Consider the following 68,593-nt stretch of genomic DNA (forward strand, 5'->3'; position numbering starts at 1 on the left):
AAGCGGCATCTGGGAATCAAACTGGGAGTCAAACAGGGAGGCCCTGAGTTCAGTCCCTGGCAACACGTATAACCTGAGCACCCTACCAAAATCAAAAACTAAAACTAAATTGCCAGGATGATTTTATAGTTGCGCATCTGCCTTGCACATGAGAGCCTCCGGGTTCAATTGCCAGTACCACAAAACTAAATAAACAGTTGCAGTGTAGGAGAGCATGCTTCGGGTCAACAGAACCAACTCTCACCTGGATTAGCTTCGGAGACAAGCTTTTAAAACAGGAACACGCCTCCTTTCCCTCACCGACCCTGCCCCCTGATACCTGGGGAAATGCTAGAACATTCTTCTTTGTTTAAATTTTTATTTCGATGTTAGGGCCACACCCAGCAATGCTCAGAGGTTATTCCTGGCTGTGCACTCAGGAATCATTCCCGGCGGTCACCAGCTCAGGGAACCATATAGGATTCTGGGACTCAAACCCAGGTCAGCCATATGCAAGGCAAACACTACCTGTTGTATTATCTGTCTGGCATAATATCCTTTTACTTTTTTTTATAAAGTTGTTCACAATATTTGATTACATTTAATATTCAAACTCCAATCCCACCACCATTACACCTTCCCACCACCATATTTCCATCCCGAACCCCAAAACCTGCCCCCCAAGCAGAATCAAAATAATTTATTTTGTATTGCTTGTTATGAATAATCCGGTAAAAATTAGACAAAAAAAGGTTTCCTAGAGTAAAGTGTGTGAAGACTCTTTCACCCAGGAGCCACTTAGCCCTTCTGTAAGAGATTAGTAACATGTTGTTAAAGGGTGAGCCTTGTGTGCTTATATCTATATGTATATATTACTCCCTAAGATTGGCTGCCTACCCAACCGAATGTGATGTGCTACTCTTGGTATACTGGTGGTGCAAAGTACAGCGTAACGTTCTTGAAGAACAGGGAAGTCTGAGAAGCAGAGGTGGGGAGTTTGAGGTAGCACTGTAGCACTGTCATCCTGTTGCTCATTGATTTGCTCAAGCAGGGACCAGTAACGTCTCCATTGTAAGACTTGTTGTCATTGTTTTTGGCTTGAAGTAAGTCTTCTAAAACCTTCAAGTTGAGAGCCGACCGGGGCTCAATCCCCGGCATCCCATATGGTTCCTCAAGCACCACCAGGAGTAATTCCTAAGCGCCGAGCCAGGAGTAACCCCTGAGCATTGCCAGATGTGATCCAAAAAGAAGAAAAAAAAAAAGCCTCAAATCTAAATCTGACATTACAAGAAAGCAGAAAATGTAGTTGCTGCTACTGATATTGTTCAAGAAATGAGGAGACTGATAACAGGAAGAAAGAACTAGAGAACAAAAGTGAGGGCTGCAGTGGCAGCGGGTAGGTAAGGCATTTGCCTTACACTCGGGTCAATGCAGGTTCGATTCCCAGCATCCCAGATGATCTCTGAGCACCACCAGGATAATTCCTGAATGAAGAGCCAGGAGTAAGCCCTGAGGACCCCCGGGGATGGTCCAGAAACCAAAAAGGAAGAAAAAAAAATGGAAATTAAGGGCCAGCGGGGCTGGAGTGATAGCACAGTGGTAGGGCATTTGCCATGCACACAGCCGACCCGGGTTCGATTCCTCCGCCCCCTCGGAGAGCCTGGCAAGCCACTGAGAGTATCTCGCCTGCACGGCAGTCTGGCAAGCTACCTGTGGCGTATTCGCTATGCCAACAACAGTAACAACAAGTCTCACGATGGAGACATTACTGGTGCCCGCTCGAGCAAATCGATGAGCAACGGGATGACAGTGACAAGAGCCAGCGACATAGTTCAATAGGCTATACACACCTTGCCCTGTGGATCAAAAAAGCCTGGGTTTGATCCACAGCACAGATGTCATCCCCAAGCACCTCTGGGTATAGCCCCCAAGCCCCCAAAAATAAAGAAAAAGAATGTGAGTTAATTAATTCCTAAACATTCAATAACCATGGGGCTGAGAAGTAGTACAGCGGGCAGGGTGCCTGCCTTAGCACAATCAACCCAGGTTCAATTCCAGGCATCTCATGTTCCCAAATGGTCCCCAAGCCCCACCCGGAGTAAGTCCTAAGCCTTGCTGAATATGGCACCCACACAAACAAACAACCCTACTCAATATCCTCATTTATTCCGCAAACACTGGGCACGTGGGGACTGTACTAGTTCAGCTCACAGAGGCCGATTTCCACTTGGAAATACCTTAGACACCAAACAGTGCAATTCATCATCACTTGACTTTTAACCATGTCGATCTATCATTCATGCCAGCTAAAAGGTTTTTTAAAAATGTTCAAAAAGGGGGTTGGAGTGATAGCACAGGGGGTAGGGCGTTTGCCTTGCACACGGCCGATCTGGGTTCGAATCCCAGCATCCCATATGGTCCCCCAAGCACCGCCAGGAGTAATTCCTGAGTGCAGAGCTAGGAGTAACCCCTGTGCATCGCCGGGTGTGACCCAAAAAGCAAAAAAAAAAAAAGTTCGAAAAGGCCCCCATCACTCCCCAGTGAGCCCGGGACGACTCCAGCTCTGAAACGTGCACCTTCATGATGCGAGGAGAATGGCACTAAGTCAATCCTGGTAGCTCAGTAAGTTCCCACGGACCCAGGCTTGGCTCTGAGTCTGCCGGCTATGGCGGAGCCAGGTGGCTCCTCAAGTGCCAAGGCTCTGGCAAGTCTTCTGCAAATTGAGATTCCCGGCAGACTCAGGGAAACCCAAGATCTCAGCCCTGAGGGAAAGAGCTGACTCTGTGACCCCGGGCAGGTCCTGTGGGCAGACTCAGGATCTCAGCTTCATCTAGGCTGGCACCAAGGTGGGGGGAGAGAAGGGGGAAGCTATGTCTTGGGCCAGGGGAGATGGCTCAGGACTGGAGGTGCCCACGCTTCTCAGATGGAGCCCAGGCACCACCCGCCCGGTGCAGTCCCCCAAACCACAAAAAGCGGCAAATTCTAAGGGAGGCTGATCTACACAGCTGACCACCAGGTAAGACCTGGTTTGAGCTGGGAGAGGAGGGAGGAGGCCGGACAGCAGGAACATTGTGTGGAACTACATCCCAGGAGGAAACGTTTTTGGAATTTACCCTAAGTGCAAGAAATGATGACTGAAAACTATTTATTCTGGGGCCACACCAGCTGGTGTTCAGGGCTTACTTCTGGAGGGGCTGAGTACCCACCATATGCAGTGCCAGGGACGGAACCTGGGTCGGCGTCCCCCCTGCACTGTCTCTGCGGCCCTGACTGAAACATTCTTTTTCACGTGTTTTGCAAGGCATGCTACACTGTGCAGGGGGTGGCTCTCTGGCGGTGAGGGACCAGGGGGGCTGCAAGAAGCATGTAATCGGCCCCCGGAACCATTTTTCCACCTGGAAAGGTAATTTTTCTAGGCTGGAGAGAGTGATGGGGGAAATTCACACTTGAGAGCAATTAAGTCCTGAATGGATGCAATGCGGGGGTGGGGTCACTGAAAATGAGAAGGTGACACAGGGAGACCAGAGGAAGGGCAACGGAGAATTCCCGCTAAGAGGACTGTCCATCTGGCCTAGGCTGCTGGGGGGCGGGGGTGACACGACGACACAGCCAGCTGGAAGAGAAAGGTGTACTCATTCCTAAACTTCACAAAATACCTCCCAGGTTTAGGTTCAGAGGGGGGAGCTCATAAATCACTCGCCTCATATTTAAAACAAGCCCCAGGGACCACCGAGAGAGTACAAGAGGAAAGCAGGTAGGGCGCTTGCTCCGCACACAACTAACCTGGCTATGATCCTGGCATCACACTGTCACCACTACCCACTAGGAGAGATCCCTGAGCACAGAGCCAGGAGGAAGACCTGGGCACTTGCTAGGTGCAGACCCAAACAAACAGAAACAAGTGCCATGAGAGTCAGGGCAGTGGGCTCTTTCCAGGGGGAATCCCTGAGCAGAGCCGGGTGGAAGTGGGAGACTCAACCCCCGCGGCCCCTCCCTGCAACAAAACTCAAACGCAAATGTTCGTGAAACCTTTGCAATTTTTTCTCTTTTTTTTTTTGAGGGGGGGGGTCACACGGGGCAATACCCAGGGGAACTCCTGCTTCTGCATTCGAATTACTCCTGGAGGTGCTCAGGGGACCGACCATATGGGGTGCTGGAACCTGGGTCAGCTGTACAATCGCTCTGCCCTGCTCTCTGCTCCTGGCTCCCACTCTGGAGAAGCCCGTGTTCTCTGCTATACATATTTCCCCTCTTTTCCTCAAGCCCTTTTTATCTGGGGGCCACACCCGGCGGTGCTCAGCGATCATCCTGGTGTGCGCTCCTGGGATCAAACCCGCGTCCTCCGGGGCTGGAGCAATAAATAGCACAGCGGGTAGGGCGTTTGTCTTGCACGCAGCCGACCCGGGTTCGATCCCCAGCATCCCATAGGGTCCCCCGAGCACTGCCAGGAGTAATTCCTGAGTGCAGAGGCAGGGGGAACCCCTGTGCATCACCGGGTGTGACCCAAAAGAAAAAAAAACCCGTGTCCTCCGCGAGCGCGGCCAAGCCCACTCGCCCCTCCCATCTCCCCAGGCGGGTCTCCTTGGGTCAAGATGCCCCAAGGCAGGAGGAAGGGGAGCGGGAACGAGGGGAAGGCGGACAATCGGTCCCACCGCTTCAGAAAGCGAACAAATAAAAACTCAAATTCCAAGCCGGGGCCGGCGCGGCTGGACCCCGCCCGGAGACCCCCGCGCGCCGCCCGCTCAGCAGCGCCGTCACCGAGCCCCGGCTGCGCCGCGACCCCAGCCCCGACGGAGGGGGCACGCGCTCACCCGCATCCCAGACGGTCCCCCAGACAAGAAAGCCGAGAATCGCCCAGAAAAGTTTATTTCTTTACTTTTCCGGGACGGATTTCTGCGCCCAGGAATCACAGGGGGTGCCGGGGCTCGAGCCCGGGTCCGACGCGCGCAGGGCAGGGAAGCGCCCCGCCCGCGCGACCGCCGCTCCGGCCGCCAAAAGTTGCCCCAAGAGTTGAGGACGCCGCGCCCGAGTTGCGAAGCCGGCGCCGTCACCGAGGCCGCCGCGGGCGACGCGCCACCAACCCGGACGTGAACCCGACGCGGCAGCCCCGCAGCCCCCGGCCCCGGGGGCGCCGAGACCCCGCGCGCTCCGACGCCGCGACGCGCGGCCGGCCGGCGGGTGGGCGGGCCCGGCCAGCCGGGCGCCCCGCTGATTGGCCGCGGCGGGCGCGCCCTCTGACCTCACGCCGACGTGAGGGCCGCCGCGCCCGCCTTCCCCGGCGCCCCCTCCCCCAGCGCCGGCCGGGCGCTCCCGCCCCGCCCGTCAGGCGGGCGCTCCGCCGGGCCTGCGCCCGCGAGCCCCGCCGCCCCCACCGGCGGGCCCGGCCCCTCACCATTTCCGCACTTTCTCGATGGCCGCCATCACTTTCTTGATGTCGTCCTTGGCCCGGCTGCGGGTCTCGGCCCGGACCGACCGGCCCGACATGGCGGCGGGGGAGCGGCGGGGGCCGGGGCTCGGCTCCCAGGACACCGGGGATCGCGCGCCTCACGCGCCGCCGCCCGCCGCCGCAGCGTCACCGCGGCCGGCGCCCCCTCCGTGCGCGCGTGCGCGAGGGAGCGCGCGCACCCGCCCGCCCCTTGGGGCCCGCGGCCTCAGCGCGCCTGCGCGACCCGCCCCAGGCGTCCACCCCCTGGGCGCCCCGGGAGTCCCCTAGCCCCGGGCGGGCCGGGGTGCGGGAGGGCGAAGCCGGCGGCACGTGCTGCCTGCCTGGCGAAGCGCGAAGCGCTGCCAAGTGAGCCCCCTGGCTTTCCCAGGGGCCTGGAGGTCGGCCCTCCCGACGCCCGGCCAGCATCACTTACTTGGCTGTCGCAGGGGCCGACCGTCGGGGCACCGAGTTCTGTGGCCTGCGCTGGCCAGTACCCTTGCTCCCCAAAAATGCCGCGGGCTTCCAGCCTGGGAGTTTCACCCCCTTTGTAATGTTTGCCTTTGCTCCTTGCACCCGCCTTAAGTTTTCTCATCCAGTAACCAACCGCTTACTCTTCCAACACTCGTCCAGCTGGAAGCCCTGGGAAAACGCTGCCCAGGATGTTCCTTGCTTCCCCCTTCGTCCAGGTTGAGGAGCACTCCCATGGCTGACCGATGATGAGGCTTAGTACGAAGAACTGAGAACAAAATTCTGGGGTTTTGCACTCAGGGCTGGGTGTAGAAAAATACCCAGATCAGAAGACAGGTATGGAAAAGGGCCAGGAGCTATTTTACAGCGGTTAGGCCATGTGTCTGACCCAGATTCGAGCCCTAGCACCCCTGGGGTGGTTGAGGAATCCCTGGCACTGCAGGGCCCCTGCACTGACCTACAAAGCAACTTGGCTGAGCATACAATGCCAGTGGAGCCCCCAGTACATAAAACGCCCTGTGATCAAGGAAATGCCAAGTGCTTTGGAAATCTGGTGTAGCTGAGGGTCTGCAGAGCCTTAGGAGAATGTTGGCCAGTAACAGTTGCTTCAAGGGCCACAGAGGAAACAAGTGACAGTTGACTCGGTGGAAGTGTCAAGTGGCTGCTTGTCTGGCCTCCAGAGCCACTAACTTCTGTCTGCCCCAGTGAGATGCTGAGCAAACCCAGAACTTGCCAGAGAGCCTGAGTATCCCTCTGGCCCCTGACCACCCAGCAGCATCTCTGCTGCATGAGTGCTAGCCCTACAGCTGGCGAGGGGCCCGGGAGTAGCAAGTAGGGCTGCCTGGCAGAGGAGGGGATGCTGGGAATAAAGCTGTACCTTTTATTGTTGGTTTTGGGACCACATCCAGAAGTGCTCGGCATACTCCTGGAGGGACTCAGAGGGCCATGTGGGGTGCTGGGTATCGAACTCAGATCAGCCATGTGCGAAGCAAGTGCCCTGCTTTTTTTTTTTTTTTTTTTTTTTTTTGGTTTTTGGGTCACACCTGGCGATGCACAGTGGTTACTCCTGGCTCTGCACTCAGGAATTACCCCTGGCCGTGCTCAGGGGACCATCAGGGGACCATATGGGATGCTGGGATTTGAACCCGGGTCGGCCGCGTGCAAGGCAAACGCCCTACCCGCTGTGCTATCTCTCCAGCCCTGCCCTGCTTTTTTTTTTTTTTTTTTTTTTTTTTTTTTGCTTTTTGGGTCACACCCGGTGATAACACAGGGGTTACTCCTGGCTCATGCACTCAGGAATTACTCCTGGCAGTGCTCGAGGGGCCCTATGGGATGCTGGGAATTGAACCTGCGTTGGCTGCGTGCAAGGCAAACGCCCTACCCGCTGTGCTATCGCTCCAGCCCCGCCCTGCTTTCTGTACTGTTGCTCCAGACCCCAAAGCTGTACCTTTTAGAAATAGCCAGACCCTGGGGCTGGAGCAATAGTGCAGTGGGTGGGGCGTTTGCCTTGCTCGCTGCTGATCTGGGTTTGATCCCTGGCACCCCATATGGTCCCCTGAGCCACCCAGAAGTGATCCCCCAGCACAGAGCCAGGAGTAAGCCCTGAGCACTGCCCAGTGTGGCCCCCCGCCTCTCAAAAAAAAAAAATAATAATAACCCTGATCCCAAATAATGTAAACTGTGGACTCTGCCTGAGCCCCTCCCCCGCTCTAGCTGGCACACCCCGGCTGCAGTGGACAGAGGGAAGACAGTCCCTGCCTCCCCTGAAGATGACGATGAGGAGGCAGCCTCAGAAGAGAAAACGCTGGGCAGACCAATACACGCCTGAAGAGACCAACTTTCTAGACTTTTCTCAGGCCTCTGAAAGGTCCTCTGGCCCAAGCACACAGCCCAGCAGTCCCACTCCGGGCTCACTTCTCTTTTCCAGGCCCAGATTCCAGTTATTCCCCCTCCTTCTTCCTCTCTCCTCTCACCCAGAGCTTCTCTGCCCCACAGAGCCATTGTCCAGCAGCTCCTCTAAAGTTGGGGTAACCCCTCTTTCCTGTGCACACATGTCTGCACGGCGTGAGAGCACCCTCAAAGTGGGATCCTGTCTAGTGTCCCGTGAGGCTATGACATCCTTTGCAATATTTCTGGGAGGGCGGCAGAGGGCTGGAGAGAGCTCAAAGGGCTGGGGCATGGCTCTGCATGTGTGAGGCCTGGTTCCACCCCTGGCACCCTGTGGTATCGAACACCACAAGGAGAAAGCCCTAAGCACAAAGCCAGGAGCAGCCTCTGAGCACCACTGGGTATGGCCCCAAAATAATAATAATACTTCATTGCACATGGGGGTGGGACGCGAAGAGATAGTATAGCGGGCAGCTGCCACTTGCCTTGAATGATACCAACCTGGGTTTGATCCTTGGCCTGCCAGGAATGATCCCTGAGCTCAGAGCCAGAAATAAACCCTGGGTAGCACTGGGTGTGGGCCCCAAAAGAAATAAAACGCACACAGCTCATTAAGGCCATTGCCTTACCCCCCCCCCCCCGTGCTATCTCCTGCCCCAAACATCTCTCTACTTTCTTTTTTTTTTTTTCTTTTTGGGTCACACCCGGCGATGCACAGGGGTTATTCCTGGCTCTGCACTCAGGAATCACCCCTGGCGGTGCTCAGGGGACCATATGGGATGCTGGGATTTGAACCTGGGTCGGCCGCGTGCAAGGCAAACGCCCTACCCGCTGTGCTATCGCTCCAGCCCCCCATCTCTCTACTTTCAAGGGAAACCACCCTCCCTCCATTGGAAATTGGGTGACACTCACGTCCTCTGTCTCAAGAGGACACCTGACAAGTCTGGCCAATTCCTTTTTTTTTTTCTTTTTGGGTCACACCCGGCAATGCACAGAGGTTACTCCTGGCTCTGCACTCAGGAATCACCCCTGGCGTGCTCAGGGGACCATATGGGATGCTGGGAATCGAACCCGGGTCGGCCGCGTGCGAGGTAAACGCCCTACCCTCTGTGCTATTGCTCCAGCCCCCCCCCTTTTTTTTTTAACTCTGGCCAACTCCTCCAGAGCTGGACTATCAATGTCCAAGTGGAAGTTCCAGCGGTGGCTCAGGGAAGGAGGAGCGTGGTCCTTTGCACCATCTCCTGGGAAAGGGTGGCAGGAGATGCAGGGAGGGCAGCAGAGGGGAGAAGGAAGGGGAGGGGGCAAAGGGGGAATGCAGAGAGAGAGAGAGAGAGAAAGAGAGAGAGAGAGAGAGAGAGCGCACTCCAGACCAGAGACTAGGGCAGTGTCTCCCAAAGTGGGTGATTCCTCCCAGAGGTGGCTGGACCAACGGGGAAACGAGGGCTGTAGCTAGCCTTGGGTACAATTCGGAGATGCTTCCTATTTGCTTAAGGAAGGTACATTTCCATGGGCTGCGGGGAGATTTTTTTTGCCCCCTGAGAAGGGGGAGTAGGCCAGGTCAATTTGGAAGCCTCTGTGCCAAAGCCTCATCCATACCCCGCTGATGGCTCCATCCTCAGTGGCAAAGGAGCAGGACCGGCCTGCACAAGCCCAGAGGTTCCCCAGAGATGGTCCTGGCTGGCAGTTGAGGCTAAGACAGAGCTGGGAACACTCCAGACTGCGCCACCTCCTCACCACATTCTAGGATGTGTTGGAAACAGTCTGGCCTTGGGGCCCGGACAGGAAGCATGGAAAAATGACCGGGAGCATGGAACGATGACGGGGCGCACTCAGATGCCTGCTAGCCTTGCTGCTCTCCATGAATGAACCTGGAGCTGAGGTGGAAGCCTGCGGCACAGCACATTAATAAGTTCGTACTTGATGGGACTGGAGTGAGAGCACAGCAGGGAAGGCGTTTGCCTTGCATGCGCCCGAACCAAGTTCGATCCCCAGCATCCCATATCCTTCCCTGAGCACTGCCAGGAGTGATGCCTGAGCACAGAGATAGAAGTAGCCAGGTGTGACCCAAAAAAGAAAAAAATTATAAGGTTCCTACTTGAGGGGCCAGAGAGTGTGTACAGTGGGCAGGGCGTTTGCCTTGCATGCAGCCGACCTGGGTTCGATCCTACCATTCCATATGGTTCCCCGAGCACTGCCAGAATTCCTAAATTCAGAAGTTACTCCTGGCATGAGTAACTAAAAAAGTTCCTACTTGCCCTGGGCTCTGCTCACAAAAAGCTTAGAGGCAGGCGGGTCACAGGTGCTGTGTCACAGGTCACAGGAACCCCGGGGAAGCAGAGACCCTGTCCCCCTCAGCAGCTTCAATGACAGCAACACCTTTCATCTGGCCCTGCTGTTATAGGGGCTGTTTCCCGCCCCCGGGGTCCCCAAGCCTCTGAAACCTACTTGGGCTGTGCGGTGCAGTTTGGATGGATGCCTGTACCCCAGAACTGATGCTAGTTACCTCCCAACCCGCCACTGCAAAGGCATAAGCCTCAGCTTGGCCCTGCAGGGAGGTGAGAAGGGCGTCTGTAACCAGACTGAAAAGGGGAGGCCTGTGGGGGGCTGCACCGCACATCACAGTGGCCAACCCCGGATAAGTCTGTCATTAATGAATAATGACAGCTGCTGATTTCCCAGAATCACTCCAAGGGGCCAGGGACAATGGTTTGGGGCTGTCAGTTCTGTGGGGGTCCCAAAAAAGTCTTGCAGAAACCAGGGGAGTGGGTGGGACAGAGAGTCTGCAGATACCCTTATCCCACCCTGTGTGGGCATGAGGGTTTCTTTGTCCCTGTTGCTTTGTGTTGCTTCTGTGTAGACTTTCAGGCACCAGGGGCCACAAAAAGAAGCTGAGGTGCTGGGGCCCCCCAGTTCTGGAGCCTGTCACGGTTTCCTCCCGAGGGAGCCGCTATGCCGGAGAATCACCCCCAGCCTGGGAGATTGCTGTTGGTGCCATCGTGGCCGTCGGGAGGAGCACCATCATGGCCAGCAGGGAGTCGGCGTGTTTCTCCACTACCCGGTGCTCGGGACACTAGGGCATGAGGTTATCAAGCCGGCTCCTGGACGAAGGGCCTGTCTGCGAGCTCGCCTCAGGATGGCTGAGTCTGCGGACACGTCCCCAGCTGTATTCTCTAGACGCCCCTTCTGGAGGCCCGTCCCCTCCCCACTCTGAGTCACCCCCAACACAGGCAGGTGCCTGGTACTCAGGGCTGACCCTGGTTGATGCTGTTGCTCTGCGCTCACGAATCACTCGTGGGGTGCCAGGGACTGAACCAGGTCGGGCTGCAAGCAAAGCAAGCGCTTAACCCCAATCTCTATTTGAACCCACAAACACGTCTTTTAAATGTGCATCTTTTGGTTTTCAGACTGAGAAAAACAGGCTCTATCACCACCATTTTTAACATTACCCCAGCTATTTATTTGGAAATATTTCAAACCTACGAAAGTTGAAATATTAAAAAATTAACACTACTGTATTGACAACACGTTTGATTAGAAAAGGCAGCAGTCTCTGCCCTGCCTTCAGCGCCCACTATGCTCCAGGCTTAGGAACCTTCTGGAATGGCTTTTTGCATCCTGCTTCCTTTCTTCTTAGAAACTCACCATCCACGCCCCACCCCGCAAGGACCAGATTTATTTCCATTTTACAGATGAGGAAAGAGAGTCAGGGAGGTCAGTTGTGCTCAGGGTGTCAGAGTGCGACCCAGTGGACGGCGGACTTCAGTAACTCAACATTCTGAGCCCACTTCCTCGCCCCTTCACGGAGAGAATAAAGCCAGAGCCAAGCAGAGAAGCAGAGGTGCGACTCTCCGGACGAGCCGAAAGCAATTCTCACCAGAACCCATGTGCAGGGCCTGACCAGCCAGAAGTCTGCTGGTGGCACAAATTCACAAAGTCAAGGTGAGAACAGCAACAATGACAGCAACACTCACACATCCCCATCCCGACAGCCTGCCAATGGGTTAGCACCACACAGTCAGATGGTGGGGACCCCCCCCCCCTCACAGCAACCGGCCATGGCTTACAGCGCAGAACAGATGGTGGGGACCTGCCTGGCGGGCCGCCCATTCCCAGGCTCAGTGAACCCCAAGGCTGCCTTTGAGACCAGTGGGCAACAAGTGCTTATTGCATAAGTGCTTGGCTCATTAATGCTTAATATTTTTTTCTTAAAATATCACCCACTTCTAACTCCTTAGATTGAAAAGTCACATGCTGAGGATTCTTCACAGGCACCCCTAGAGCAGACCCACACCCCTAACCACCTTCGTCCTCCACTATGTCCTAAGGTCTTAGACTTTAGGCTGAACCGCCCGGAACACACAAATATGCAAAGGAGCTCCCTCCCAGCTCACTTCCGGCAGCTTGAAACTCATGCCAAAGCAATGCCACGAGGGAACAGAGCCGGGGCTGCTTCAGACTGGGTGCGGGGAGGATCTCCGCATTGCCACTGAACCCGAGAGCTAGTTAAACGAGCCTGACTCGCAGCCAACAGGAAAGCAAATGCTTTTAAGCAGAGGGAACAGCAGAGCAGAGGTGCTAGGCTGAGGCTAGGACCAACTTTGGGGGAGGGAGAGCACTAAGGATTGTGCTGGGGGCCAGCTGGGAGCCTGATAACAAGATCTAGAGGAAGGGGCCGGAGAGAGAGCACAGTGGGTAGCGCATCTGTCTTGCGCACAGCTGACACAACTTCAATCCCTGGCACTATATACGTGAGCCTTCAGGAGGGATCCCTGAGCGTAGAGCCAGGGGCAAGCCCTAAACACTGCTGGGTGTGAAGAAGACGCCAGAGCTTGGCGGTCAGGGTGAGGATTCTGGGTTTTATTCTAAGTGTGATGGGAAGCCTCTGCAACAAGGGCCTCTGGCTTCCCTCTGGCCTACCCCCGAGAACAGTGAGTGCAGGAGCGAGCAGGCAGAGCACTGAAGCCAGTGACAATGGCCAGGGGCAGGCGGGGGACAGGAAACATGGAGCAAAGCAGCAGATTTGGGGCGGGGTATGAGCAGAGGATGCCGGAGAATTCCAAGGCTATGGCTCACGCAAAGATTTGGAAGGGCTGAGGAAGACTAGGGAGGCGCTGGTTTTAGACGGAGAAGAATTTGCTTCTGGACAAATCAACTGTGTCTAGACTTGGCTCTCCCGGAAATCCTCATCTCCCTCTGGTCCATGGCCAACCCACTGTCCAGTCCAACGCCCAAATACTAACCTCCTCTCTAAACTGCCCGTGCACTTCACACTCACTGCCTCAGTCTCCAGTGAATTTTTTTTTTCTTTTTGGGTCACACCGGCGATGCACTCGAGAATTACTCCTGCCGGTGCTCAGGGGACCATATGGGATGCTGGGATTCGAACCCAGGTCAGCCACGTGCAAGGCAAACGCCCTACCCGCTGTGCTATCGCTCTAGCCCATCCAGTGAATCTTTTGGAGCAGTGGAGAAGCTAGCAAGGAAACAGCCCTTCCCCCCATCTGCTGTCTGATAGAATGTCTCGGCTCACTCATCTCTCCGGAAGCCTGTGCTGGCTAGAGTAGCCCCAGCTGCTCCGGGAACCAGCCCGCTCTCCTCGGACGGGTTCTCTTCTGGAAGCGGAAAACCCACCCTTGCGCACAGCCTGAAGCAGAACCTGCTATAAACCGTGTGATGGAATCCCAGGGCCTTCCCTCTCCCCGGGGAGGCATCTGCTTAGGATTCTGTTCCCAGCAACACTGCCCGCTCTTGTTTCATGACGTGGGACAAACGGGTATGGGGTCATCCCCCTCCTCTTTGCTACCTTTCTAAAGTGAGGGCCTTTTCTACTCATACCCTCACGATGTCTCTGTACGGTGGTCACAGCAAATGAGTCTCCATTTTACAAAGAAGGAAACCGAGGTACGGATCAAATGCCTTCATTACTTTCTGGAAGGAGCTATGAGCTGTGGCAAGATGAGTCCTTCCTTGATTCCACCCGCCCCCCGCCTCCGCCAGCTCTGGACCTGGGAAATAAACCCCCCTCCCAGTTAATTGCTGGCCCAAGCGCTGGTCTGTATCCAGGTCCTTCCAGGTTCGGCCTTCACTATTAACAAACTTCTTTGGGTGCCAGGGCATAGGACCACAAGGTCAGAGATCGGGTGCTGGCTCTTCTCCTCGCCAGCCTCCATGGCGCCCGGGGAAGCTGACTCGTCCCCTTGATGTCCAGGAGAAAGATAAGCACCTTTGTAAGGCCAGAGGTGAACCAGCAAGAAGAGAAGTCTAAGCGGGCAAGAGTCACTTCAGTAGACCAAGGAGAGTGGAGCGGGCCCAGCGCTGAACAGATCAAAGACTCCATCAGGTGTCCAGCTGGGGAGCCCCTGGGAAGCCGGGTGGGGGGGGCGGCGGCGGCCAGCGCCTCCCTGCCCCGCCCCGGCCATCACTTCTTCAGGGCACCCAGCTTCTTCAGGGCCTCCTGGGCCTCCGAGAGCTGCTGCTGCAGCCGCTGGCGGGTGCTCTCGCTGGTGGCCCGCTTCAGCAGACCCTGCATCTCCTCCACCACCGCCCGGAGGCTGGGCGAGTTGTGCAAGAGCCGCACGGCCCGGTCCCCGCACGAGGCCAGCAGGCGCCCGCTGACATCGAAGGCCAAGTCGGAGATGCACTCACTGTGGACCCGCTCGAAGCGCTCCTCCTCCTCCCCGCGGCGCGTGTTGTACAGGCGGATGGTGCTGCCGCAGGCCAGGGCCAAGACATGGGCGTCCGGGGAGAGGGCCAGGCGGCAGGGCTGGGTGCTGGCCTCGTCGAAGCGGCCCGTCCTTAGCAGGTAGGGGTCCTGCTGCTTCTTGTACTCCACGTCCGTGTCCCACAGCTTCCACGTGCCGTCCTTGGACACAGAGGCCATCCTGCAGCGGGAAAGGCGGGGCTCTAGGGCTCAGCTGCAGGGGCAGGGGGACAAGACACACCGATGACAGAGGGCAGGGGGGCTGCGGGGGCACCCAGACACACACTCACCTGCGTGAGTCGTTGGAGAAGGCAAAGAAGTGGACAGCCGCAGAGTGGCCCTTGAGCTCGAACGCGCGCACCACCTCTTGGAAGTCACCTTTCTTCCCAAAGCAGACTTCCCACACCTTGACGTCAGGGGTGAAGCCACAGGAAGCCACAAACCTGCCGCATAACCAAGGCTCCTGTCAGGCCTCCTGTTAAGGGGAACTGGGTTCCTGCAAACCCGCTAAAGCGGGGCCAGAGCAACCGGACAGCGGGGAGGGCGCTTGCCCTGCATGTGGCTGACTGGGTTTGATCCCTGGCATCCCATAGGGTCCCTTGGGCCCGCCAGGAGAAACTGCTGAGTGCAGAGCCAGGAATAAGCCCTGCAGATGGCTGGATGTGACCCACCCATCCCCTCAAAAAAAACCGTCAAGGTCTGTCCTAAGTAGAGAAAGGTGTCGTAGGGCAGAAGTGACCACAGCGGGGAGGGCACTTTCCTTGCATGGGCTGACCTGGGTTTAATTCCCCAGCACCCCAGACGGCCTCCAAGCTAGCCAGGAGTGATCCCTAAGCGCCACTAAGTACGGCCACCACCCCAACAAAAAGGAACTTGTCTTAGGGCCAAACACTTTTCCTTTATTTTTGGGCGGGAGGGATGATAGACCACACCCAGTAGAGGTTAAGGGTCATACCTGCAAGGCCCGGAGGACCAGTCGCGGGGCTGCGGAGACCGCACTGGTTCCGGCTGTGTACAAGGCAAGCACCTGACTGAACCCCCGGGATATCTCTCCTGACCCAGAAAGTTTTCTATTTTGTTTTGTCTGGGGGCCTCACTGAGCTGCTGCTCAGGGTTACCAAACGTGGTGCCAGGATTGAAACTGAGGTTGGGGGGCTAGAGCGGTAGTCCTGTGGGTAGGGCGTTTGCCTTGCATGCGGCTGACCTGAGTTCAATCCCCGGCATCCTATATGGTCCCCTGAGCACTGCCAGGTGTGATTCCTCAGCACAGAGCCGGGAGGAAAGCCCGAGCACAGCTGGGTGTGCCCCACCTCAAAAAACCAAAATAAACAAACCAAGATTGACCACATGGAAGACAAGTGCCGTACCCCGCGCTCTCCGGCCCCTAAGTACACCCCGACCTTCTGAGGACCAGAGACCAGGAAGCCCAGCCGACTCTCACCGGCTGCACGGGGATATGGCGGCGTATGTGTTGTTCATCTGGTTGGTATTGATGGTTGACAGCACGTGGCCCTTCAGGTTCCAGATGAGGATGGTCGTGTCACTGGAGGCCGTCATGATGAACTTCCCTGTGGCCGAGGAGGGCCGTGAGCTGAGGGGCACCAGTCCCCTGACCGCCCCTCCATTTCCAAGCCGGGCTTACCCTTGGGGACAGACTGGCTACAGCCTGCGCTCCGCCCCGCTCCCCTGCGCTGCTCGAACTCAGGCCAGCGCTGACTTCGATTTCTTTTTGATTTGGGGGCTGTACCTGGGGTGCTCAGGGATCACGCTGGTGGGCTCAGAGTGATCAATCAGGCAGCTGGGGATAGAACCCGGGTCTGCCATGTGCCAGGCGAGCACGCTGCCCGCTGTTCTCTCTCAGGCCACCCGCAGAGGATTGGTTTTTCAAGTTTTTTGGGTGGTGGGCACTCCTAGCGGTGCTTGGGGGAGCCCAGGCGGCATCAGGGAGCAAACCAGGGTTGGGGCACGCGAGGCAAAAATGCCTTAGTCTCTGTCCCAGACCTCCGGCCAGCAGTGGCACGGCTACAGGGAGAGCCACTGCCCCTCCCCTCGGGCATGTGCCACCCTCGGCTGCCCCTACCTGTGTCAGCGATGCCAATGTTGACGACGGGGGCCTTGTGCTTCTTAGGGAAGTCCTCCGGGGAGGCGGTGAAGGTGTAGCCCCCATCCTCTCGCTTGGCCATTTTGAAGACCCGGAGGGTGTCTCCATTGGCCAGCCAGACGATGAAGGCCCTGGGGGCGGGTGGCAGAAACACGGTCACTCACGCGGTCACACAGGCCCCCCCGTGGATTTACGCTAGCTCTGAGGACAATCAAGAGCCGCCGTCCTAGGACTGCAGAGCTGGGCAGCAGGGGGTTCGCCCAGGTTCCATCCCCAGTGTCCCACTGGCTCCGCTATGGAGCGATGCCTGAGCACAGCCGGGTGTGGCCCACAAAACCAAAGAAAACAACCAGCAAAAACCCTGAAAGATCTGCACCTGCCATCCCTCTTGCCCACCTTCTAACCTAACAACCCCCACCCCAGGGTTCAAATCTCCTCGAAGTGGCTAGAAGACGGGGCTCAAAGCTCCAGGCTGGGGCTGGAGCAACAGTACAGCAGGGAGGGCATTTGCCTTGCACGTAGCCAACCCGGGCCTGACCCCCAGCGTCCCACTAGGGAGTGATGCCTGCGTGCAGAGCGCGCAGTAAACCCTGAGCCACGCCCGGGTGCAACACCTCCAGGACCAACTTGGAGGCCAGGCGTCGGCCAGACCCACAGAGCTGCGGCCAGGCAGGGGAAGGGCAGTGTCCTCCAAGGAGCTCCAGGCAGTGCACAAGCTCTGCGGGTGCACTCTGCCCGCCACCCCCTGCCCCCCAACACTGCCCCCAACCTGGGGCTCCCTGCTGTCCCACCTGCAGTCAGGGCTGAACCGCACCAGGGTGGCGTGGTCTAGCTCCACGTTGGCGCGCATGCTGCGGTGCTCCCGCTGCAGGAAGTCCTTGGTGCTCCAGATGCGGACGGTGCGGTCATCGGCACAGGTGGCCAGGTACTTGCCATTGCTGCTAAAGTCCAGGCAAGAGATGTTCCCGCTGTGGCTCTAGGGGGACGGGTGCAGGAAGAGTGAACGGGACCCCCTAACCGGCGGCCACATGGGGAAGCTGACGGGGGGAGGGGCCTGAGGCAGGGCAGGAGGGCAAGGACGGGCCTCCCCACTGGGTTCTGCCTGCGGGTGTGGGGCGGGCACCCCGTACCTTCAGAGCGGCAGCCAGGAGCCGGTGGGTGAAGTTGTGTTGCTGGGGCTTCTCCTTGCGACCCCGCGTCTGCTGCTGCTTCTGCTTCTTGGAACTGACCGACTTGGACACTGGCACCCCATTGGCCTTTTGGTCTAGAAAGAAAGACACTGTCACCCAGCCATCCTCGCTTTTTTTTGGTTCTGTTTTGGGGGCCACACCCAACGATGCTCAGGGCTTACTCCTGGCTCTGTGCTCAGGAATTAGTCCTGGTAGTGCTCAGGGCACCCATGGGATGCAGGGATGAAACCCAGGTCAGCCTGGTGTAAGGCAAACGCCCTCCCCTGCTGGTCCCCACTCACCTGTCTGCTTCTAACGAGAGGCTCTTTATAGATATGTTTTGACTCTGTGGTTTACAGCACTGCTGCAGATACGGTTTCGTACATGACACCACCACCTTTGTCACATCTAACTTTCCCACCATTCAGCCACACCTCCTCCTCTCCTGCTTGAACGCTCCCCCCCTACCCCCAGCCCCCTCAGTGGCATGTTCCCTACTGCAGACCGGCTCTCATGGTCTTTGTTCCCGTTGCCTGGGTAGTCGCTAGTCCACAGTATGTTCCTTTATAGCCCGCATGAGACTCACTCTGTGTCACTCCCCCCGCCCCCGACTAACTTCACTCAGCATGAGACTCTCCAGGTCCCTCCATGGAGCAGCAAATTGCATCATTTTATATATTTTTTTATGGCCAAGTAATATTCAATGATGTATACTGACCAGCTTCTTTATCCAGTGATCTATTCTTTTTTTATTTTTATAGTTCAGGATTTGTTTAGTTTTATTTTCATAGACAGGAATTATAATAAAAAGCATGATTCTCAACAAATGCAGAGGCCTTCACAGTCACATACACTTGTATAACCCAAAGACACCATCAATACACAGAATACTGAATCGGAGAGATAGTACCAGAGGCAAAGCTCTCTCCTTGCACACGGCAAACCCAGGTTTAACCCAGGTTCACCTCAGATGGTTTCCTGAGCACAGAATTGGGAATTAACCTTGGGAATTAACCTAGTGTCACCAGTGGGTTGGCACAAAAACAAAATTTAAAAAGATACAGGGCAATTATTGCCCCAGAAAGTCCTATTTAGCACCTCCCTTCTACTTTTAAGAAGCAACCATTGATTGCCCTGATTATTTTCCCTAGTTCTAGAACTTAAAAATCAACGAAACAGGTATAATGTATTTTTTGCTATCAGGCTTCTTTAATTCAGCATAATTGTGATTTTTTTTCATTTTGTTTTATATGTCTCAATTTTGGAGAGGGGCACACATGACAGTAAGCTTAGGGCTTACTGTCAGAGATCTCTAGGGGCCATATGTGGTGCCAGCAATCAAACCCAGGTTGGCCATGTGCAAGGCAAGCACCCTACCACTCTACTCTCTCTGGACCCACCCAATGATCTATTCTTTTGAAAAAAAAAGTTTTTGGGCCACACCTGGCAAACTTCAGGGCTTACTCCTGGCTCTGCTCTCAAGAATCACTCCTGGGGTGATAGCACAACGGGTAGAGCGTTTGCACAAGGGCGACCCAGGTTCGGTTCCCAGCATCCCATATAATCCCCCGAGCACCGCCATGAGTAAATCCTGAGTGTATGAGCCAGGAGGAATCCTGTGCATCACCAAAAAGCCAAAAAAAAAAAAAATCATCCCTAGGCCGAAGCAATAGTACAGTGAGTGGGTAGGGCGTTCGTTGCCTTGCATGTGGCTGACCCAGGTTCAATTCCCAGCATCCCCTATGGACCCCCAAGCACTTTCCTGAGTGCAGAGCCAGGAGGAACCCTGAGCATCACTGGGTGTGACCCAGAAAGCAGAAAAAAAAAATCACTCCTGTTGGTGTTCAGGGAACCCTATGGGATGCCGGGTGCTAAGCAAGCCTTACTCGCTACACTATTGCTGTGGCCCCCACCAGTCATCTATTCTGGGACACCTGGGCTCTCACTCTTGACTGACCTCCTATGACTGGCCAGGCGCTGAGGACAGCAGGGGCAGCAGATAACAGCAACACAAAGGCCCTGGAACCTTTGTGTTGGTTTGCACTGTGTCTCCGCCGTAAGGCAGTCTGGATGAGGCTGCTCGCGGCTGCAGCCCACACGGCACCTTCAGAAACCTGGTAGGTGCCCTCTCCGAGCTGGCGTTGGCAGAGTAGCCCCACAGCCTGATGAAGAGGGACACTGCCAACAAGCCAATCCCACAGCCCCTGTCCTCGGGGAAGTCACTCAGTTGCTCAGGGCCTTAAAGAGCGGCTGGGAGTATTGGATAATATCTCCCAAGAGGACAAGCAGAGGCCCGTGCACAGCCATCAGAGGCTCAGAGAAACCCCAGTGTACACACACTGGGCTGAGTCTCAGGCAGCCACCCTTCTGCGTCAAATAGCTAAGGACCTGGCAAAGCATCAAACTGGCAGGGCAAGACTGCTGGGCGCCCAGCTCCTGCAAATGTTATTAAAGAGTGTTGCTGGGTCATCATCACCCAACGCTGGTCCTCAATGCAAGCAAAGGCCACTTCAGGGCTCCTGGTCTTCATTCACTTTCGCCAGGAAATGGCCCTTTCTTGGCTCCCTGGCAAACTCTCAGAAGTCTATACTTCCAGATTCCACCGCTGGGGCTCCCAAAGTCCCAGAGTCCATTTCCTGGACCTGCCCGCAAAGGAGAAAGAAAAAGTGCTGGGGGAGATGGTTTCCAAGGGCAGGAGCACAGGCTTTCCGTGCAAGAGCCCCAGGTCGATCCCCAACCCTGCAAGCCCCCGCCCCAGCCACTCCCTAGCCCCCTGGGGGCGACGTGCAGCACTGAACCGGGTACAGTCCCGCAAGGCCAGGTGCGGTACCTCCAGGTCCCAAGGAAGTGAGACAGGGCCGACCACGCCCACCCCGGGGGGTTCGGGTTTCCAGCCCAGTCCTCGGCCCAGAAAAGCCCAGAAAGCGATCACCCTCCTTTTGCCCGAGCAGTGTAATGGGATCCTCTCCCTCCCCGGAGTGGGCTGCCCCAGAGGAAAGACCCCTCGCGCCTGGTAGGCGGCCGGCAGGCACACGGTACACGTGGCCGCACATCCAGGGGGCTCCAACGAATGAGCCCCCCAGGGCGCCGCTCCCCCTTCCTAAACCCGAGGGCACTTGAGCGTTTTCCAGCATCTCGTGCCGCCCGGGGGCGAAGCTGCGGCTCGGAGACCCGCGGCGGCCTCGGGCAGCGAGCGCGGCCGCGTGGGACCCGGCGGCCAAGCCGTCCCGCCCACGGGGCGCGACCAGCCCGGCGGGGCGGCACTTTCACAAGACGGGAAACCGAGGTCGGGGACCCGGCACAAACCCCGCAGGCCCGGGCTGCAGGAGGGCGGGGGCGCCCCGAGCCCGCCCGCTCCCACTAACCGGCCGGCCGGCGGCACTTGTCCTCCGCGCGCAGCCATCCCCGCGCCACGGCCGCGGTGGCCATCAGAGCCAGCAGCCCGAGCAGCAGGGACAGCCCCATCAGCTCCGGCGTCTGCGGCAACTCCATGGTGGCCAGCCCACTGCCAGCTCAGCCTCCGGCTCCGCGGGCGCCCGCACGTCTCCGCGGGGCCGCGCACGCGCTCGGGGCGGGGCCGGCCGTTGGGCTTCCGAGGGGCGGGGCCGGGACGTTAGCGCGCCTCGAGGGGCGGGGCCCGGTCGTTGGGCGGGTCGTGGGCGGGGCCTGAGTGGGCTTGGCCGTTGGGCGCCTTGGGGGCGGGGCTTCACAGATGGGCGTGTCTTGAGCGCGGCCTGGCCGTTGGGGCGCCTTGGGGGCGGGGTTTTGCAGATGGGCGTGTCTTGAGCGCGGCCTGGCTGTTGGGGCACCTTGGGGGCGGGGCCTGGAAGATGGGCGTGTCTTGAGCCGGGCCTGGGGGGTGGGGTGGGGGGGATGGGACCTGAACGTTGATACCTAAACTGTTCTGCCCCGTATCTCAGGGATAGCACAGAGGCGTTTGCTTTGCACCTGGCCCATCCGGTTGGATCCCCGTCACCCCATATGGTCCCGCGAGCCCCACCAGATGTGATTCCCGTGGCAGAGCTAGGGGTAAACTCCGAGCACCGCCGGATGTGGCCCCCAAACAAAAACAAAACCCTGCCCGTGTGTAACCAGTTCTGCGATCTCTGTCGATCCTTACTTGACTGGTAGGGGCCGGAGAGGTAGGCAATACAGTGTCGCCGACCTGGGTTCGAGCCCAAGCACCGCATTTGGTCCTCAGAGCCCCACTGCATTTGGTCCCCAAGGCATGTTGGGTGTGTCCCTAAATCAAAACTAAATAGGAAGTTTCCGTGTACACACCATACAGGCACCCCCATTTTGTTTGGGGGCCTGGGGGGCAGGTTTGGGGCCACACTCGATGGTACTCAGCTTCCTTCTGCCTCTGCACTCAGGGATCCTCCTGGCAGGGTTCTGGGGACCATCTATGACGCCAGGGACTGAACCCATGTCCACTGTGTGCACGGCCAAAGCCCTCCCTACTGTACTTACTCCTGCAGCGCCACCCACAGCTGCTGCCCAATCAGGCCTGAGGTCCACACCAGGAAGCTGGCATCGCGGGCTCTACAGGGTATTCAGAGTTCACCAAAAAGGACTGTTCTGTAGGGCAGGGATATTTGGGAGGAGCCCTCCTGGCTGAGAGAAGGAGATTTCCAGAACATTTCTGCTGGGGGCGCCCAGCTCTAGCGCTCCTTAAAGTCACAGCACCTGCCGCTTGTCCCACTGCCCCTCCAAGGAAGTTCACCTACCCGTCTTGTTCCAGAAACTCGTAATTAAATCTCAAAAGAGATCAACTAGCTGCAAAAATTTCTAAGATCCCCCAGTGCCAGCTGAAACCTCCAGGGCAATCTTTGGAGCGGGTGGGCCAGCTCCGGCCCTATCGAAGCTTCTCCAGCCACGTCCACACCCTGAATGCTGATGCTGCCATACCTCCTCCGGCAGGACTTTACTGCCTCACAACTGGGCTCCACAGAGTTGCTCACCTGCACAAATGTCATGTACACTGGGTTTATTTTGGCTGAAAATTCCAGGCCTTTTTGAAGTTGGGGTGAGCAGCCTCCCTGGCAGCGACATCCACATTTCACCACCACAGCCACATAAGCTAAATAGTATAGATGTTCTGGACAATCTCGGCAATACTCACATCCCAGCAGGAGCGCACTAGGTTGGATGGGACATAACGTTGAAGCCAACTAAGTTCGACTAACAAAAATGTTAACGGGCTGGAGTGATAGCACAGCAGGGAGGGCGTTTGCCTTGCACGCGGCCGACCCGGGTTCGATTCCCAGCATCCCATATGGTCCCCTGAGCACCGCCAGGGGTAATTCCTGAGTGCAGAGCCAGGAGTGACCCCTGTGCATTGCTGGGTATGACCCAAAAAGAAAAAAAAAAAAGTTAACAGACAGCTCAACAAATAGCCCAGTAAACCCTCAGTCACTGTCACTCACTGTCATCCCATTGCTCATGGATTTGCTCGAGCAGACACCGTAACATCTCCATTGTGAGACTTGCTGTTACTGTTTTTGGCATATCGAATACGCCACGGGGAGCTTGCCAGGCTCTGCCATGCGGGCGAGATACTCTCAGTAGCTTGCCAGGCTTTCCGAGAGGGGCGGAGGAATCGAACCCCGGTCAGCCTCGTGCGAGCCAAACGCCCTATCTGCTGTGCTATCGCTCCAGCCCATCCCCAGGGTAAGACACAACAATTTTCACATTCTCTTTTACTTATTTTTATTATTCCATTAGCCATGTAGTGATTATAAGCAATATAAAATAAACTGTGGTCCTGCTGTAAGGAAAGGCTTGAGAGATGCTTGGGCAAATGGGGACAGTGGCGGAGGGAAGGTAACAGTGGTGGTGGGAGAGTGAATGCCTGTAATAAACCATCAAGAACAACTTTGTGGGGCTGGAGCAATAGCACAGCGGGGAGGGCGTTTGCCTTGCACGCAGCCGACCCGGGTTCAATTCCCAGCATCCCATATGGTCCCCTGAGTACCCCAGGGGTAATTCCTGAGTACAGAGCCAGGAGTAACCCCTGTGCATCGCCTGGTGTGACCCAAAAAGCAAAAAAAAAAAAAGAACAACTTTGTAAACCACAGTGTTGGAATAAAGTGGAGGGGGGAAAAAAAGAAAAAAAAAAAAACATGAGCATCTGGATTCCAGAACTTTCCACTCTTCCACCCCACCACGGAGTCTCCTTTGTGGAGCCTTCAGGAAACAGGCTGGTGTGGAGGCTGGACAGACAGACGCACCCGCAACCTCTGCGGAGGAAACAGATCCAGTCTGAGAACAAATGGAGGGGCCTCACTTCCTTCCCTTTTGGCCTTGGTTGGAGGAGCCTGGTGTTGGCCGGGCCGTGGCGTGGGGTGGGGAGGGCTAGGAGGAGGTGCCCAGAGCACCCTGGGGACATTTCCTCCTCCATTTACTCAGAGTAATAGGCCCAGCTGTGAACCACTCTCTTCACCTCCTAGAGACAAAACAGGAGGCTGGAGAGAGAGCACAGCAGGTAGGAAGGTGCCTGCCTTGCACATGGCTGACCCACGTCCAACCTCTGGCATCTCCGTTGGTCGCCAGACCGTCCTGGGGCCGGGGGCATGGAGTGAATCTTCCTTGGGGATGGGGGCACGTGGGCGACCAGGTCCGAGGGGAAGATTGTGTACAGTCTCAGGATTCACGGGCTCTGTTTTGGGTCCTGGAGGTGAAGAGGTGGGTAGAGTCCCAGTGTGGTAATCCAGCGGGTAGGAAACTCGGAATCCTCTGGACTGTCCTCAAGGCCCGCTTCCTGGTTAGGACATCGTGGGAGGCGCTGCAGGAGTGAGCTGCGGACTTGCACGCAGCTGACATGGGTTCAATCCCTGGCATCATATATGGTCCCCCGAGCCCCACTAGAGTGATTCCAGAGTGCAGAGCCGGGAACAGGCCCTGAGAATGCTGGGTGTGGCCCCAAACTCACACACACACACACACACACACACACACACACACACACACGAGGTGGGGATTAGGACAGTGAGTTACTCCATGGACTACAGCACATGCTAGGCCCAGAGATCAGTGCCCCATGGCACGGCATTGCCTGGCATGGTCTAGATGACCCCACGCACCACTGGGTTGGGGCCCTGCCATGTTCTGGAGGCTGTGCGTTGAACCGCCAGGCTCTCACACTCGGAGAGTCACCGGTGTGGCCCTCGGGTCCCTTGAGCATTAGTGCTCCCCAGAAAAGAGGTGAGGAACACTCAGGAGGAGGAGTCCGAAGGGTCCTCGCTGGGCATGCCGTTGTTCTAGCGCGGGTCTGAGGAAAGCAGAGCAGGGGGGGAGTATGGGGTTCCCAGCAGGGAGCTGGCAGAGTCAGGGGCTTGCCAGGGGGCAGAAAGTGTGGGTGCTTCATAAGGGAGCAGGTCGAGGGCACGCAGCAAGGTCACCCAGGCCATTCTCCCTGAGTTTTTGTTGTTGCTGTTGTTTTTTCTTTTTGGGTCACACCCGGAAATGCTCAGGAATTACTCCTGGCAGTGCTCCGGGGACCATATGGGATGCTGGGAATCGAACCCTGGTCTGCCACGTGCAAGGCAAACGCCCTACACGCTGTGCTTTCGCTCCAGCCCCGTTTGTTTTGTTTTGTTTTGTTTTTGGGTCACACCCAGCGATGCACAGGGGTTACTCCTGGCTCATGCACTCAGGACTCATTCCTGGCGGTGCTCGGGGGACCATACGAGATGCTGAAAATCGAGCCCAAGTCGGCCGCGTGCAAGGCAAAAGCTCTACCTACCTGCTATGCTATCGCTCCAGCCCCTCTCCCTGAGTTTTGTAGCTGGGGAGCTCATGACAGGCAGCAGCTTTTTTTTTTTTTTGGTCATGGGGGATGGGGGCGGCACCCACTAAGCTCAGGGCTTCCTCCTGCCTCTCTACTCAGGAATCAGTCCTGGAGGTGCTTGGAGAAGCATCTGGCGTGCTGGGGATTGAACCTGGGTCAGCTGCGCGTGAGGTCAGTGCCCCTGCTGCTGTCCTATTGCTCAGGCCCCAGCATCTTTCTAGATGATTCCATAGACAGACCCTGTCATGTGTACTGGACCCGGCTCTGCCTTTCTCCAACCAGGCTGGCACCTCTGAATCCTTCCTGGCCTGCAGGCAGGCAGGCTTTCCAGGGTGCCGTCCTCTCCCCACGGACGGGAGTGAGCGCTGGACCCAGGCAGTCCCTCCGCTGTCCCCAGAGGCATGGCTGCCCTGAGCCTCACTGGATATTTCCCACCTTTGTTTTTTTATTTTATTTTATTTTATTTTGGAGAGGTTTGAGTCTACACCCAGCAGTGCTCAGGGCTTACTCCTGGCTCTGTGCTCATGGATCACTCCTGGTGGGGCTCGGGGGTAAATACGGAGCCTAGGATGAAGCCCTGTTTGTTGATTTTAGCTGCATCTACCATAGATTCCTGCATCACATTTTCTTGTCTTCTCTTAACTATACGAGTATCGAACCTTTTGTCTGTTTTTTTGGGGGGGCACACCCCGCTGTGCCGAGGGCTTACTCCTGGTGGGGGCTCTGGGACTGAACCCATGCTAGCGGCACTCAGGGCAACCAGAGTTATCTCTCCAGGACACCAGTTGAGCTCAGGGAGCCCAGGGGCCATTTCCCTGCCATGCTCAGCCTGGCACTGTGGACCTGGTGGCTCAGTGGTGTGGCCCAGGCTGCTGCCAGCGTTCCCGACCCAGCTGATTTGTTGCATCTCAGCCCAGAACCTTCCAGTGATTCTTTTTTTTTTTTTTTTTTTTGCTTTTTGGGTCACACCTGGTGATGCACAGCAGTTCCTCCTGGCTCATGCACTCGGGAATTACTCCTGGCGGTGCTCGGAGGACCATATTGGATGCTGGGAATCGAACCCGGGTCGGCGGCATGGAAGGCAAATGCCCTCCCCGCTGTGCTATGGCTCCAGCCCCCTCCCCATGATTCTGAGCAGAGACCGAGCTGGGGGTCTCTCACCTCCCACTGCCAACAGCTTGCTGGGTTTTTGTTTTTATTGGTCAAGAATTCTTTACAGAATACACACACACACACACACACACACACACACACACACACATACACATACACACACAAGAGGACGAGGGGTTCTGACCTCCCACCCCGATACTGGCCAGCAACCCCGCATCCCTCTAAAGTTAGCACAGAAACACCAAGGGAGGGAATCGCCTCTTTGGTTTTGTTTTTTTTTTCTTTGGTTTTGGGGCCACACCTGGGGGTGCTCAGGGGCTACTCCCAGCTTGGTGCTCGGGTGTGCTGGGTTCTGGGGATCAAACCTGGGTCTCAAGTGTGCAAAGAACACACAGTGCATTGCGGTCTCTGCCCCCAAGAAGGAACCTCCTTAGCCTCTTCTCTGTTCAGAAACAGGCTGGCACCCCACCTCTGGGGAGGGGGGGGTGACGGGGAAGGAAGGAGGACCGTCTCCTTCCCCCTTCCTTCAAGAAGGTTCCCTGAGTTGTTGGCCTAGGCTCCCCGCACCCAGGCCTCAGATCAACATCCGGCAGAAGCTGTTCCTCCCCATTTGACAGACAGCAAAATGGAGGCCCATGGGGACCGGAGTCCTGGCGGCTGCGGCTGCTGGGAAGGCTGGTCCGGAGCTCATCCCACAGGAGAGGGCACCGCCGGGGCCTGGGCCGGAGGCGGGCAGGCAGAGGCTGTCCCTGGGGCCCGCAGCCGGGCCAGTCTATAGAGGCTTGTTCGAGGAGCCCTGCGTGACGGCGCGCTTGGCCTGCTCCGAGATGCAGCCGGGGTCCGTGAGGATGCTCGTGGACGTGCTCAGCTGGCGGAGCGAGTTCAGCACGGCTGGGGAGAGAGAGGCGGGGGTGTCTCTGGGGTCCAGCCCTCGCCTGGACCTGGGGGGACCCGGCAAGACTGTCACCCCCTATCCTAGTGCCTAATCCGAAAGTGTCCTGGTGCCCGGAGCACCCCGGGGTCACGGGGAATGGACCAAAGCCTGAGCTACTCCGGTGAGACCCCACGAGCCAGGCCCAAGGCTGCGGGCTGGGGGGGAGGGCTGGGGCCCCCAGGGCGACCTCAGAGGAGCTGCGGGGGATGCCGGGTGTCAGAGCAGGGGGGAGCCCGCGCGTACTTGGCCGGAGGACGGGCAGCGAGCAGTACTGGTCGAGCCAGGCCAGCGCGGTCTGGTGGAGGCTGTGCAGGCTGGCCGTGGACACCATCCCGTTAAAGGACTCGAACAGAGGCCGGATGAGAATACTGAACTGCGGCCCAGTCAAGGAACAGGACTGGGGGGACGCCGGAGCCCCGAGGTCGGCGTGGGGGGGGGGCCTGGCCAGGTGGAACCTCGGACATCCCCACCCTGCCCTGGCCACCCTCCCTTCCAGCCAGGAGCGTCCACCTCACTGGCTGCCCGATCTCAGCCACTCTGGTCCCCACACCCCCTCCTGGCAGCCTGTCCCGGTGAGACAAAAACGGCACCACCTAAGGGAACCAGACTGTCCCCTCTAAGGGCGCCCATCCCGTCCCTCAAACTAGCCACTCCCCGTAATGGTGACTGGGGGAGGGCAGGGAGTTGGGTCCTCAGGACAAGAAGCCCCGCCCCCAGTTTTCCTTCACCCCTCTTGACCCCCTCGCTCCCGCTCCCAGGAACAGCTTTTCATCCTGGCCGGCGGGAGCCGCTTCGGGGCCACCAGGGCTGGGAGGATACGACCCAGAACTTCCAGTTGTGCAGCGTGCGGGTCCGGACGTAGTCGTCGAACATGTCCCGCATCTGGTCGAAGCGCTGGTGTGTGATGGGCACCCCGGTCGCGGGCAGCTGCTGCTGGCATAAGCTGGGGCGCAGGGCTCGGGTCAGGCCCAGAGCCCACAGCACCCCCACCTCTGTTTACTTATTTTGGGGGTTGGTTGCTTATTGATTATTCCTTGGTCTGTACTCAGGGATCACTCCTGGCGGTGCTTTGGGGAGGGCCTATAAGGGGCCGGGGACTGAAAGGGGGTCAGCCACAAGCAGAGCAAATGCCTTACCCCCTGGACTAGTAGTTGCCAGCACTCTATCCTTCCTATTTTTTTTGGGGGGCGGTGGTGTCAGTCAGTGGGGTCAGAAGCTACTCCTGGGTCAAGTATTTGATTGTTAGCCTCTCCAGCTAGTTCCCCAGCACTGACTTTTATTTTTTAATTTTTATAATTTATTTATTATAAACGTTTATTAAAAAATGCCAATTCCTGGGGCTGGAGCGATAGCACAGTGGGTAGTGCGTTTGCCTTGCACACAGCCAACCCGGGTTCGAATCCCAGTATCCCATATGGTCCCCTGAGCATTGCCAGGAGTAATTCCTGAGTGCAGAGCCAGGAGTAACCCCTGTGCATCGCCGGGTGTGACCCCCCAAAAAAAAAACCAAACAAACAAACAGAATGCCAATTGATCAAGTTCTAACATTTTGTACTGACAAACCATGTGGGATGTCAGGGATCAAACCTGGGTCAGCCCCATGCAAGGCAAGCGCCCTCCCTGCTGTCCTACAGTGCCGGACACCTGACTTTTATTTGTCTTTTTTATTGTTTTGTTTTGGTGTGTGTGTGTGTGTGTGTGTGTGTGGCAGGGGAAGTCACACCTAGCGGTGCTCAGAACTTCCTCCTTGACCCGATTCAAGGGTCACTCCTGATCCCTAGAGGATCAAATGGGGTGCTGGGGACTGAACTTTGGTCAGCCACTTGCAAAGTAAGCGCCTACCCCCCACACTTCTCCAGCTCCCCTACCTTATTCATTTATTTATTTGTGTTTTTTTTTCTTTTTGGGTCACACCCGGCAATGCGCAGGGGTTACTCCTGGCTCTGCACTCAGGAATTACTCCTGGCGGTGCTCGGGGGACAATGTGGGATGCTCTAATCGAACTCAGGTTGGCCGCGCGCAAGACAAACACCCTCCCCGCTGCGCTATGGCTCCAGCCCCCTTGTTTTTGTTTTGTTCAGGGTCCACACCTAGCAGTGCTCCCGGGTGACTCCTGACTGCACTCAGGAACTAACCCTGCCGGTGCTCTGGGGGTGCCTGTGGTTTGACCTGGGTTCACTTCGTGCAAGGCAAGTGCCCTTCCCACTGTCCTACGGCTCTGGGCCCCTCATCTTACTTTTATAAGCCACTCTCCTGAGGATTCCTTCTGGCGGGCTTCGCTCAGGGCTGGGGTCAGATCCCTGGGCTCCCACTTCTACAGGTGAAGCCCCGCCCCCCCAGGTGCTTTGATCTTCTTTAACATTTAAAAACATGTTTTTGGTTGTGGGCCATCCCCTGGGGTGTTCAGGACTTACTCCTGGCTCTGTTCTCTGGGATCTCTCCTGGTGGGCTGGGGCGGTGTATGTGGGAGGGAGGAAGACCCCCGGAGATGCAACCTGGGTCCGGCGCGCGCCCTCCCCGCCCGATTACGGCTCGGGCCCGCTCCGCGCTCTGGGGGGCGGCCGCCCCCGGCCCACCTACTTAATGGCCGCGTTGAGCTCCTCGATCTGGTCTCGCAGCCGCTGGGCCTCCTCCTGCAGCGCGGCGCGCTCCTGCTGCAGCATGGCGATGTACTCGGCCGTCTTCTGCAGCGTGGTGGCCTTGCTCACCTGCGGGCACGCGGGCTCAGCGGCCGCCGCGCCGCCCGCCTCCCCGCCGCGGGCCGGCCGCTCACCTTGAGGCTGGGCTGCGCGCTCAGCGTGCTCACCAGCCCGTGCAGCGTGTCGAAGCCCAGCTTGATGTTGAAGCGGCGCTTCTGCTCGGCCGAGATGTGCGTGATGCGGCGGCTCTCGGTCTGCGGGCGCGGACGGCCGGCCGGCGCGTGAGCGCGGGGGGCGCGGGGGCGCGGGGGGCGCGAGCAGCAGGACCCGGGGGCGCGGGGGGCGCGGGGGCTCGGGGGGCGCGAGCAGCAGGACCCGGGGGCGCGGGGGGTGCGAGCAGTAGGACCCGGGGGCGCGGGGGGTTCGGGGGGCGCGTGCAGCAGGACCCAGGGGCGCGGGTCGCGGGGGGCGCCGGGGGCGCGGGGGCGCGAGCAGCAGGACGCGCAAGCAGCAGGACCCGGGGGCGCGGGTCGCGGGGGCGCGAGCAGTAGGACCTGGGGGCGCGGGGGCGCGAGCAGCAGGACCCGGGGCGCAGGGGGAGCGGGGGGGGGCGCGAGCAGTAGGACCTGGGGGCGCGGGCGGCGGGACCCCGGGGGTTGGGGGGGACGCGAGCAGCAGGACCGGGGGCGCTGGGGGGCGCGAACAGCAGGACCCGGGGGCGCGGGCGGCAGGACCCCGGGGGGGCGGGCAGCGGGGCCGCCAGTGCGGGAGGACGCCCACCTTGTGGCTGTCGGGCCGGCCCCGGCTCGGGACGGGGTGCGGGGGCGAGAGGCGCGCGCCCAGGGGCGCCGCGGGGCCGGGCAGGGCGCTGAGCTCCGCAGACGGCCGCCGCTCGCCTCCTGCGGCGGGAACAGACAGACCCACGGACAGAACGACACGGGGGAGACGGTCCCGTTGCCCGGTTCCTGCCGCCTGGGTCCCCGACGTGGCCCCCGGCCACCCCCACCTGCCGCCCGGCCCCCGAACCCCGTCTTTACCGCTGGGCGCCGGCGGCGACAGCCGTTCAGCTTTGGGGACCACGAGGGGCCGGGGTGGGGCCCGCGGGGCCGGGCCCGGAGGGGGTCGGGGCGGCGCGGGCGCCAGGGTGGATGGGAAGAAGACGCAGGGGGCGTCAGGCACTGCTTTCTGCGGGGGTGCGGAGGGGCCGTGAGTCGGGTGCAGCCCCGGGGGGCACCCCAGCTCCCCGTAGCCACCGTCTTACCGGGGTCTCTGGGGGCTGGAGAAGGGCGCCGGACGCCGGGGGAGGTTCGAGGGTTTGCTCGGCCTTGGCTGTGCGCAGACAGAACAGTGAGGGACCCCCAGGACCCCGCCTCACCTCCCCTCCCGGTCAGGGGCGCCGTGTCCACCTGCCGTCTGTCCAGACTCACCTGCTGTCAGCAGCTGCGTGAGGCACGGATTGGTGCTGCCCGCGGTGGGGCTGGCCGCGGCGGGGGCCAAGGTGGGGGGACTGGGCTTCCGCCCCCGGGGATTCTGGGCGGGGGGCTTGCCTCTGGGCCTCACGCCCTGGGGCACCGCGAAGTGAGGCCCAAATGGAGGTTCGGGATAGCCGGGGGAAAGAAGGTCCAGCGGGAAACGGGCTGGGGTGGGGCCAGGGCCCGGCGGCAGCGGCTGAGCGGGGGCGAAGGTCGTGGGGGCCGGTAGGGGGGAAAAGTCCGGGGTGGGGGGCACTGAGGGGAAGGGGAACCGGGACGAGAAAACCGCCTCTTCAGGCAGCAAAGCGGGGGACGGGGGCGGGGCGGGGGGCGGGTAGCGGGTGGGCGCGCAGGGCTCCAGGCAGGGCCCCTTGTCTGGGGCCGGGTAGTGGTGGAGAGGGGCAGGCGGGTGCTTTGACTTGGGGTCTTCCCGAAGGAGATACTCGGAGCTGAGGAAAGTGCCGGAGTCCAGGGGGACAGGGCAGCTGCTCTGAGCCTGGGTGGGGGACGAAGGGGGGAGAAAGCTGGCCTTATTGGTCCCCCAGAAAACCTCCTGGTCTTGAGCAGAGGAAGAGACCCGTCTTGGGGCGGCTCAGCTGAGACTCTAAATGGGGGGTAGCCTGCTCTACCCACCCACCCATCAACTGTTCATCTATCACCCACCCTCCATTATCTATCCATCAAATCAGCCACCCACCGTCTATCCATTGATCCATCCCATCCATCCACTCATCCTTCCATCTACCCACCCACCCATCCAACACTCATCCACCCACCAACCCACTCAACCATTCATTCATCCTCATGTACCCATCTATCTATCCACTCATCCATCCATCCATCCACCCATCCATCCAGTCATGCACCCCATCCATCTATCCACTCAGCCATCCATCCATCCATTCATGTACCCATCCATCTATCCATGCACCCATCCACCCATGCACCCATCCACCCACGCACCCATCCACCCATCCATCCATCCATCCATCCATCCATCCACCCATCCATCCATCCATCCATCCATCCATCCATCCATCCATCCAGTCATGTATCTATCTATCCACGCATCCACCCACACATCCATCCATCCATCCATCCAGTCATGCATCTATCCATCTATCCACACACCCATCCATCCATCCAGTCATGCATCTATCCATCTATCCACACACCCACCCACCCATCCATCCATCCAGTCATGCATCTATCCATCTATCCACCCACCCACCCACCCATCCATCCATCCAGTCATGCATCTATCCACCCACCCACCCATCCATCCATCCATCCATCCATGCAGCCATTCATCCCCCACTCATTCACCCATATACCAACCTATCATCTTTCCATCCACCCATCCACCCACAAATCCAGCTTCTAACTCCTCCATCCACCGCTGCCGGTTCACTGATTGCGGTGTTCTCTCCCTTACGACCCAGTCCATACGCCCAGCTCCACTGGCCCTCCAGGTCTCAGCATCAACCATCCGCACCTTCAAGCCCACTTCATTCACCCACTGGCAAACCCATAACCGCCCCCCCACGATCCACCCGTTAGCTACTCACCCCCTCTCACACCAAGCTCTGTCTGCAGCCCACCCCTCCAGCCACCAGCCCGTGTACATGTCTGCCTCTACCTGCCACACACATCCCTGCTTGCCCGCACACGCGGCCGTCCACCCATCCCCTCGTCCCTCCCTCTCAGTTTTGAGCCATCACTGCCTGGGCTGTCCAACTAGAGAAAGTGCCGTGGCCAGGAGCCAGGGGTGCCAGGAGCGAAGCCGGCGTCAGAGCCCGGGAGCGGACGAGGGCTCAGAGGAGCACTGGGCCTGGGAGCTGGTCCTCGAGCCCAAATGCAGGCTCCAACCTCCTCAAAACACACTCAGAGCCCACCCACTCAGGACAGCAGGGTCTTCTGGACCGCCCCCGCCCCCCAGAAACTTGGCACCCAAACGAGCAACCCAGCCCCGGGGGTGCCTTGCTCGCTGCGTCCCATCCAGTTCTGTGCAATGGGCTCTTTCTCCCTGAGCACTTGAGCAGGGAGGGCGGTGGGCTCACCTGCAGACCGTGGTGCCCTGAGAGGTAGGCCATGGCCGAGGGGGCGGGGGGCACCTCAGCACCCAGGAGTCCGCTGCCAAAGTGGGGCTCGGCCATGGGGCTGAAGCTGGGGGGCTCCGGGAAGCTCGACGGCGTGGGCGTGGGTGGGGGGCGGTAGTTGGTGAAGAAATCTGTGATTTAGACACGTGGGGGTGCAGTTAGGGTGGGGGAGAGGGGGGCTCCCCAGGATTGTGAAACCAGCAGAGTCTGTCTCGCTGAGGGGAAGCCGCCAGACTCCTGGGGTGGCTGGGAGGTCTGGGGGTGCCTCCCCCAGGGCCCCACACTGGGCACCCCCTTCTGGGTCCCTAGGTCTGCCGGGGCACTTACTTTCAGCCCTGCTGGGGGCACAGAAGGGGTGAGCGAGGTCAGCGGGGAAGGGCGGGGTGGAAGGGGAAGAGGAGGGGTGGGGAGGCGCCCGGGTGAGTCAGGGTGTTGGGACACAGTGGTCTGTGATGGGCTCTGGGGCTGGAGGCAGGGGCCAGGGGCCGCGCCGGGAGGGCTTGGGTGCGGGGAGGGCCGGCGCGGGCAGCCAGATTGGGGTGCGGTTGTGTAAGACCCGGGCTATTCTGGTTTTGGGAAGCGGCTGCCTGTGGCCCGACCACATCCCCGGCTTGGGTGCCGCCCGCCGCCCGCTCCCTTCCGGGCACCTTTCTCTGACCCTGGTGGCCCTATGACCTTGGCCTGGACCTCACCGGGCAGCCCCGCCCCCCTCCTCCACCACGGGCACGTCCTGCCCTACCCTGCCCCGGAGGGTCAGGCCTCTCCCAGAGGCCACGCTGGAGGGCACTCGGACTGGCTCCGAGAAGCCACCCCCAGCCCAGTGGGGTCAGGCCTGGGCGCAGCTGAAAGGAGTACGTGGAGGACGCGCCGCCCCCACCCCATGCCATTCGCCCGCACCCCCAGGTCTAAGTAAGTGCAGCACTGTCGGCCAAGCCCCAGCCCAGCCCCCGAGAGCAAAGCTTCCCTCCCCCACCCAACCCGGTGCGGTTCGGTACCCGCCTTGCCTGTGGGTGGCCCCAGTCCCAGCATCGTGACAAACAACCCCCTTCCCGGTGCATCACCCGCAGCCTCAGTCTGTTGGTCCGTGTCTCTAATGTCTACATGGGAGGACCTGGACATGCGATGCGCATGCCTGACACATGCCCACATCTGTGTGTACACATGTATGCATGTGTGTGCCTATATGTCTGCATGTGCCTATGTGTGTCTATAAATGCGTCTATGTGTGTCTGTAGGTCTGTGTATTTGTCTCTGTGTGGAGCTGTGAGTGTGTGTGTGTGTCTATGGGTGAGTGTGTGGCTCTGTCTGTATGTGCACATCTCTGCATGTGTGTCTGTATTTGAGTCTCTGTATCTGTGTGTCTGTGTATGTTGTTTGTGTCTGTGTACATCTGTGTGTGTGTCTATGTGCGAGTGTGTGGTTCTGTGCGTGTACATCTGTGTGTGAGTCTGTGTGTGTCTGCGAGTATGTGGTTCTGTGTGTACATATCTGTGTGTGAGTCTGTGTGTGTCTGTGCGAGTGTGTGTGTGTCTGTGCAACTGTGTGCTTCTGTGTGTACATGCGTCTGTCCCGTGCCCCCTTCTAGAGGTATGGTCAGCCCCTGCAGTGCACCCTCTCTCCTGGCTCCCCCACGTCCCGCCCCGGGCCCAGCCAGGCTGGCCTGCACCCCTCCCGGCCTGCGTCCTGAGCCCCTTGGAGACTCTGGTCCCCACTGGCCAAGCCCCCATGCCCTCCTCCCGTCTCTCCACCCAGACGCCCCCACCAGCTCCCTTCCCGGGCCTCCTCTCGAGAGGGGCTCTGCAGACCTCAGCCACAAACCTGGGGTCTCCCCCCTCCCCCACACACCAGCCCCTCCGGGGGCCCGCAGCCCCAGCCAGAGACAGCCAAGGCCCGGCTCCCGGCAGCCCCTGATGGAGAGACGCAGTGTCCTTGCCTGTTGATCCTGCTGAAGACGGGTTGGGGCAGGGGATGCCTACCTGTGCCAGGGGCCTGCGTGCCCACCCGGGACTGCTGCCCGCCCAGGCTACTCTGCTCCCAGGGCAGTGCCATCCGAGCTGTGACCCCACAGCCCCCGTGGACTCATGGGGTGGGGGAGGTTCCTCATTCTCGAGGCCCCGCCCCGGCTCTTGACTGACAGGCTCACGGCCCGGTGGGGCGGCAGTGGAGGGAGACCCCCTTTTACTCTCCAGGGCCTGAAGCCCAGTGTCCAGCTGGCTCCCGCTTGGGCTCCGGGTCCCCTACGTGCACGAGGAGCTGTTCTCCTGAATCTGCAGGGCGCGAGGGAGTGAGCGAGCGAGAGGGGCGAGGGAGGAAGTCCAGGGAGAAAACGTCCCTCTGAGTGTCCGGCACGGAGCCTGGCCCTCCAGGGCAGGACGGCCACGGGGACACCACGTGACTTTCTGAGGGGCCAGGGCTTGCACCCCGGGCCTCACACCGGCCAGGAGGGGCTCTGCCCCCCCCCCCAGCCCCAAGCTCAACTTTCTAGAAGCCCAGGGCGGAGGGGCCATGGTGAATGGAGGCCAGAGCCCCCGGGGTAAGCGGCAAGTCAGGGATGGTGCCCCGAGGCCCGCCCTGCCACTCCCTCTGCCAGCGTGCCTGGCCGGAAACTCTTTAGCCAATCGCTTTTTCTTTTTTGGGTTCTGTTTTGTTTGGGGGGGCCACACCTGGCGATGCTCAAGGCTGACTGCTGGCTCTGAGCTAAGGGGTCACTCCTGCTGGGCTCTGCAGACTATGTCAGGGATTGAACCCAGGCTGGGCGTGTGCAAGACCAGCGCCCTCCCCACCAGACTCCCCCTCCAGGCGCCACGTCATTTTATTCTGTTTGGCCGCAGAAGGTCGGGGAACCTTGCTGTGCCGTGATGAGCTCAGGTCTCATTAGGTCTGTGCTCGACCGACCACCTGAGCTAGCCCCCTGACCCCCAGCTGGCCGTCTCAACGATGAACTAAAAGGTCCTGGAAGGAGAGCAGAGGGGCTCCAAGAACCTGCCTTGCAAAGCACACGGCCACAGGTGCAAATCCCCAGGCCCCACACGCACGCAGCGTTGCCCTGCAGACAGCTCAGCTGCACCGGGTCTTCAGTGCTGAAAGCCACTTCCAGCCCTGCAGCGGCCAGGGGTGTGTGAGCACCTCCAAGGCCATGAGTTGGGGCTGGAGCAATAGCACAGCGGGTAGGGCGTTTGCCTTGCACGTGGCCGACCCGGGTTCTAATCCCAGCATCCCATATGGTCCCCTGAGCACCGCCAGGAGGCATTCCTGAGTGCAGAGCCAGGAGTAACCCCTGAGCATCGCCACGTGTGACCCAAAAACAAAAAAAAAAGCCATGAGTTGCACCACAAGAACAACGCGGGGTATCCCGGGCGTGAGACTCTGGGAAGCATGTGTGTGAGCACTGCAGCGGGGACCCCCGGGAACTGCCAGTACTCGTATGGGTACTGCAGCCGGCGTGGCGCAGCCCTGGTCGCTGCCATCCCACCAGCGATGGAGGGCCGTGATGCAGGGAAGCAGAGAGAATTAAATGTGAAAACGTTTACTGTTTAAAGATGAAATATGGGGGCAAGAGCGACCGCACAATGGGCAGGTGGGGAGGGCGTTGGCCTTGCACATGGCCAACCTGGGTTCAACCCCCGGCATCCCATAGACACCCCCCAGCACTGCCAGGAGTGATTCCCGAGTGCAGAGCCAGGAGTAAATCCCGCCCCCCCCAAAAAAATACCCTCAAATAAAATAAAGATGAAGCATGTGTAAAATAAAAGTCACTCAAGTCCCTGTCCCCAAGGGACGGCCCTGCCCCGTGCCCGCAGACCCCGGCCTGGCTCAGCCCTGTGCCCTCCCAAAGCCAGACCATGCCAGAGACCAGGCAGGAGCCACACAGACCCCCTGCCCTCTGAGGGGGCCCCCTGGGGCTCGCCCCTGCCCCTGCGCCCGGCTCGGTGGGCGTGCAGGGACGCAGCCTCACCTGAGATGTCCATGAAGTCGTCCAGGCTGGGCTGCAGCGGCGTCAGGCCCGGCTGGATCATGTCAGCGTTGCCCACGTAGGCTGGAGGGCAAGTGGGGACAGCAGGAGCGGTTGAGGGGGGAAGGGGGGTGGGGTGCTCAGGGGGCCGCCAGGCGCCCTCTCTCCCGCAGACCCTCACCGTCCTCGGGGGGCAGCTGCAGGGCTGCGGGGCTGGGCTGGGTCATGGTGAAGAGGGTGTCGGAGATGTCGGACAGGAGGCAGTCGAGGTCCAGCAGCTGCCGCCCGCTGGGCTCTTCCTCGGGGCCCCCCAGCAGCATGGGCACCACGCTGGAGAAGAGGTGCTCCCATCGCTCCGGCGGGGGCCAGCCCCCCTCCACCTGTGTGCGGAGCCCTCAGCGGCCGCTGGCCCCCGGCCCCTCCCGGGGACACGGAGAGCACAGCACACCCCCCCCCCCCCGCCCTCCCCCATCCGGCCATCCCCCTCACCACCCCTCCAGGATCCAGGTCTGCAAGCCGGGCGTCCACCCGCCCTGCCCCCAGCCTCCAAGGACTGGCCCGGTTCACCCAACAGTCGGTGTCCTCACCGCTGTGGGCTCCAGGGGAGGGGGGCTCCGGCAGGCGGGGTGGGGGGGGCCCACTGCCGCCTCCCAGGCGCACCCCGGGAGGGGTTGCCAATTTTCCCACGTCCAGGGTCCACCCACCTGCTTCGGGGCCAGGAGATCCCCTTCTCTGCTGGACTTACGGAGCTGCAGGAAGACACAGAGGAGGCCACTGGGCCCCTTACGCCCCCCACCGCCCCCTGCCCAGGCTTCCGCTCCTCCAGGCTCCCCCAGACCCGCGGGATCCTGGGAGGTCGGGGGCCCGCGAGGAGCCTCAGTGGCCACCAGGTGGCGCTGTCGTCCCTGGTCTCAGAGGGGCGGGGTCTGGCGTGGCCGGGACCCACCCCCCCCAGGACGGCCGTCGCGGGGTCTGGGGAGGCGAGGGGCCTCCCCGGGACCCCCACTGACCCGCTTCTTGTAGTAGATGCGCCACTTGTGGTACTCGCGCATCACCACCTCGATGCGCCGCTTCCAGTAATTGCCTTCCAGGACCACGGCCTGCCGGGAGGGGCGGGGGGCGAGAGGGCTCAGGGCCGACCCCCGACCCCCGGCTCAGGGCCCGGCCGGTGCTGCGCCCCCGCCCCCGCCCCCCGCATGGCCCGGCCCCTAGCGGGCCGGCCAGGGACGCGGCTACCTCGGGCTTCCGGTGCTCATCGGCCTCCGGCCCTTGCAGGGGCGTCACGAAGCCACACACGGGGCTCTTCCTCCGCTCCACATCTAGAGGCAGGACAGGGTCAGCTGAGCAGCGCTTCCATCCGGACACTGGGCCTCGTGGGGAAATCCTGCCTGGCATTCCGTGCCCCCTTCTCCGGGAAGCCTTCCGGTCCACTTTGGTGCTCCCCAATTTACCTTTCTCTTTTCTTTTTACTTGGGGGGTCACACACAGTGGTGCTCAGGATCACTCCTGGTGAGCTTGGGGGACCATATGGGATGCAGAGAATAGAATCCCGGTGTGCCAGCTGGGGGGTGGGGGCTGAACTGCACCCTGCAGTGCTCCAAGGACCATGAACTGAGGTCCACCGCACTCAGGGTGAGCACCTCAAACCCTGGAGCCAGCCAGCCTCAGGTCTCCCCTACGTCACCCCGGAAAGCCCTCCTGGCCCTTGCAGGTGTGCCCACTGCCTGCCAGCTGGCCTGCCGCAGTGCCTTGGCACTGCCCGCTCTCTCCCGGGACCCAGCGCTCGCCCTGGTTAGACCAGCCCCTGGACCTCAGCTCTTCCCCCCGGTGCTCCAACAAACCAGCCTTGTGCCCTTCAGTGCCCTGCTTCCCCTAGCCCCAGGTCAGGGGGGGTTGAGGGAGACCCTACTTCTCACACCCCCACACAAAGTTCGGCTCTCCAGGACGCTCTCTCAGGACAGCCCCCAGGGAGCTGGGGCGGGGGCTTATGGGGCGAGCCCGTTCCCGACAGCTCCCAGACGGCCAGGGAGGAGAAGGCACCCACTGAACCCAAGCTAATGCGGGGCCCTCTGCCCCCTGTGCCATGGCGCAAACGGATTCAGAGAGTGCTGAGCCAGGGGACGAAGGGGTGGGGGGCCACACCAGGGTGCCCCCCAGCAGCCTCACCCCTTCCTGGTCAGCCTTCCCGCCTGGGGCTCGTGGAGGTGGGGAATAGGGTGGGGGGAGTTCTGCCCCCCCCCGACTGCTTCCCCTAGCGCTGTGGTCACGATGCCACCCCAGCAGCTGCCAGCAGGTGCCCTGCTTGTGCCCCTGGCTCTGGACTCACACCTGGCGGGGCTCGGGGAGGGACCCTATGGGATGCCATTGGTTGAACCCGGTTTGCAAGGCAAACGTCCTCCCTGCTATACTACCTCTCTGGCCCCTGGGCTTACTCCCGGCTCTGTGCTCAGGGGTCACTCCTGACGGGGCTTGGGGGACCATATGGGGTGCTGGGATTGAACTCAGGTGGGCTTGTCCAAGGCCAGCACCCTCCCCGCTGTCCTGAGGGTCCCGTTCGATGGCTCCCGTGACCAGCGCCAGCTTCCCCGACACCTGGGCAGAGGCGCCGGGCTCTGTCCACTGACAGATGGGCAGGCCTCAGCTCGAGCGGCCGCTGAGGAATTTCCCAAGGCCGCACAGTGGGGCCTCTAGACCTTGCCCCAGACCCCCCTCTGCCCGCCGGAGAACCTGGGGTCCTTCCAGCTGCTTACGCAAGAGTCCCGGCCTGGGCAGGACCCTGGGGGCTCCGAAATGTCCTCTGCAGGGACACGGGGTGTCTCCCAGCTAGCTTCTGGGGAGGGGGAGCCCGGCTGAGCACTGGCAGGCAGCCAGCAGAGCACGTGGGGCGAGCATGGGGCACGGGGTGGAGAACCTCACGCCCCCAGCCCGCCCTGTCACCTTCTCCGCTCCGTGGCCCTGAACAGCCGCCACTCACCGACTGGGCCACGTCTGCTCGCCCAGCCGTGAAATAGGGAAGCCGGGGGGTGGGGGGGCAGGAAGCCTCAGCTAAACCTCAAGGAAGGTGCTCATGAAAAATGCCAGGCTGGGTGTCCGTGACACCAGCACCCAGAGGCCGCCGCATTCCGGCACGTGACCCGGAGGGGGCCCGGAGAGTAGAAGTTTAACGCTCGCCCTGCACGTGGCCGGCCCTGTTTGATCCCCAGCACTGCTCCGAGTCCCCCCAGGACACACAGGCAGTGATTCCCGAGCACAGAGCCAGGAGTCAGCCCTCAGCACTGCGGGTTTGGTTGCTCAAAATCCACTCAACCAAGCACACACAGAAACCAAGAAAACCTGGATGAGGAAAAAGAAATGAGGAAAAACGCCCCTCCCCCCCTCCCCGCTACAACAGCCAGACAAAGAATGGATACCCTCCGGCTGAATTCAACACAGGAAATGAACGAGAGGCAGAGTGAGGAGATGCAAGGGCAGAAGGACCGGAAGCAGTGGACGGTGGGGACATTCAGTGAGGGAGCACTGGCAGACGCAAGGCCCGAGCCCACCCCTGGCTTGGTTTTTATGTTTGCTTCTGGGTCCCACCCGGTGATGCTCAGGGCTTACTCCTGGCTCTGCACTCAGGAATTACTCTTGGTGGTGCTCGGGGGACCGTATGGGATGCCGGGGATCCAACCCAGGTGGACAGGCACAAGGCCAGCGCCCTCCCTGGACTATTGCTCTGCCTCCCCCTCCCCCTTATTTTCCCCCCATCACTGTCCTCAGTCCATTGTCAGGACTCGCTGGTTCTGAAGGACTCGTGTCCCATCCACGAACAGGAGCATCTTTCCTTCCACTTATCCCATCAGCACCGTTCCCTCTGGCGTTCTGTGGCACTAGGGCCATGCAGTGGTCTTGTCATCGTCAGCCAGCACAGACCCTCTCCCCCGTCGCCACCCTCCCCGGCTGCCCCCGACTCCCCGCCCTGCTGGCCCCGCTCAGCCAGACACATGTTCCTAACCCTCCCAGGCCCTGACATGCGAGGGGCCTGATCATGTAAAGACAATGCCGTGGGCTCGTGTGGGGGCTGCAGAGCGGGGCCAGGAGGGCCCAGCCACACCCTCTGAATCCTCCGCCTAGACCCTCGGCCCCGGCCCATCCCTGGCATCGTGTCCCCCCAGCACATTGCCAGGTATGGCCCTGGGAGCACCCAACTCCCTGGGCACTGTCGGACCCTAATGCCACAGAACACGAGAGGGTACGGCACTGACCGGGAAAACGGAAGCAAAGACACTCCTGCTCGTGGCGGGGAGACGAGTTTACAGGCAAAACGGCCCACGGGCCCAGAGCGAGAGGAAGCAAGGAAGGCGCCTGCCTTGCACACAGCTGACTTGGCTTCGATCCCCACCTCCCCTGCCCCCATGATTCCCCAAAGCCCCAACAGGAGTGGCTGTGAGCACAGAGTCAGGAGTAAGCCCTGAGCATGGCTGGGCATGGCCCCCCATCCAAAATAATAAATACGTAGTTGGAGGGACGGAACCGATAGTACAGCGGGTACGAGGTGAGCATCTGCCTTGCACGCAGCTGATCCAGGTTTGATCTCTGGCACCCCTTAGGGTCCCCTGAGCTTGCCAGGCACAATTCCTGAGCACAGAACCAGGAGTAATGCCTGAGTATCTCCAGGTGTGACCCAAACCCTCCCTCCCACACACCAAAAAAAAAAAAAAAGCAGGAGATATGCTATGTCCGCTGCACTCTTTACAACAACCACGATTTGGAAAACAACCCAAATGTTCCGCAGTAGAGGAGTGGATAGAGAAACGGGGGTGGATCTGCACAGAGGAAGGCTAATCAGCTGAGAGAAAGGACAGGACTTGCAGGTTGCTCGACCCGCTGGACTGGTGACGTCCTGCTAAGCGGAGCAAGCCAGAAAGTCAAAGAGAAATACCGGGTGATCCCGCTCGTCTTGAGGGGTGTCGAGGAGCAGTGAAAGGGACCCTCCAGGGCTCGACTCCACGGCTTGGGAGCCGGCCTCACGTGCCGGGGGGAGAGGCAGCTCAGACAGAGAAGGGAACACCAAGTAAGGGGTGTTTGGAGGGCCCGTTTGGGTTGGGAGATGAGGGCTGAAAGTAGACTCTAGACTGAACATGATGGCCACTTAATACCTCTACTGCAAACCACAACACCCAAGAGGAGAGAGCAAAAGAGAATGCCCTGCCGCAGAGACGGGGTGGGGAGGGGTGGGGATGGGGTGGGGGTGGTGGGAGGGATGCGGGGATCACTGGTGGTGGAGAATGGGCACTGGTGGAGGGATGGGCACTCACTCGATCACTGTTATGACTGAAACCAAGCATGAATGTTTGTCAGTAACTGTACCTCACAGTGATTCACTAATAAAAAAATGTTTTTTAAAACCCACAATTATGGAAGAATTGGAAGGACTGGACAGAAAAAAAAAATGGGTCCTGAGACATCATCCACGGAGCAGGGCAGGGGAAGCCCGAGGGAGGCTTCGGGGGTCCCGGAATCGCTGCTGGGAGCATCGTGTCTAGTGGTGCAACGACTATAAAATAATGACTTCAGGGCCCCGGTGATGGGACAGAGCAGAGGGCACTTGCCTTGCAGGGGGCAGGCCTGGGTTTGGTCCCCGGCACCCCATAGGGTCCCTGAAGCTCCGCCAGGAGTAATTCCTCAGCACAGAGCTCGGGGCACAGCTGGGTGTGGCCCATCCTCCTCCTCCTCATCATCATCATCATCCTCCCGTTGATCGTCGAATTTCTCAAGCGGTCTCAGTAACGTCTCCATTCGTCCTAGCCCTGAGAGTTTAGAGGCCTCGCTCTACCGTCCTTTCCAATGGCGCCGCCAATGGTGTGGCCCAAGACCCAAAAATAAGCCAACAAATGACCCGGTACTATTTTGGGCGGAGCTCTGGGCCACAGCCAGCACTTGTCCTGGCTCACGGCGGGCTCTGTGCTCAGGGATTCAGCTTGGCTCTGCCGAGGGCCGGAGAGATAGTACAGCAGGAAGGGCTCTTGCCCTGCAAGCAAGTGACCCCGATTCGATCCCCAGGACCCCATATGGTCCCCAGAGCACCACAGGAGTGAGCCCTGAGTGCAGAGCTAGGAGTGAGTCCTGAGCACCGCCAGGTATAGACCAAAAGCAAAGCAAACAAAAACCCCTGGGTCGGCCCGGTGCATGGCCGGCACCTTCACCCCGAGACTCTCTTTCCAAGCCCTGACTTTAACACTACTGTAAACTCTGACACGTCAAGAATAAGAAATAAATCATAGATATGTCAATTATTTGGATTCCGTCAGATGTTGGTTGGTGTGAGAAAATATTAGCAGGATGGAACTACGGGCAGGAACAGGAGGAGGGATTCCAGCTCACCGCCCGACAAGGCTTTCTCGTCCAAAGGAGAGAAAGAAGTCGATCAACTCACCAGTGACACAAAGCCCCAACAACTCAATGTAAAAAAAAAAAAAATAGGAGGGGGACAGGACAGGACAGGACAGACAGGACAGGACAGGATAGGACAGGAGCCAGCGCGGGCGGCTGGAGCAGCTCTGCACTCTGCAGCCTCAGGTTCAATCTCTGCATCACAGGATGTGCCCGAGAACCTTCAGGGGCGGCCCCCAAACAGATAAACAAACAACGGGCAGGATCTATGACGGGACACCTCCCCAGAGAGGACACACAGAATGCCAATGACTCATAAAAAAAGTGCTCGTCCCTGATTCATAGGGAAATGCAGTCATGGCCATGGCGAGGGCGCAGCTCACAGGTTTGCTGTGTCACACCAAGGGGCAGGCACAAGAGTGGGGGGGGAAGAAAAATCAGCAGAGAGATTCCTCCGAGAGCACAGCAGGGAAGGCACTTACCTGGCGAGTCACTGGCCCGAGTTCAATCCCCCGCACCGAGAGGGTCCCCTGAGCCCCACCAGGAGAGATCCCTGAGCACAGAGCCAGGAGTCAGCTCTGAGCACCGCCAGGTGTGTTCACCTTGCTCCTGCCCGGAAAGCTGAAACTAGAAATACCATATGACCCAGAAATGCCCATCTAAGGTGCCTCGTAGGAAGAGGGAAGCTTGATTCAGAGTTTCCTACATCGAAGCGTCACTGAAGCATGGGGGGACGGGCAGGGAGGTACAGGGGAGAGATAGTGCAGGGGGGCGGTCAACCTGGCTTTGATCCCTGGCACCCCATATGGCCCCTGAGCCCCACCAGGAGTGATCGCTGAGCACTGAGCCAGGAGTAAACCCTGAGCACAGCTAAAAAAACAAAACAAAAACTTAGCTAAGAGGCTTGAGCAATATTACAGCATGTAGGGCACTTACCTTGCACATGACTGCTACGGTTAAATCCCTGACACCCCATACAGTCTCTTGACACAGTTAGGAGTGGATTGATCCCTGAGCACAGAGCCAGGAGTAAGCCCTGAGCACCGCCAGGTATGCCCCCGACCACCTCCCAAGAAGGTAAGCTGTGGAAACAGTCTAAGTATAAATCAGTCAATGACTGGATAATGAAGACATCTTATATATATATATATAAATACATGTACATATATAATGTATATATGTCTCTGTCATTGTTACTGTCATCCCGTTGCTCATCGATTTGCTCGAGCGGGCACCAGTAGCATCTCTCATTGTGAGACCTGTTGTTACTGTTTTTGGCATATCGAATACGCCACGGGTAGCTTGCCAGGCTCTGCCGCGCAGGCAGGAGACTCTCGGTAGCTAGCCGGGCTCTCCGAGAGGGGCGGAGGAATTGAACATGGGTTGGCCGCGTGCAAGGTGAATGCCCTACCGCTGCGCTATCGCTCCAGTCCATATGTATATATATAGTGGAATATTATTTTTTTTTGCTTTTTGGGTCACACCCGGCGATGCACAGGGGTTACTCCTGGCTTTGCACTCAGGAATTACTCCTGGCAGTGCTCAGGGGACCATATGGGATGCTGGGATTCGAACCCCGGTTGGCCACGTGCAAGGCAAACGCCCTACCCGCTATGCTATCACTCCAGCCTCTACAGTGGATACAGTGGAATATTATATGTAAAAAAGTAAAATTTGAGGCTGGAGAGATGGTACAGTGGGTAACACATTTGCCTGCACCCAGCTGACCAGGGGTTGATCCCTGACCACTACCAGGAGTGATTCCTGAGCACAGTCAGGAGTACTCCCTGAGTGATGCCTGAGGACATCTGGTAGTGTGGCCCTATAACAAAATAAATAAATAAATAAATAAAAGAAGAAGGAGGAGGAGGAGGAAGTGGAGAAGGAGGAGGAGGAGGAGGAGGAGAAGAAGGAGAAGGAGAAGGAGAAGAAAGAAAAAGGGGGAAGACAAGGGGCTGGAGCGACAGCACAGTGGATAGGGCATTAGCCTTGCACTCGGCCAACCCGGGTTCAAGCCCTAGCATCCCATATGGTCCCCCAAGCACCGCCAGGAGTAATCCCTGAGTGCAGAGCCAGGAGTAACCCCTGAGCATTGCCAGGGGTGTGACCCAGAATGCAAAAGAATAAAAAGAAGGGGAAGATAAATATTGCACGATCTCACCTAAGAGGAAAATGAGGAAAGAGAGTAGATGAATGGAAAAATAGATTAAAAATAAACCACTGGACACTGACAACAAAACTGTGGTTCACCAGAGGGAAAGAGGTGGCCGACAGCAGCAGGGACAGAGAGGCAAAGATCGAAGGGACACCGGACCCGCGAGGTAGCCCAGAGGGCAGGTCTTTTGCTCCGGATGCGGCAACCCTAGTTGCCCAGCTCACATGCTCCCCCGAGCATTGCCAGGGCCACGACGGAGCACAGAGCTAGGAGTCATCCTGGGAGCCCACCAGGTGGGCCACCCCTAAACAACAAAATCAAATATTTTTTGTTTGTTTTGGTTTGGGGCGACACTTGGCAGTGCTCAGGGCTTACTCCTGGCTCTGTGCTCAGGGATCACTCCCGGTGGGGTTCGGGGGACCACCTGCAGTGCCAAGGCGTGAACATGGACCAGCTGCGTACAAGGCAAGTGCCCTCCCTGCTGTACTATCTTTTCTCATCCCCAAATAAAATCTCTAAAATAAAAAAGAAAATTGGGGGGGGCACACCCAGCTGTGCTCAGGGATCCCTCCCGGCAGGGCTCGGGGAACCCGGCTGAGCCGTGTGCCAGGCAAATGCCGGCCCCGCTATGGCTCCACCTAAGATCCGTTTTATAAAAAATGAAACAGGGGACGGAGTGATAGCACAGCAGGCGAGGCTGACCTGGGTTTAATTCCCAGCATCCCAAGTGGTCCCCGAGACCCACCAAGAGTAATTCCTGAGCTCGGAAGCAGCCCCTGAGCACCACCAAGTGTGGCTCCGAGTCAGAACAAACTAACGGAAAAGCTAAAGATGCAGCAGAGAGAGACAGAGAGCTGAGTCTGCCGGGCGTCACTGACGCTCCCGCCCTGGCGAGAAGCCCCGGAGAGAGTGCAGGCCACTCTGCTGCGGGCATCTATGGATCCGGTCTGGGCCACTCTCCCCCCACCCCGTGGGGCTCAGGGGCCGTCCAGAGGCGGGAACTGAACCCGGGCCTCCGGCGTGCAGAGTTCACTCTGGCCCTCTGGGGGCTCTGTTTCTGTGGGGGAGGGCTGCGGCCCACCCTGGGCTGCTCAGGAATGACCCCACATCCTCGGAGGACCCCCGGCGGTGCCGGGATCCAAGGCAGGCGCCTCCGCTGGGGTTTCTGAGACAGACACGGCGACACACGGACTTTCCCTTCTGCGGCTTGGCTGGGCTCCAGCGGCCGGGCCGGGAACACCGCGTCTGTGCTCTCGAGCTGATGTCCCCAGCGCAGCGCCACCTTTGATCCCTCAGCAGGACCTGACCGAGCTGGCCACGGTCCCAGCCCGGGGCCCCGGGCCGCGGTGGCTCCCCTCTGCCGTCCCATCAGAAGGCTGGGGGGAGGAGAGGGGCCGAGAGGGCTGCTCGCCCCGAATGAACAGCTGTGATCTCGCCGCAGGAACAGCAGCACTGACCAGGCCAGTCCTGCTCACGCCGGTCATGTGGAGCCTCTGTGCCAGGCAAGACGCCTGGCCTGCTTGTGTGCATGGAGAGGCTCAGAGAGGTTAGCCAACTTGCCGGCAGCCAGACAGCTAACAAAGGACAGAGTAGCACTGTCGCACTGTCCTTCCGTTGCTCATCGATTTGCTCGAGCGGGCACCAGTAACGTCCCCATTGTTAGACTTGTTACTGTTTTTGGCATATCGAATACGCCACGGGGAGCTCGCCAGGCTCTGCCGTGCAGGCGGGATACTCTCAGTAGCTTGCCGGGCTCTCTGAGAGGGACGGAGGAATCGAACCCAGGTTCGCTGTGCGCAAAGCAAATGCCCTACCCGCTGTGCTGTCGCTCCAAGGGCAGAGTGGGGTAAAAAAAAAAAAACAGTCGTTTTGGTTTGGGGGCCACACCTGGCGCTGGGGTGCAGGGATCAAACCCGGGCCCCCTGTGCAAGGCCAGCGCCCTCCTCTCTGTCCCCCTCTCACCCCCAGGATCAGTTCTAGGCGACTCGTGCAAAGTCCCTTCCACAGATGGCCTGGGGCCTTCCCGGGAACCTAGGGGGTCAGTGCGTTGCTGGGGGCTGGTGGGCCATACCGCCGGGACACGGCCTGTGTCCTCCCATAAAGGGTGTGACTGGCTAAGCCGCCGCTGGCCTCAGAGACCCCGAATGGCACCGACGATGTCGACTGGCTTGGATCTGCCCCTCATCCTGCCAGGGACGCCGGGGGCCCCTCCCCAGCCTCAGGGACCCTCCGGGACACAGTCGCCGAGGTCCCCTGGGATGGAGCTACTGTGGGGGGCGGGGGTCTCCAGGGGCCCTTCTCTGGCTGCGGTGGGGAGGGGCCACTCACACTGAATGTACCAGGCCCTCCAGATGGCGTTGTTGAGGCGGATCTTGTCTCTGCAGAGGAGTTTGAGGCCCTTGAAATTCTTCCACTTGGGGGAGACCAGCTTCCCGCTGCCAGAGAGAGATGCGTCAGTGTCCGGAACGGGGGGCCCCTTCTCAGTCCCCTGAGCACCCCGAACCCTTTCATCTCTGGGGAGACCGCAGGTTCCGCCTCCCCCAGAGCCCAGGTCTCGGGGAAAGATGGGTCGTCCAGAAGGGTTCCGGGCCGCCTCTGACTGAGGCCCAGGCCAGACGGCAGAGGCACAAACTCTCCCCTCTGGCCTGTGAACCCCTCCGCTGGCCCAGGGAAGGGCGGGGCGGGGCAGGAAGGTTTGGGGGCACTCTTCCCCAGCCCTTGCCCGCCCGTCAGGACCATCCGAGGGCGAGGGGGCCCGGCCCTCTCTGACGGTCATCCGGGTCCCCAGAAAGGCAGGCGGGATGCAGGGCGAGGTGGTGGCCAGCACCGGATCTCAGCGGTGCACGGACCCCGGCTGGAGGTCTGTCCCGGGCAAGAGGTGGCCCAGGGAAGCCACACCCAGAGCGTGGCCCCTGACAGAAGTCTAGGCAGCCCCCCCTTCAGCCTCTGGGGACCCCTGGGTCTCTGAGTTCCCGCGTCTGCCTTGGGACAGGGGGTTGGGGTGGGTGCCGGGGCACACCCAGGGCACGGCAGGCCTCATTACCCAACGTACTCCATCACCAGAGATAAGCGCCACTTGTCCAGTGGGGACACCTGAGCAGCTGGGGGGGCCCCCAGGGCTTCTTTCCCAGCCCTGGGGGGCTCCTGAGACGGTTCCCGCCACTTCCCTCTGCAGGCCCCCCCGGCAGGGAGGAAGGCACGTGCCCAGGCACCCACTAAGAAACGCAGGAGCACACGCTCGAACCCCTCCTCCTCAATAAATGCACGGCCGTGTGGGCACGCCCCACCGCCTCCTCTACAGCCCCGACATTTCCTGAGAGCGATGAAGGGTTTTCCGGAAGCTTCCAGAAGCATCTCGCTGAGCCGGGGACAGGGCTCTCTTTCTGGGAGGGGAGCTGTCGCCCCTCATGGCTTTGGGGAGCCGGTTTCCCTGGCACCTTCTATATGCCTGGGCAGCCCCTCCCACCACTCTTTTGGGGAGCCCGGGCCTTCCCTCCCTCATTATAAGAAACGCCTATAATTAGGGCCCTTAGGAGCAAAATCGATCACCTAGTTTTGTTTTGTTTTTTAATTTTTTTTGCTTTTTGGGTCTACCCAGCGATGCACAAGGGTTACTCCTGGCTCTGCACTCAGGAATTACTCCTGGCGGTGCTCAGGGGACCATATGGGATGCTGGGAATCGAACCCGGGTCAGCGGCGTGCAAGGCAAACGCCCTACCCTCTGTGCTACTGCTCCAGCCCCCCCAATCACCTAGTTTGAGCCAAGAGATTCTGGGAAACCTTCAGGGGCCCCCAGCCTCTGACTCCTCCAGCCAGCCTTTTGGGGGGAAGGAGTGTATAATGCCGTCCCCCACCTTGTCATCCCCTAACCCTGTCCCCAAGCCGTCTTTAGGTCACTCTTGTTCTGGGGTGGTGGGTGGAACAGGGTCCAGCTAGGAGGGGTATGAAGAATGAAGAGCAGAAATTTGATTTTTTTCGGGGGTGGTCACGCCCAGCGGTGCTCGGGGCTGACTCCTGGCTTTGTGCTCAGGGATCACTGCTGGCTCAGGGGACCCCATTCGTGCTGCGTGCGGCACTAGCCCAGGTCAGTCATATTATGGCTCAGGCCCCAAGAGCAGGAATTAGAGGTTGGGAGTGAGTGGGAGTTGGGGAGGTACCTGGGTAACTAACGTGGGCGGAGGGGTGCCGGCCTCCAGCGAGGGGGGACCTTAGATGCCCTGCCCCAGGCTGGCGGGCCAGTGGAGGCCGAGGGAGGGAGCAAAGCGCCCGGGAATTTGAACTTTCCACAGCGGGCCAGCCCGAGCCCTCGGTGATCGGGTTGCAACAGGACCTGGGCTCGGGGCCAGAGCAAGTGGGCCAAGGTTACATCGCCTGCAGCCAATGGGGTCGCGGCTCCGCGGCCGCGCCGGGGGGTGGACAGCGCTCCCCGCCGTCCCCACCCGGGCCGGGCCGCGGCTCCTCTTTCCCAGCGCCGCGAGGGCCGCCCGGCAGCCGGCGGCTTCAGAAGTGCCGGAGACGCCGCGGAGGAAGAGGAATATTTGCACAGAGGAAAGATCAAGGCCGGCCGATCCCCCTCGCTCCCCTGCCGTTTTCGGTTGATAATTTATCCTGGCCCCTCCGCTCGGGGGAACTTTGCTCCAGGGCACCGGGCCAAGACCCCAGTTCGCGCGCTCCCCTGAGACGCGGGCGCGGCGGGTGCTCGGTGCGCGGCCCCTGCCGGGGTCCCGGGGCGCGCGGGCGGCGGGTCCGACAGGAGTCCCGGCGCCACGGGCACCCTCGCGCGCGGCCCGAGTCCCCACCCGTGCCCGGGCACCCTCGCGCGAGGCCGAGTCCCCACCCGTGCCCGGGCACCCTCGCGCGCGACCCGAGTCCCCACCCGTGCCCGGGCACCCTCGCGCGCGACCCGAGTCCCCAGCCCGGCCCGGGCACCCTCGCGCGCGGCCCGAGTCCCCACTCGTACCCGGGCACCCTCGCGCGCGGCGCCCCCCGCAGGCCAAGAGCAGCGGCCCCGGCAGTTGTGGTTGGGTGTCTGCGGGGGCCTGGGGGGCCAAGCCCGAGTCCGTGTCCATAGCTCCGACAACCTCGGGCGCCAGGAGCGCGGCGGAGGTTGCTTCTAGAACCCGCTGCCCGGCCGGGCAGGTGGCCGGCGCGGGCCCGGAGATCGGGGTGGGCAGGGCGGGAGGGACAGGGTCCCGAGGAGTCGGGCTGGGGCGAGGAAGGTCCCCGGCCGTCGGGGGGCCGGGGGCTGGGCAGCGGGAGAGGGCGCGGGCGCGGGGGCAGGAGGTGCCCCGGGGTGGCCGGGCCGCCAGGCTGTGGCCGGTGGCCGCTCACCTGTAGGCCAGGCTCATGCACTCGAAGAGGCGCGTGAGTGTGGGGTCGATGCTGCGCGGCCCGAAGTCAGCGAGCGCCACGGGCCCTTCTTGGTCGCGCCGCCGGGCCAGCGAGTCGCTGTGTGGCGACGACACCATGAAGTGACCGCTGTGAATGACCTGCGAGCGGAGCAGCCCGCCCGCACCGCGCCGGGCACTCGGGTCCTCCGAGTCCGTGTCCGAGTCCGAGTCCGGGCCGGCCACGACGCGCGGGCCCTGCAAGCCCGCCGCCAGCCCCGCCAGCGCCCCGGCCATGGCCATCGCCGCCGCCGCCGCCACCGCGTCCCGGCTTGGGGCCACGGCGGACGCCACTCGTGTGGCCAGACCAGGCTCATTAGCATAGCCCCGCCCTGAGGCCCACCCGAGGGGCGTGGCCCCCGAGGGCTATGGCTCATTAGCATAATACCGGAGCCTGGGGGAGCGCGCAGGGCGCCAATTCCGCGAGGCCGCAGACTGGAAGAAGGGGGTCTCCGTCCGCCCCAGCCGCCAACTCCCCTCCTGTCCTTCCTGTCCCCGACCCTGGCTGGAACCGCTCCCACTCCGGAGATGTCAGCAATCAGTCCTTCGCGCGTGACTCTGAAGACATCTCGGTGCCCGGTTCCGTGCCTGCAGGCGGCCCCGCCCCGAGGCTCCGCCCTCCGGGAGCTGCAGACTCACTTGCGCTTCTCAGTGACTTCACACACCTCCCTGGAACCCTCACGCAGGCCTCGGCCCCCCTAGTGGCCCCTCGGAGCTCGCTGCCCCTTGCACGGGGTAACCGGGTGGTGTTAACAGCATCCCCTGGGCGTGCCCCAAGGCTGCTGGCTGCTCTGGGACCCTCCAGCTGTTTACTGGGGGTGTCCAGGCCTGTCTCCTGTAATGACCATACCCAAAGGTGGGGACTCATGTCCACTTCAGAGGGGGCACCGGAGGCCACTGGAGATGGTGACAAGGCCCTGTGTCTAGAGGGGCAGGCGCCAAGCCTGCTGGGGGCCGGGGGCCCAAGGCTTGCTGCCCTGGGTTTTTCAGGGCTGTGGGAGCACCGGAGGGAAACAGGAGGAGGGGGCACAAGAGCGCCACACAGCACTTCCTGCCGTGGTGGGGTCACATGGCTCCCCACCACCAAAAGGGCAGTGTCCTCTGCACCCCAGGAGGCGCCCAGGGGATCCCCTAAGGCGTCTGCCTCTGGCCGGGTGCCCTGTCCCTGCGGTCACCTTGCATTCCGAAGAGCCAGCTGTTTCCCTCCCACTGCGCCTGGCCACTCTGCTGGGGGTGCATTCTTCCTGCCCATGCCCAACAATCCGGGGGGACTCTGGATTCCCTCCGCGGCCTGCCTCCTTGGGGGGCTGTCTACTCCCCAGGGGGGGCCGGAGAGATGGTACAGCAGCCAGGGCCCTGGCCGTGCACACCGTTGACTTGCGTTTGATCCCCAGCACCCCATAACCAACATAAAGAAATAAAGGGCCTTTGGGGGTCCTTGGCCCCACACCCTCTGGCGCTGTGCAGGAACTGCTCTTGCCCTCTCCGAGCACCCACAGAGGGCACCCAGGGACCTGGGGAGTGCTGGAGTCGGGGGCGTGATGTCAAGAAGACCTAAGGTCAGTGGGCGGGGGGACATGCCCCCAAGCAGAGCTTCCTGGCTTCAGAGGCACAGGTGTTGGCTGACCCCCAATCCCCCCACCCCGGGCCTAACCCACCCTCCGCTGCTAATTCCAAGCTACCCTGAGGAGCCGCATCACAGGGCCGCTCATCCTGTCACCGAAACGCCGAACGGTGAAGTCGGTTTCCGCAGCTGCCATCACTCTAGGTTCTAAGTCTCAGCTCTCAGTGCTCCCAGACCCGCGGTGCTTAAACCCCCCCCAAGGAGAAATGCCCAGAGGAATCTTGGGGTTCAGCGTGCTTGCATCTGGGAGGGGGATCTCTCTGCAGGGTGACCTTTACTCCATGCGCATATCCACCTTCCCTGGCCGTCATCTGGACCTGCCAGGGCAAAGCATCCTTCCTGCCTCCACAGGCCTAAGAGCACTTCTGGAGGGCAAGACCCCACTAAGACCGTTCCTCCACTGGCATTCAGAGCTGCACCATGTTGCACAAGTGCCAGGCTTTCTCCTGGGACTAAATTTTCCTAGCATCTATTATTATTATTATTATTATTATTATTATTATTATTATTATTATTATGGACTGGAGCGATAGCACAGCAAATAGGACATTTGCCTTGCACACCACCAACCCGGGTTCAATTCCTCCATCCCTCTCAGAGAGCCCGGCAAGCTAGCGAGGGTATCCCACCCGCACGGCAGAGCAAGCTCCCCGTGGCATATTCAATATAACAAGTCTCACAATGGAGGGGCTGGAGCGATAGCACAGCGGGGAGGACATTTGCCTTGCAAGCAGCCGACCCGGGTTCAATTCCCAGCATCCCATATGGTTCCCTGAGCACTGCCAGCAGTGATTCCTGAGTGCAGAGCCAGGAGTGACTCCTGAGCATTGCCAGGTGTGACCAAAAAAGCAAACCAAACAAACAACAAAAAAGAAGTCTCACAATGGAGACGTTACTGGTGCCCGCTCGAGCAAATCGATGAACAACGGGACAACCGTGCAGTGCTACAGTGCTATTATTATTATGTTTGAGGCTCCACCCAGGGCTGCGCAGGGCTGATTCCTGGCTCTGCACTCAGGGATCACTCCTGGCGGTGTTCGGGGGACCATATGTGGTGTCGGTGACCAAACCCGGGTCAGCTACGTACAAGGCCAGCGCCCCGCCTGCTGTACTATCTCTTCTCCAGCTCTGACCAATTACACTTTTCCCCAGAAAGGCCTTTCCCTTTGCTGGGGCCGTGAATGCAGGCGTTGAGCTCCTCCCTAGCTCCGCTTTTTGTCCAAGCGAGCGTGTTCCCAGCTGAGCGTGTTCCCCATCACCCACGACATTGCCAACACCTCGGATGCCAAGTTCCAGAAGTCCAACCGGCTGGCAGTTTGGGGTGCCCAGCACGTGCCCGGGGCAAGCCAGTCAGGGTGCCTTGTCCCTGCAGCTCTGTGGGAGCCGGCCCGCTCAGCCTCTGGCCCCCGTCTACCTAGCCCCTATCACTTTGCTGAGATCCGCTCCCGCCCAAGGTCCCGACTGGAGAGAGACCACCTGGCTGTCCCCGCCAGCCTGCCCCAGATGCCAGCACCCTCCCTATCGCTCAGTCCTCATGCTCAGATCCTGCGCCCCAAGCTCACTGGAGCAGCGCCGCCTGCAGACCAACGCCTTCCCGGGATTTTCCCAGCCTGGGTGCTGCCTGCGCCGCTCCCGAGGCAGGTGCACTTGCTACTCTCCCCCACTAGGTGGGGCACTGCCCGCAAGCTGAATTACATCGCCGCAGACTTCTTTCCTCCAATGGGCATCTTCGAATGAGTTTTTCCTCTATTATGTTCATTCCCTGGGTCGGCTTGTCTATCTTGTATCACTTAGCTATTTCTCAATCATCTGTCTATACTATATGGACATATCACCCATACACATACACACAGATGACAATTTATGACAAATATGTCCAGTAAAAGGTATTTCATTTTTGCAAAAGCTAAAAATATGGAGACCGTGGGGCTGGAGTGATAGTACAGCGGGGAGGGCATTTGCTTTGCACGCGGCCAACCTGGGTTCAATTCCCAGCATCCCATATGGTTCCCTGAGCACCACCAGGAGTGATTCCTGAGTGCAGAGCTAGGAATAACCCCTGTGCATTGCCAGGTGTGACCCAAAAAGCAAAAAAAAAAAAAAAAAAAAAAGGAGACTTTGCATGCGGCAAACCCTGGTTCAATCCCCAGAACCTAACCCAGAGCTGAGAGTAGTTCTTTGAGCATTGCGAAGCGTGGCCCAGAGTCCCTTCCCTGGAACCCATTAGAAAAACTTTTAAAAAACTCGATTCAGGTGTCAGAGTGACAGTGGGGAGGGCACTTGCCTTATACACGGCTAACCCGGGTTTGATCCCCGGCATCCCATATGGTCCCCCAAGCACCGCCAGGAGTAATTCCTGAGTGCAGAGCCAGGAGTGACCCCTGATCACCGGGTGTGACCCAAAAAGAAAAAAACAAAACAAAACAAAAACCAAGATTCAGAACTTTTTGTTAGCTAAAGCAATAATACAGTGGGTAGGTTTTCTGCCTTGCATGTGGCTGACCTGGGTTTGATTCCTGACATCCCATATGGTGCCCTGGCACCGCCAGGAGTCGTTCCTGAGTGCAGAGCCAGGAGTAACTGCTGAGCATCACTGGTGTGACCCAAAAAGCAAAAAATAAATAAATAAAATTTTGTTTTGCTTTGGGGTGACACCTGAAGTTACTCCTGGCTCAGGAATCACTCCTGGATATCAGGGATCAAACCACGTCAGCCATGTTCTACAGCTACAAGGCTCAGAACTTTTCATACCTGGGAGCAGCTGGCAGTTTGGTGAGGGTCAGTGAGAAATGCAAATGGGTACCAAGTTTCTTTAATAGGTACCAAGTTTCTTTAATAGCGGTGCTTGGGATCGAACCAGGGTGACACACACACAAGGCAAGTGCTCTGCTGATGAAGACATTCCTGGCACTTTTTGAAGTGATGGAAATGTCCAAGAATACATTGTCAGAGCCATGACGAGATTGTACAGCAAGTGCCCTACCCGTGGCCGACCCAGGTTCAATCCCCAGCATTGCAGACGGTCCCTCAGGACTGATTCCCAGGCTCAGAGTAAGCCTCAAGCACTGCTAGATGTGACCACAGAACAGAACAATCTTTTTGTAGCTATAGCTGCACAACTTTGTGTGTTGAGCTGCTTTACTGAGAAAGGGTGAGCTTTATAAATATGCATAATAGAGCTCAGTGGGGGAAAAGAGGCCCTGTGTCTATTATTATATTTACTGACCCTCTTCTTGTCTGTGGGAATTGAGTGCTTTTATCACCATTTACAGGAGGGCAAACAGATTCTGGGGAGTGGCTTGAGTGGCAGCTGAACCCAGAAAACACATTCAAACACAAACCTCCTCCGCGCCACAGAACATTCACTGAGGGGTCTGGACTTTTATTTATTTATTGGCTTTTTTGGGGTCACATCCAGCATTGCTCAGAGATTACTCCTGGCTCTGCACTCAGGAATGACTCCTGGCGGTGCTCAGGGGATCATATGGGATGCCGGGGATCGAACCTCGGGTTGGCTGCATGCAAGGCAAACGCCATCTCCACTGTGCTATTTGCTTTGCCCCCCCCCCCCCGGCCTGGGCTTTTAGTTTGTTTGTTTGACTTTTGTTCGGGGGCCACACCTGGTGACTGCAGGAGGCTCCCCCAGGTCACACTGGGCCTGGGAGTTGCTCCCGGTGCTCCCGAGGGCTGTGTGAGGTGCCAGGGACTGGGCCTGGGCCGCCCACGGGCAAAGCCTGCGCCCAGCCCAGGGAGCGTCTCTCCAGCCCTGAGCCGGGGATTTTCAACCTCATTTTTTAGACCAGAAGAGAGGCTTTGCCAAGGGCCACAGAGCCAGGAGGGGTTTCGCTTTCAAACACAGCCAACCCGCTGCTGCCTCGCCCCAGTGGAAAGGACTCACGCTAGTTCTGGCCGGGCACGCTTGCCTGTCAGACTTGCCCAGCGGCATCCACATGATGTCCCATGGATGTTCCACATATGTCCCAGGGTTGGGACACCGCAGCGCCAGAGACACTGCTCTGCCCGTGTTCCTGTGACAAGCTCCTTTTTTTTTTTTCTTTTTGGGTCATACCTGGCGATGCACAGGGGTTACTCCTGGCTCTGCACTCAGGAATTACCCCTGGCGGTGCTCAGGGGACCATATGGGATGCTGGGAATCGAACCTGGGTTGGCTGCATGCAAGGCAAACACCCTACCCGCTGTGCTATCACTCCAGCCCTGACAAGCTTCTTATCAGTGGGAAGTGGGAAACCACCCAAACACTGACAGAGAGACACGAAGAACCCGGGAAGAGACACGCAGGGGAGAACCTACATCATGAGCAGCTGTGGTCCCCTCAGTGACAGGTGATGAGTGAAGGAATCCCAGCAGGGAAACCAAGGTGCACCAAGATACCATTTTGAGAACATTCCCAAATGGACTTTTCTAGACTTTTCTAGAAAGCATCAGATCAGGGTCCAGAGCAGGAGGATTAAAAAAAAAAAAACTGTAGGGCTGGAGCAATAGCACATCGGGTAGGGCATTTGCCTTGCACACGGTCAACCTGGGTTCGATTCCCAGCATCCCATATGGTTCCCCAAGCACTGCCAGGAGTAATTCCTGCCAGGAGTAATTCCTGAGTGCAGAGCCAGGAGTAACCCCTGAGCATCACTGGGTGTGACCCTAGAAGCAAAAAAAAAAAAAAAAAAAAAAACCCAAACACATAAACTGTAGTTTAACCCTTTTGGAAACAATATGGACATTTCTCTCAACACTAGGAAAGGAGGAGGCGAAGTGACAGGACAGCAGAGCGGGGAGGCTCTTGCCTTGCATTGGCTGACCCAGGCTTCATCCCGGCATCCCTTAGGGCCCCCTGAGCACTGCCAGGAGTGAACCCCGAACACAGAGTCAGGAGTAAGCCCTGAGTATCACAGGGTGTAGCCCCAAAACCAACCAACCAACCAACAAACAAAAAAACGAGGGATTGAGCTTCCACAGCATGAACACCTCTGGGCACCACCCCCCAAGGCCAAAACCTCTTCCGGAGAGACGTTTGTGCTCCCACATGCATTGCAACACCCAACACCAGTCACAAGAGTGGGGGCCAGAGGCATAGGACAGTGGGGAGGACATTTGCCTGGAACGCAGCCAACCTGGGTTTGATCCCCAGCACGGCATACGGTCTTCAGAGCCCTGCAGAGCCATCTCTGAGCACAGAGCCAGGAATAAGCCCTGAGCACTCGGCTCTGCACTCAGGGACCTGTCGTGGCTGACTCCGGAGACACTGCGGGGTGCTGGGGACCGTGCGAGGCCAGCGGCCTCCCCTCTGACCTATACGCAGGGCCACTCCCGGCAATGGCCGGCTCAGAGACACGAGTCTGACAGGTTGGTGATTAAGCCTGGCAGTTTGGGGGGCCCGGGTGAGCTACATCCCGTGACCTGTGATGCCAGTGATGGAACCCGGAGCCGTCTCCCAGGCCCCCACGTATACAAATTTCATTTGTGAAAGTACCAGACTCCCCCCAGGAGCCCCATGTGGGCTCTGGGACCCAATCAGGAGCCAGTGCCCGAAGGCCCGGGGCGGGGGGCGGGGGGCACAGGAGGCTGCGGTCAGGCACGGACCATTCATTCCTGCCCATCGCCCACTGCTGCCTCTCCGTCCCATGTGTCCACTCCTCCAACCCGGTCCACCCTCCGCACCCCACCCAGACCCGCGCCTTCTGCCCCGGGGACGGGGGCTGGTCTGCAGCCCGAGGTGAGGTCAGGGATGGTGGGCACAGAGACCCGGACCCTCTCTCCTGCCTCCAAGCTCCTCGGTGGGGGCGGAAGCACGATTCCACGCCCCCCCCCGTACACACACACACACACACACACACACACACCGCTCACAGTGTGGGCTAGTTCCCAGGGGTCAGCTCGTGGAGGAAACTCCTCCGATGGTGGAGTCACAGGGCAGGCTCTGCAGAGTAAATAGGATCAGACGCAGAGCTGGCCGAGGCGCTCGCAACGCACTGGGAACCAGTGTTCCTGATGGATAGAATCGGGGGAGAGCAAGAATGGGGTGTCCGGGTACCCAGAAAGCCAGGGAGGATATGGGAGATGCCCGAGGCCCTTCCGTCTCTGCTCTTCCTGAGAGGCGCCGGCCGCTGAGATCGGCCCTTATAGGCCTGTTCCTCCCAGTATTCTGAAGCCCTCGGAAATGTGAGTGTTGAGGGGGCTGGAGCCATAGCACAGCCGGCAGGGTGTTTGCCCTGCACACAGCCAACCCGGGTTCCATCCCCAAATACCACAATTTCCCCTGAGCACCACCAGGAGTGACCCTTGAGTGTAGAGCCGGGGGTAACCCCTGAGCATCGCCTGGTGTGACCCCAAAACAAACAAAAGGCTGAAAGTTTAGGAAGATTTGGATAGTCAGGCACTCGACCAAAGAATGTTGCTGTTGACGGAGGAGATACAGCCAGCACACCTTCTCCAGATGGAGCCCTGGAGACACTGAGCAGCAACTAACACAGCTCCGGCTTGCGGGACTGGGACATATCCGAACCATGCAGCCACTAATGCGGACGCGCAATCTTTTCTAAAAACTGAAAACATGCAATCTTTTAATGGAAAACCAATTATCAAATGCTTCCTTAGTAGGGCTGTCTTTCTTGGGGGGAAACTCCAACAACAATAGTGAGTTTTGTTTTGTAATATGGAACGTAATCAAGGTAAAGAGAAAATGAAGTGAAATTAATCAGTTATACAGTTGGGGGGGGCAGGGGGTATACTGTGGATTTTGGTGGTGGAATATGGGCACTGGTGAAGGGAGGGTGTTTGAATATTGTATAACTGAGACATAAACCTGAAAACTTTGTAACTTTCCACATGGTGATAAAATAAAATTTTTTTTTTTTTGCTTTTTGGGTCACACCCAGCGATGCTCAGGGGTTACTCCTGGCTTTGCACTCAGGAGTTACTCCTGGTGGTGCTTGGGGGACCATATGGGATGCCGGGGATCGAACCCGGGTCGGCCGCGTGCAAGGCAAACGCCCTACCCGCTGTGCTATCGCTCCGGCCCCAAAATAAAAATTTTTTTAAAAAAAGAATTTTGCTGTTGTTTTTCTAACGGTTCCTGATTCTAAGCACCAAATTCTGATGCCAAGGAGGTGTCGGGGCTCTTGGTCCAAGAGGCTGTGAGCCCCCCACGCCTTTCACCTTTGGTCCTTTGTCCTTAATCCCCCATGGATCCCTGCTTTGAGCCTGCTCCCCCAGGCCAGCCTGGGTCAAGATAGAGTGGACGACAAGAAAATGGGGAGCGCAGAGCGGCCGGTCACTCAGCTGACCCGGATGAAAGCGGATGGAGCAGCTTATGTAGAGGCCAGTGTCCCTGGGGTCCCCCAGGCCGCCCCCCACCGAAATCCCCCAGCACCCTCTGCCCCGAGCCCCGCCCTAAGACGGCTCTCGTGGGCACCCGCCAGGAGGCATCTACCCCGGTATCACTCAAGGTGGGATCTCTGGGCCCCTGGCAGCCGCGGGTCCCTTTAGCAAGTGATAACACGTTCAGAACTTGAGAGTTTAGAGATGGGTTTTATCCACTGGAGAGAAGATAAAATGGGAAAATAAAGCTACTGGGCTGGAGAGACAGCACAGCGGGGAGGGTGCCTGTCTGCATGGTGACCAACTCATATTCAATCCCCAGCACCCTGGTGCTGGGGCGGGGGTGACCCCTGAGCACAGAGCTGGGAGTAGCTCCTGAGCACTGGTGGGTGTGGCCCAATCCCCTCCCAAAAAACAAAGAAAAAGTATTGTTCATTAGAGTAACAAAAGCCCGCTAGGAGTGATTCCCGAGTTCAGAACCAGGAGTGAGCCCTGAGCACTGCCGGGTGTAGCCCCGCCCCCACAAAATAGACTGAACATAAGAAAAGGGTCCTTAGCCTGTCTGTCGGGCGGCAGGCACGTTGTTGCAAAGCCCATGCAGCCAAGAGCCCGGCCTGGTGAGCGAGGGGGCACCCTGCTCAGGCTCCCGTGAGGGCAGTGAGGGCGGCTGCCATTCTGTCTACAGCCCAGGGCTGCCGCCGAATGGGGCTGGCAGGGCTAAGATCTGCACCCGGGCCCACCCCACCTGGGGCACCAGCGCACCAGCCCAGGCTGGAGGCTGGAGGCTGGAGGCTGGAGGCAGGGGTGGGGAGGGGAGGAGTGGGCTGGGGGAGGGGATGGGTGGTGCTGCAGGGGTGTTGGTGTGTCATCCGTCCCTGGGACCTCCCCCATCCCAGCCCACCTCTACCCCTTTCCCTCTGCTTCCTTCCCCCCACCCCCACCCACCAAATCTGAATCAGCAGCTCTGCAGAAAGGTCTGGCTCTGGGCTGGAGCGATAGCACAGCGGGTAGGGCGTTTGCCTTGCACGCAGCTGACCCGGGTTCGATCCCCGACATCCCATATGGTCCCCCAAGCACTGCCAGGAGTAATTCCTGAGTGCAAAGCCAGGAGTAACCCCTGAGCATCGCTGGGTGTGACCCAAAAAGCAAAAAAAAAAAAAAAGAAAAAAGAAAGGGCTGGCTCTGCACACAGCCAACCCAGGCTTGGTCCGCGGCTCCCCACAGGGTCCCCGAAGCCCTGCCAGGAGGGATGTCTAAGCACTGAGCCCGGAGTAAGCCCTGAGCATCGCTGGGTGTGACCCAAAAAGCAAAAAAAGAAAAAAAAGGAAAAAGAAAGGGCTGGCTCTGCACACAGCCAACCCAGGCTTGGTCCGCGGCTCCCCACAGGGTCCCCGAAGCCCTGCCAGGAGGGATGTCTAAGGACTGAGCCCGGAGTAAGCCCTGAGCACCAATGGGTGTGTGCTTCCTCCCCGCCAATAAACCCCCACTGTGATGCGAGAGAGGGAAGCCCAGAGGTCGGCATGCTGGCCGTGCACCAGGAGGCCCGGGGTCCATCCCCAGCACTTCGGAGTCCCTCTGAATACCAAGTCAAGAGTGGCCGCTGAGCACTGCCAGGTGTGGGCCAAAAGTAAGAAGAAACAAATCCATCTGGGCCCAAGAGATAGTACAGAGGTTAAGGTACTGGTCACACCTCCCACACCCAGGTTCAAATCCCCGCACTGTCAGGGCTCACCTGAGCACAGGGCCAGGGACAGCCCCTGAGCACTGCACGCGGCCGACCCGAGTTCAATCCCTGGCATCCCATATGGTCCCCTGAGCACCGCCAGGAGTAATTCCTGAGTGCAGAGCCAGGAGTAACCCTTGTTCATTGCCGGGTATGACCCAAAGATAAAAAAAAAAAAATTCCTAAGCACAGAGCTAGGAGTAAGCCCTGAGCACCATTGTGCGAGGCCCCCAAACAAACAAACGAAAACCCCAAGGGCCAGAGAGGTAGTACAGCCAGTCCCCGGGACCCCATACGGTCCCCTAAGACCGCCAGGAGTGATCTCTGAGCTCAGAGCCAGGAGTAGCCTGAGTTCTGCTGGGTGTGCCCCCCCCAAACAAACAAAAACCATTTTTTAAAGTTGTATACTACTTGCATATTGCTCTTCAAATCAGGGTAAAAGTGAGCCTTTCAAGCCTCTTCAACAAGTGGTGCTGGGAAAACTCGATAGTTACCTGCAAAAAAATGAACTCTGTCTAATGCCAGGCACAAAAGTCAGATCAAAGTGGATTAAAGACCTCAATATCAGACATGAATCCATAAGGTACACAGAGGAAAATGTAGGCAGAACTCCCCATGACATTGAAGCTAAAAGCATCTTTAAGGATGAACACCACTGACCATGCAAGTGAAAGCAAACATAAACAAATGGGACTACATCAAGCTAAGAAGCTACTGCACTTCAAAAGAAACAGTGACCAAAATACTGAGGGAGCCCACAGAATGGGAAAGAATATTTACCCAATACCCATCTGATAAGGGTATACCCAGGATATACGAGACACTAGTAGAATTGTACAAGAAAAAAACCCTCCAACCCCATCAAAAAATGGGGAGAAGAAATGAACAGAAGTTTCCTCAAAAAAGAAAAACAAATGGCCAAAAGGCACATGAAAAAATGCTCCACATCACTAGTCATCAGGGAGATCCAAATCACAACAACAATGAGATATCATCTCACACCACAGAGACTGGCACACATTCAAAAGAACAAAAGCAACCAGTGCTGGCGTGGATGTGGAGGAAAAGGAACGCTCCTTCACTGTTGGTGGGAATGCCAACTGGTCCAGCCTTTCTGGAAAACAACATGGACAGTCCTTCAAAAATTAGAAATTGAGCTTCCATATGACCTTGCAATACTACTTCTGGGAATATATCCTGAAGGTGCAAAAAAAAGGTAGAAATGACATCTGCACCTATATGTTCATTGCAGCACTGTTCACAATAGCCAAAATCTGGAAACAACCCGAGTGCCGGACAACAGACGACTGGTTAAAGAAACTCTGGTACATCTACACGATGGAATACTATGCAGCTGTTATGAGAGATGAAGTCATGAAATTTGCTTATAAGAGGATGAACATGGAGAGTATCATGCTAAGTGAAATGAGTCAGAAAGAGAGGGACAGACATAAAAGGACTGCACTCATTTGTGGAATATTAAATAACATGAGGCTAACACCCAAGGACAGTAGGCACAGGGCCAGGAATATTGCTCAATAGTTGGAAGCCCGTCTCCTGAGCTGGGGAGAAGACAGCTGGAATAGAAAAGGGATCACTAAGTCAATGATGGTTGGAGGGATAGATCGGGATGGGAGACTTGTGTTGAAAGTAGATAAAGGACCAAACACGATAACCTCTCAGCATCTGTATTGCTAAACATAATGTCCGAAAGCACAGTGAGAGAGAAAGAGAGAGAGAGAGAGAGAGAGAGAGAGAGAGAGAGAGAGAGAGAGAGAGAGAGAATGGGGGAAACTCTGCCAAGGAGGCAGGGGGAGGGTTGGAAAGGGGGGCTAACACTGGGGACGTTGGTGGTGGGGAATGTGCACTGGTGGAGGGATGGGTGTTTGATCATTGTATGGCTGTAACTCAAACATGAAAGCTTGTAACTGTATATCATCGTGATTCAATAATTAAAAAAAAGTGATCCTTTCAAAAGCACAGAAAGAAAAAGAGGAGAGTATCTGAACCCCCGTTCAGCCCCCGAGGAGCCCCAAAGCATGGGGAGGAAGAGTCCCAGGACAGCAGGAAGCCAGGTACGGGGTGGTGGGGTGACAGAGGTGCAGCCTGGCCCCCTCCCCTCCCCCCCCACCCGAGAATCCCAAGGGGCTGCCGCATCCACAGTCCCTTCATCCTTCCTTTCTGCCTTCCTTCTTTCCTCCCTTCCTCTCTCCTTCCCTTGTTCCCTTCCCTCCTCCATCCATCCTTCCTTTTTCTAAATCTACACCAGGCAGTGCTCAGGGGCTATTCCTGCCTCTGTGCTCAGGAGTGGCCCCTGGCCATGCTTGGGGGACCCTAGGAGACTCACACCGGGGTCAGCCGCATGCGAGAGCCACACATCCACCCCCTCTAGGCCTGGAGGAGGCGTCCACGCGAGTGACCGTGGGTGCCGAGGCCGCCCCGCACACAGGGGCAGCTCACACGCTCCCGCACCGCCTCTCCCAGCTTCAACCACGCGGCCCAGGGTGTGGGCCCAGGAGCCTGGCCTCCTGGGAGCACAGTGACAAGTCCAGGCTCTCACCTGCTTCCCGCCACCCCGCAGGGGATGGCACAAGTCCCAGCTCAGTCTCCAGAACTTGCTAGAAGGGCTCAGCACCCATTTATCAAAACGGATCCAACTGCTCGGGAAAGACAGACAGAAGGGACGTGCAGGGCAGAGAGGGGGCTCGCACCCTGTGCAGGGGGCCACCCTCACCCCATCCCCGAGTTCAGCTGGCCACACGGGTACCACTGATGCCATCTTTGCCCTTTGGCAGACGAACACACTTTCTGGCGGCTCCAATCCCAGCCCCAGATATGGGGGCTGGGGGGGGGGAAGTTCCAGCCCTCAGTCACGCACCCCTGCATTCCTGGGGTTCACATCCCCAAAGCACACACAGTCCCCGCAGGAGTCACAGTGCACCAAAGGCGCACTCCGAGCCCGGGGCGTGGAGGGCCAGGGGCTGCGGCGGGCCTGAGTGCCTCCGGGGGTCCCATCAGGACACCCAAGGCACAGACGGGCCCGGTTGCTTCTCCCCCATTGCCAAACGAAAGCGGGCGGCCCCCAGGGGCAGGTGGTTAGTCAGCAGCACGGCCCACGTCTGAGCTTCGGAGTCCGCTGGCCAAGGCCACGCAGGACCTTCCGGAGGGCCCAGCGGCTGCCGGCCGGGCCCCGTCCCTCCGAGTCACCTACCAGATCACAGGGAGCACAGGAGGAAGCTGGTGGGCCCCGGGAGGGACACGAGGACACAGCTGCTCTGGGCTCTCTGTCCAGCCACAGCCCCCAGCCCCACAGCTTGAGAGAAACAACGGGGGCCCGGGGGCTCCCAGTTCCCACCAGCTGGGAGGCAGCGACCGCACAGATACCGACCCATTCCAGAGATGAAGAAGTGGAGTCTCAGTTCCCCGTTCAGGAGCCGGAGCTATAGTCCAGCGGGGAGGGCGTTTTGCCTTGCACGGGGCCAACACGGGTTGGACCCCTGGCACCCCTTATGGTTCCCTGGACCTGCCAGGAGTAAGTCCTAAGTGCAGAGCCAGGAGTAAACCCTGAGCATTGCCGGGTGTGACCCCAAAAGTAAAACAAAACAAATCAGCTCTCCATCCAGGGAGAAGAAAACGGGGCCCAGTTCCCCATTCTACAGGTGAGCAAACGGGGGTCCAGGTCCCATCACACAGGTAAAGAAACAGGGTCGCCCCCTTACTACGGACAAGGAAACGGGGGCCCAGTTCCCCTGATGAGGGATGCGGAACTGGGGAGACTGGGGAGCTGGGTCCCTCTCCGGGAATGACTGGGGTCCTTCCCTTCGCTCCATCCTGAGGAAACGGGGCTCCCACTGTCACCAGACAGGCAGGTGACTGGTGAGGAACTGAGTGGCCAGCTGCACCCCCTTCTCTGCGCCCGAGCTGCATGTCTGGTCACCAGCCTACTGTGGGGGGGCTGGAGAGTCGGTCAGTGGGTGCCCTAGTGGCTGGAATGACTGTCCGGGCAGGGGTGCAGGGCCCACGGCCGAGGCCTGGCGGGGAGTTCGGCGTTTTCTTGCCCCTGAAACGCATGCAGGGGCGAGATGACCCCGCGGGGAAGCTGATCCCGGGTGGGTCCCCACACCCCAGGGGGGTTCCAGGGACGTCTCCCGGCAGGGCTCCGGGGACCCTATGAGGTCGCCCGACCCCTGTTTGTGGGGTCACTCTGGGCCACCAGGAGTCTGCCCTGAGTACTGACGGTGTTTCCCCAAGCCTGGCGGGGCGAGGCGGGCCGGGCAGGCTCGGGCAGGGCGCCCGGGTCTGCTCCCAGCACCACAGGGACCCCCGCGCACACCCAGCGTGGCCCCCAAACCAACCTCAAGGAACCTTGGCCGTGGGCAGGAGTGGCAGGGGAGCACCCGCCTCGCACGGAGGCATCCCGGGGCTCATCCCGCGTGCCCAGCTCTGAGCGAGCCCCACGACACGGGGGTCCAGACAAGGGGCGCAAGGGGCACAAGTGACCTTCCCAGGGCCCGCGGGAGGCTGGGGACATGCACACATGTCAGCCCGCCTCCAGGGCGCTCCACTGCCACCCTCCCTCAAACCAGCCGGCCTCCCTCCCTCCCTGGCTTCCTCCTTCCCTCCCTCCCTCCCTCCCTTTCAGTCTTCCCAGCCTCAGTGTGTCTGCAAGTCACCTCACTGGGAAATCAGGGCTGGAAAGTGCCCCCCAAAACTCACTGTGGGCTCTGTCCAGGCCCCCCAGGCCCGCCCACTGGGGAGCTCTGAGGGTCATACCAACTCTTTTTATTTTTTTGTTTTTGTTTTTGTTTTTGGTCACACCCGGTGATGCACAGGGGTTACTCCTGGCTCATGCACTCAGGAATTACTCCTGGCAGTGCTCAGGGGACCATATGGGATGCTGGGATTCGAACCCGGGTCGGCCATGTGCAAGGCCGCTGTGCTATTGCTCCAGCCCCTTTTTATTTTATTTTATTTTATTTTATTTTATTTTATTTTTTTATACCAGCTCTTTTTATAATATTTTGGGTTCTGGGCAAAACCTGCAGCGCTCAGGGCAGACTCCTGGTGAGTCCCTGGGGTGCTCGGGGTGACCCGCGGCCGGCAGCCTGCAGGGCAAGTGCCCTCCGCACTGTCCTGTCGCTCACTCTTCACACCCGCTCCCGCCCGCCACGAACCCCACTAGGCTGACGCTTAAAGGGGGCCCCGGGGAGGCCAAGCCCTCACCAGATCACAAAGCTAATTGGGTAGGTGGGGACGGGAGGGGGCCCCAGAGCTGCCTGGCACCAGACGGGGTGTTGGGCCGGGGTGGTGCCAGTTGAGCCTCCCCCAGGCCCCTGCCAGGTGTGCCGCCTCCCAGGACAGGCAGGGCTGAGTCTGGAGGAAGCTCTGTGTCCCCTGACTTTTTTGGGGGGGTCTCCTGCACCCGGTTAGCTCAGCGTGTCTCTGAGAAGAGGGGTGCACGCGGGCTTCCTCGCCTCGAGATCGCAGGAGCAGGTGGGCGGGGGCTGCGCCCCTCCTGCACCTGCTGAGGCTCCCCCAGAGGGGCCCAGGGGCCCAGGGGCGAGGCCGGCCACCTCGGGAGCGGGAATGGCACTTTGTTCCCAGGCTGCCGGGTCTGAATCTTGGTCCCGGGATTTCCAGGCTGTGTGACCTTGAGTCAGCGCCCTCACCTCTCTGGGCTCGGCTCCTCACCAGCCTTTCCTCGGGACTGATCAGGAAGAAAAACTGCAGCGAGACCCCCATCTCAGCTCCTCCCCTCTTCCCAGCCCTCCTGCCCCCCTCCCCCAGCCTCTTCTGAAGCCCCTGGCAGCTGCCAGGGCATCCCAGGGGTATCTTCTTAAAGGGGCCGAGTCTGCGTAGCTGAGCCCATGGGACCCTCAAGTTGTCTCCCCCACCCGTGTCCATGCACCTCAGCTGACAAATGTCACCCCCACAGGGGCCGCCAGGACCAGAGGACCTTGTACCCGGTTATCTCGTCCCCAGGAGGAGCCCCGGACCCCCGCTCAACCCTCTCCCAGGGACGGAGGGCAGTCCAGAGCCCAGGGGCACCCCCAGAATGCCCGTCCCGCTCCTCACCCACCTCCCTCCTGCAGGGTCCCTGGGCCCCAGGCTGAGCAGGGCGCCCCTCCGGCCCAAAACTTCCTCATTCGTGTTCCCAAGTCTGACACCCCCCCAGAACCCTCCTCTGCACCCTCTCCTGGATCTGGGAGATAGCCGAGGCCCAGAGGGAGCCCCGGGCTGGCCCCAGCTGAGCTGCCCGTCCGCAGGCCA

The 68,593-nt window shown here is 59.2% G+C and overlaps 3 protein-coding genes across 6 annotated transcripts in view; all 3 read right to left on the minus strand.

Moving 5' to 3' along the window:
• BCL7B (BAF chromatin remodeling complex subunit BCL7B) overlaps positions 1-5,597 on the minus strand; it is a 16,134-nt gene extending 10,537 nt beyond the window's left edge. Inside the window, exon 1 of the mRNA XM_055135292.1 lies at positions 5,372-5,597. Within this exon, the coding sequence (XP_054991267.1) occupies positions 5,372-5,463 (92 nt within the window). The 5' untranslated portion in view covers positions 5,464-5,597. The remainder of the gene's footprint in view (positions 1-5,371) is intronic.
• Positions 5,598-11,198: 5,601 nt separating this feature from the next.
• Positions 11,199-21,262, minus strand: TBL2 (transducin beta like 2). Of its 2 annotated transcripts, XM_004620848.2 has the most exons (7): positions 21,095-21,262; positions 17,691-17,824; positions 17,352-17,536; positions 16,540-16,691; positions 15,901-16,027; positions 14,750-14,902; positions 11,199-14,640 (listed from the first exon to the last, which is right to left on the minus strand). In XM_004620848.2, the coding sequence occupies exons 1-7, from the start codon at positions 21,219-21,221 to the stop codon at positions 14,178-14,180; spliced, it is 1,341 nt and encodes a 446-aa protein (XP_004620905.2). In that variant the 5' UTR covers positions 21,222-21,262; the 3' UTR covers positions 11,199-14,177. The 2 variants fall into 2 exon arrangements, with proteins under 2 accessions (XP_004620905.2, XP_054992890.1); XM_055136915.1 differs by lacking the exon at positions 21,095-21,262 and having other exon boundaries at positions 17,352-17,498; positions 17,691-17,825.
• A 4,768-nt stretch (positions 21,263-26,030) lies between these two features.
• MLXIPL (MLX interacting protein like) lies at positions 26,031-51,917 on the minus strand. Of its 3 annotated transcripts, XM_004620844.2 has the most exons (17): positions 51,586-51,917; positions 48,583-48,689; positions 38,964-39,046; positions 38,738-38,827; positions 38,432-38,476; positions 37,909-38,107; positions 37,731-37,811; positions 33,737-33,906; positions 31,632-32,172; positions 31,466-31,533; positions 31,242-31,389; positions 30,985-31,103; positions 30,339-30,458; positions 30,146-30,273; positions 28,385-28,508; positions 27,809-27,938; positions 27,260-27,522 (listed from the first exon to the last, which is right to left on the minus strand). In XM_004620844.2, exons 1-17 carry the CDS (start codon positions 51,882-51,884, stop codon positions 27,404-27,406), a joined length of 2,571 nt encoding a protein of 856 aa, XP_004620901.2. In that variant the 5' UTR covers positions 51,885-51,917; the 3' UTR covers positions 27,260-27,403. The 3 variants fall into 3 exon arrangements, 2 of the variants coding, with proteins under 2 accessions (XP_054993155.1, XP_004620901.2); XR_008629877.1 differs by lacking the exon at positions 27,260-27,522 and having other exon boundaries at positions 27,927-27,938; positions 30,142-30,273; XM_055137180.1 differs by lacking the exons at positions 27,809-27,938; positions 28,385-28,508 and having other exon boundaries at positions 26,031-27,522.
• Between the last annotated feature and the right edge of the window lie 16,676 nt (positions 51,918-68,593).

This window comes from Sorex araneus, chromosome 4 (assembly GCF_027595985.1).
Source record: "Sorex araneus isolate mSorAra2 chromosome 4, mSorAra2.pri, whole genome shotgun sequence".
Classification (NCBI taxonomy): Eukaryota; Metazoa; Chordata; class Mammalia; order Eulipotyphla; family Soricidae; genus Sorex; species Sorex araneus.

Coding starts and splice junctions, on each gene's coding strand:
- TBL2 (XM_004620848.2), bottom strand. CDS start 21,221: ATGGAGTTGCCGCAGACGCCGGAGCTGATGGGGCTGTCCCTGCTGCTC. Junction 17,825..21,094: donor CAAGTGCCGCCGGCCGGCCG/GTTAGTGGGAGC, acceptor CTTTCTTTCTAG/ACCAAAAGGCCAATGGGGTG. Junction 17,537..17,690: donor TCCTGGCTGCCGCTCTGAAG/GTACGGGGTGCC, acceptor CCGTCCCCCTAG/AGCCACAGCGGGAACATCTC.
- MLXIPL (XM_055137180.1), bottom strand. CDS start 51,884: ATGGCCATGGCCGGGGCGCTGGCGGGGCTGGCGGCGGGCTTGCAGGGC. Junction 48,690..51,585: donor TGCATGAGCCTGGCCTACAG/GTGAGCGGCCAC, acceptor TCTCTCTGGCAG/CGGGAAGCTGGTCTCCCCCA. Junction 31,390..31,465: donor TCCAGCCCCCAGAGACCCCG/GTAAGACGGTGG, acceptor GCACCCCCGCAG/AAAGCAGTGCCTGACGCCCC.